Source organism: Canis lupus, chromosome 18 (assembly GCF_011100685.1).
Source record: "Canis lupus familiaris isolate Mischka breed German Shepherd chromosome 18, alternate assembly UU_Cfam_GSD_1.0, whole genome shotgun sequence".
Taxonomy (NCBI): Eukaryota; Metazoa; Chordata; class Mammalia; order Carnivora; family Canidae; genus Canis; species Canis lupus.
The window spans coordinates 35,864,069-35,936,157 of record NC_049239.1 but is presented as its reverse complement, the minus strand read 5'-3'; the positions used below and the strand labels follow the sequence as shown (position 1 = coordinate 35,936,157).

General features: G+C 43.6%; 1 long non-coding RNA gene across 3 annotated transcripts; it reads left to right on the top strand.

The window, feature by feature from the left end:
- The first annotated feature begins 19,236 nt into the window (after positions 1 to 19,236).
- LOC111090954 lies at positions 19,237 to 54,069 on the top strand. 3 transcript variants are annotated; one of them, XR_005373409.1, is made up of 6 exons: positions 19,237 to 19,469; positions 29,222 to 29,671; positions 30,741 to 30,833; positions 45,570 to 45,704; positions 46,965 to 47,199; positions 53,924 to 54,069. It is a non-coding gene; the product is annotated as an uncharacterized LOC111090954 (long non-coding RNA). The 3 variants fall into 3 exon arrangements; XR_005373408.1 differs by having other exon boundaries at positions 30,709 to 30,833; XR_005373407.1 differs by lacking the exon at positions 30,741 to 30,833 and having other exon boundaries at positions 19,268 to 19,469.
- Positions 54,070 to 72,089: the final 18,020 nt, after the last annotated feature.

Here is a 72,089-nt window from a genome sequence, read left to right as displayed (position 1 = left end):
GAGCCCGGGGAGTGGAAGACGCAGGACCTGGTGAAGACCCTGGCACCACAAACCAGAACTATCAGACCCCAAAACAAAAATGCCATGAACAATGAGGGTTCCCTGGGACAGCTTGCCAGCTGGTTGGTATCAATATAATCTGAAAAAGGTGCACTGAAAGTGTATTTAAAATTTGCTAGTGACTCCGGGTTACCAGAATATAAAACCTCCAGTTATAAGACTAGTACATTCTGGGGGTGTAGTGTATAGCATGGTGACTACAGTAAACAATACTTTTTTTAAATATATATTTTAAAGTTGCTAAGGGAATGGATCTTAAATGTCCTCCTCATGAGAAAAATATGTAACTATACATGGTGATAGATGTAACTAGACTTACTGCAGTGATCATTTCACACAACGTAGATTGAATCATTATGTTGCACCCTGAAACTAATATAATGTTATATGCCAATTTTATCTCAATAAAAAAAAATTCTTATAGAAGTTTCTAGTGACCCTATTAGGGCCGCTACTTTTTAATAAGGTGCATTGAAAGCCCACTTCGTGGTAGGTATCTTATATGTCATTACTTCACTCAATGCTCATTAACTGTCCTTGAGGTAGGCATGGTTGTCTAACTCTGCAGTTTGGAAAAGGTGTTTGAAGGCATGTGGTAAGGAAGTGCACAGCTGCTCTAACAGGACTGGCCGCTGATACTGTGCCTCAGGTAGAAATGAGCTCAACGCCCATCCTAGAATCCTAGGGGCAAGGGTCATAGGTATTTTATGTGTTCCTAGATTTTATTTATTTATTTATTTGAGGTTGGGGGGGAAGGGCGGAGGGAGGGAGAGAATCTCAAGCAGACTCCCTGCTGAGCGCAGAGCCTGAGGCAGGGCTTGATCTCAAGACTCCAAACTCTTGACCTGAGCAGAACTCAAGAACTGGCCGCTTGACTGACTGAGCCATCCAGGTGCCCCCATAGAAAATTTTTTTTAATGAGAAACATATCACACATAAAAATGTGCCTTATGTATATGCAGTTTAAAGAGCAATGATAAAACAAACTCTCATATATTTACCACCAAGCTTACAAAGCAGAATGTTGTTACCATTTTGTTGAGGTCTGGTCTCTTGTTCCTTTTCCTTTATCATCTATATATGTATAGATTATTTAGTTTTGCCTGTTTTTGTATAACAGAATGATGTATTATATGTTTTTCCCTGTGATTTAATTCTTTAATATTACGTTTTAGTGATTCACCCAAATTGATTCATGTAGCTGTGGTTTATTCAATTTTACTGCTACATGGCCTTCCAATGTATGACTACGTCACAGTTTATTTATCCATTCTATCGCTGATGGGAGTTTAGATTGTTTCTGGCTTATTAGCTGTGCTGCTGTGAACATTGTCGTGTATATCTGTGGGTGCCCATGTAGAAGAGCTGTACTAGGGCAAATACCTCCAGTGGAATTGCGAGTTTCCAGTACACGCTTGTGTTCAGCTTGATAATGCCAAAGCGTTTACCAAAGGGATTGTACCAATTTTCATTCCCATAATCAGTGGATGTGAGTTTCTATTGTTCTCCAACCTCTTCATCTTGATATTGATCAATTTGTAAATTTTTGGCATTCTGGTGAGTGTAAAATAGTATTTTGTTATGGTGTTGTGGTTATCTAATTATGGTGTTTCCTGAATACTAATAAGTTGAGACATCTTTTCATATATTTATGGGCCATTTGTACTTCCTTTTCTATGAAAGGTGTGTTAAACCCTTTTGCCTATTTTTCTTTTGGGTTTTCTTTTTCATATTGATTTGTGGGAGTGCTTTATATTTTCTGGATATTAATTGTTAGTTATATGTGTTGTAAACATATTTTGAGTTTCAAGCTTTCTCTTTAACTTCTTCAGGGAATTTTTTTCCTTAATGGGAAGAACTTATTTTAAAACTTTTTATTTTAAAATATTTTCAAAACTAAAAAAGTAAAATTAAATAAAATATTTTCAAACTTAGGGAAAGTTTATAAAATTAATACAAAGATTTCCCATGGATTCCAAATATTAGTGTTTCACCACATTTGCACGATCATTTTATCTATTTTCTATTTTCTATATTGAAAATAATATCTTTAAAAATTACATACTCCAACTTATTATTGATGTTTAAAGGTGCAGTTGGCTTTTTAAATATTGTTTTTGCATCTAGAAGCCTTGCTAAACTCTCAAATTCTAAAACATCTGTAGACTGACATATATTTTGGGTAAATAATTAAGGCATCTGCAAAAGGACAGTTTTGCTTTGTTTCCAGTCTTTATCATTCTGTGCTTCACTGACCCATACCTTTAGTCCTAAGCTGAATAGGTATGTTGATAATGGCCATCCTTGTCTTGTTCTTCATCTTAAAGTGAGTTTCAGCATTTCATCATTTTGAATGATTTTTGTGGCTTGTTTTCTTTCTTTCTTTCTTTCTTTCTTTCTTTCTTTCTTTCTTCTTTCTTTCTTTCTTTCTTTCTTTCTTTCTTCTTTCTTTCTTTCTTTCTTTCTTTCTTTCTTTCTTCTTTTCACTTTTTGATGATGTCTATTATCAGGTAATTCCTTTTCATTCCTCATTTGAGAAGATCTTTGTTAAAAAAAAATCCTGAATAGATGTTACTTTTTATTGAATGATTTTTCCTTCATATACTGAAATGATTGTATAGTTTTTTCTTCAGTCTGTTAACGGGGTATATTTCATTAATTAATTTTTTAATATTGCATTCTTGGTATAAACCAACTTGGTCATATACATTATCCTTGTTTATACACATTCAGATTCAATTTGCCAATATTTTGTTCAGGACTTTGGTCATTTTTGTTTTTCTTCTCTCTTTGAGTAATTTGGGCACTTAGTTCAATGCATTTATTTCTGCTACATAAAAATGGGTCATGATTATCTGTTGCTACATTACAAACTATGCCAAACTTAGCAGTATAAAACAACTCAATTATTTATTATTATCTGCTGTGGTTCTGGGGGTTGCCTGAGTTCTACTAGATGATTCCCACTTGGGATTGCTCATGTGTTTGCAGTCAGATGGTGGCTGAGGCTGGTATCTGGAAAGCTTTCTCACTTACATGTCTGCTGCTTGAGCAGGGAAGATGCATACAGTTGGGGCTCCTTGGTACCATTTTCTACCTTTCTGTAATCTCTCCTTGTGGTCATCCAGCATGGCAGCTTTCAGCCAGTTAGACATCTACCACAGACTTCCAGAGCAAGTGTCCAAGAGAAACCAGTCAAAGCTGCATAGCCTTTTCTAACCTAGCTTTGGAAGTCATATGACACCTCTCTGCCACATCCTGTATGGTGAGGAAGTCAAAGCAGGCTCAAGGGGACACTTCACCTTTTGATGGAAGAAGTGTCAACGAATTTATGACATGATTTGAAACCGTCATACTTAGACTGGCCCCATACAATTGAGGAGTGCTTCCTCTGTGGTTTATCCTCCAGAGTATTTATATAAGATTAGAATTAATGTTATTCCTGGAAATTTCAGTAGTGCTAACCTATAACACCAACTGGAATATTTCCTTTTATGGGACAGTTTTAAGCTACTCATTAAATTTAAGGAATAGTTACAGACTCTTCCTCTTTTCATTGTTTTTTGAGTCAGTTTTAGTAAGTAATATTTCTTTAGGAATTTGCCCATTTCATCTAATTTTCAAATTTTATAAATTCGAATTGTATGGTAGGCAGAATAATGGCTCCTCAAACATGTTCATGTCCCACTCCCTGAAGCTGTGAATTAATATGTTCCCTTACCTGGCAAAGGGTCTTAGCAGATATGATTAAGTGTAGGGGTCTTGAGAAGAGAAAATGATCTTGGGTATATCCAGGTGTACCCAGTCAAATTTCATGGATCCTTAAAAGCAGAGAACCGTTCCCAGCTGTAGTTAGAGAGAGACACCCAAGGATGAAAGAAGTGTCAGAGAGTGGGAAGAGAAGGACCTGACTCACAATTGCTGACTTTAAAGATGGAGGAAAGAGTTCATGAGCCAAGGGCGGTGGGTGGCCTCTAAAAATAGGAAATGACCCTCAGCAGATAGCCAACAACTTGAATGAACAAAGAAACAGGTTCTTCCTTACAAACTCCAGAAAGGAATGCACTCCTACTGACACCTTGATTTAAGTCCAGTGAGACCTTTGTCAGACTTTTGACCTACAGATCTGTAAGATCATACATTTGTGCTGCTTTAAGCCACGAAATTTGCAGAATTTTATTATGGTGGCAATAGCAAACTAATACAAGATGTTCACATCTTATTATTTGCTTAATTTTTGTAAAATGTATGATTTCATCCCACTTTTGTACTAATATTGTTTATTTGGATTCTCTGCCATTAATCTTGCTAGAGATTTGTCTTTATTATTCATTTTCTCAAAGTCACAACTTTTGCTTTGATGATTCTCTATATCCATGTTTGTTTCACACTTTCATTAATTTGCAGCTTTATTATTTTCTGTCTTCTATTTTCTTTGGTTTATTTTTCTATCTGCTTAATTTGATTAAACAGATAGATTTTTGGCTTCTTTACTTTAAGATGTTCTTTTTACCTAATATAAGCATTTTAGAGCGATACACTTCCCTGTAAGCAGGACTTTAGCTGAATCCCAGTTTTTATTTTAAAAATACGTAGTATTTTTATTATGTTGCATCTTAATTACTCTCTAAAGTTCATTATTGTTTCTTCTTAGATAATGAGTCATCTTGAAAATGTGATTTTAAATACATAGACAAATGGGATTATTCTAGTCCTCTTCTAATCTAAAAATTTCTAACTTCTAACTTACTGTCAACTACTCAACTCTGCCATTCTCGAAGGAAAAATGTGATGAGCACTGGCTGTTATATGCAATGGATAAATTGTTAAATGCTACATCTGAGACCAATGATGTACTATATGTTGGCTAATTGAATTTAAATTTGAAAAATATGTAAAAGGAAGAAAGAATTAAAGAAAGAAAGAAAGAAGAAAGAAAGAAAGAGAAAGAAAGAAAGAAGAAAGAAAGAAAGAAAGAAAGAAAGAAAGAAAGAAAAGAAAGAAAGAAAGAAAGAAAGAAAGAAAGAAAGAAAGAAAGAAAGAAAGAAGAAAGAAAGAAACCAGGCATAGAACCTACATAAATAAGTGGGCAGGTCCATGTTCCAATAAAACTTTATTTACAAATACACATAAAGGGCTGGATTTGGTCCATGGGTTCTAGTTCTCTAACTGTTGCTCAACAGCCTCTCTCTACTCAGGCCCTTTTTCAGAGAGTCACCAGGACTTCTGTGCATGATGGCTAGTAGTCACAGCATCATTCCTACAATGGTCTCTTAGACAAAGCAAGTCACAAGGCCAGCCTAGATTCCAGGGGTAAGGAAATAGACTCTACCTTTCAAGGGGAGAAGCTGCAAAAAAAAAATTGTAGCAATATTTCATCTCCACTGGTATCTAACCTGTCTTACTGACAGAAATAGAAGTTCAAGGATCATATACATATTATAATTAATAGGCTATTTTTAGAGAAGTTTTAGGTTTACAGAAAACTGAATAGATAGTACAGAGAGTTCCCATGTACCCGTCTTCCTCCACTCCCTCACAGTTTTCTCTATTATTAATATCTTGCTTAGTGTGGTAAACTTGTTATAATTGATGAACCAATATTGAGACATTATTATTAACTAATGTCCACAGTTTATATTAGGGTTCACTCTTGTGTTGTATATGTGTATGGATTTTGACAAATACATAATGTTACGTACCCACAATTTTAGTATCATACAGAACAGTGTCACTATTTGAAAAATCCCCTGTGTTCCACTTAGACATCTCCATCTCTCTCTCTGACCTGGCAACCAGTGATCTTTTTATTGTCCCCATAATTTTGCCTTTTCCAGAATGTTATACGGTTGGAATTACATAGTGTGTAGTTTTTTTCAAATTGGCGGTTTTCAGTTACTAAATGTGGTTAAGGGTCCGCTGTGTCTTTTTGAGCTTAATAATTCATTTCTTTCTGTTGCTAAATAATATTTCATTGTATGGATGTACCATAGTTTGTTTAACCATTCCCTATTGAAAGGCATCTTGATTACTTCAAGATTTTGGCAATTATGAATACAGTTATTGTAAACACTTATATGCAGGATTTTTTGTGTATGTATATTTTCAGCTTATTTCGGTAAATACCTAGGAGCATCATTGTTGGATCACATGGAAGACTATTTTTAGCTTTAGCTCTGTAAGGAACTGCTAAACTGTCTTCCAAAGCGACTATACCACTTTGTATCATCTTTGGTTGGGCTCCACAAACAACAAATGAGCTCCACATCCTGGTCAATATTTGGTGTTGTCAGTGTTTTGGATTTTAGCCTCTCTAATAGGTGGTTAGTGGTATCTCTACCATCTTGGTCAACTCCTGTCACTGTTGTTTTGTTTTTGTTTTTTTCCTGTCGCTGTTGTTTTAATTTGAAATTCCATAATGATATAATGTTCAGAATATCATCATACGGTGATTTGCCATTTGTATATCTTCTTTGGTGAGGTATTTGTTCAAGTATATTGACCATACTTTAAAATTGAGGTGTTTGTGTTCTTATTGTTGAGTATTAAAGATTCTTTGTATATCTTAGATAGAAATCTCTTTATCAGATATATGTTTTCCAAATATTTTCAACCCAGTCTATGACTTATCTTTTCATTCTCTTAAGGGATAATATTTTTAAAAGATATAATAAGATTTTCTCATATATTTCTGTGCTTGTGACATTCTCCCATTATGCCAGGGGCATCTATTGCTTGGAGACAACTGGCCTTGTTCAAGAAGATTGCAAAGGGAAGAGTAAATTTCCAGTTTTGACTTTCAAAATGAGATTTCTGAGTCTCTAACAAAGCTGTAATTTTGAGGACAAGCTTTGTTGAGAAAAAAAAAAAGTGCTTTCTAGAGTCTGTAAGTTCCCATGAATATATCCAGAGTCAAGCCTAGAGAAGGTGAATGTTAAGAACTAACATTAGCCACAAGTGGAAATCAGGATATGAGGCAAAGGGGCTCCTGACACATAGGAAAAGGCAAAAAACCCTACCACCTCTGGTTCTATGGTAGTTAGGGAAAGAGATGGTCCCTTTGCTGTTTCTCTCCACCCGCATGCTACTCCAACATGCCCAATGAACCTCTTCTCTCTCTCCCTATAATATGTGCCTCCCCTCCACCTCCCCCACCCCAGCCCCACTGATGGGATTAATGCCATTATAGAGAAAAAGACACAAGAGTTCTCTCTATCCACTTGTATACACCGAGGAAAGGCCATGTGAGCATACAGTGCTGTCTGTAGCTAGGAATCAAGCTTGTACCAGGAACCAAATCTGTGGGCCTCTTACTCTTGGACCTCCCAGCTTCCAGAACTGTGAGATAATTGCCTGTTGTTTAAGCTACTCAGTCTACAGTGTTTTGTTATAGTAGCTCAAGAGCCTAGCAGAGTACTTGGTTCATGGTGGGTGCTCAATAAATGTTGTAAATAAAGGAATGAATGAATAAATAAGTGAACATATCGGTATCCTTTACTTTCTTATGGTAGGAGTATTTCTGTTTATAGGTTTTGTTATTTTTCCCATATGGTGAGGCCAGCAGATGAGATGACAGCCCTTGAGAAAATAGTTTGTTATACTCATGGACCTCAAGAGGAGAGGGCACACTGTACCATACCACAGGGGACCACAGGGGGAAGCCCCAAAGAGGCACAGGCAGTAAGGGGAAAACGTGAGCAAGAGCCTTTATTGTGGTTTCCACGGGAAGGAACGGGTAGTGGGGAGACAAGTTTAGGATTGGCTAGTTTGAATAATTTTGGCAGGCTCTGGGCATAGAGGTTGTCCCTGGCTGTCTGGTACCTGGGCCTGCAGTGATTAGAGCAGGGAAATGGTGGTCCTAAGTATAAAAGCTCTGTAAAGCTTGGCCATGTGGGCTCCGCACGGGTTGTCTTGCATAGGAAGTTGTGCTTGTAGGTGAGTTCTCTACTATTGTGTTGTCTTTTTTTTTTTTTTTTTTTTACTATCGTGTTGTCTAACACTGGGAGGGACAATCCCTCCAGGGCCCTCCAGGGCCCTTGAGGCCCCAAGATATCAAAGCATCAAATACAAAAACTGGAAATGTGTTGTGACATTTTGACGATCGAGGAACCCTCTCTTCTGGGTCTCTTGGAGGTAGAGCTGTGACCACTGGGGACTTTCATGACCTACCTTGTTAAGACTTGTCAAGATCACATCTTGTCATGGTATCGCCCCTTTTCATGCCAGTTTTTGACACATTTTATTATTCATTCGTTCATTCATTCATTCATTCATTCATTCATTCGTTAGTGAGTACTCACCATGGGCCAGGCCCTGTGTCAGATAAGCCCTGGCAGTTTGGTCAGAGAGACAGCCTAGGAATCAAGCAAAATCCCTGCCTGCCTGGTTAGTACTCTAATGACACTCTCATACAATTATTTTCAGAGGCTTCTTGCCCTGCCCTGGACTTCTTAAACGTAGGAAGGTCCCTTGATATCAAGCTTAGTGACATCTATGGAAGCAGTTTCATTTTTCATAATGGAAGATTCACTCTTAATCAGAGAGGGCCTTTCCTCAGTCTGAGAGCTTTGTCTTTTTTGTGACTTTTAGGGGTAACTTGCAGATTGACAATATCTGCTCTCAAAGTCAAGGCTGGGACTTTAAATAGTATGAAGACTCCAATGGCTAGACTCACAGAGGTAATCTGAATATTGATCACAAATTTTCAAGTGGTCTTGGAAAATGCAGCATGATTTTAGGAGATATTTCCAATTAGCTTGGGCTGTTCAAAGCAGCTCTATGTCTAAGAAAGAGAATGCATTAGAATTTTCTAAAGGGCTTTATCTCCTGAAACAGAAAACATAAATGGTGGTGGGAGAAAAAAATCAAAGTCACTGAATATGGAAATCACCACTTTGGGGTTTATGAGAACCACATCCTGCTAACTCCCTGCTATGCGAGGGAGCTTTCAGAGGTAATGAGGCAAGTTCCAGAGTGTCAAATGTCTGCCTCGCTTTATACTTATGTGAACTCTCGTCCTGGTCCTCCTGCTGGTAGGGTACATGCTCAGCCCTGGCAGAGATGGTGTCTGACATCTCCTTCTAGTCCCCTGGGGAAAAAACCTTGCACACAGCAGGCACTTAATGTACTCTGGTGGGATTGAGTAGAAGAGAAGAGACTCCCCAGGAAGGCATAGGGATGCAAAAGGCTCTCCCTGTTATCTCTTAATCTGCTCTGAATTAGAGACAGCAGCCTGTCTGCGGCTGGGGCTCAGGCTCCTTCCCTCTGGATGGGAAAAGGAAAACTAGCTCATACTAAGCTCTCACCATGTGGCTGGCCCTGCGATAGGCACCTTACAGCACCATTTCATCAATCTTCCCAATAACCCTCTGCAATTGGTATTATTACCCCATTTTACAGATGGGGAAATGGGGGCATTGGAGAATAAGCTCTCCTGAATGGTTTTCACTTGAAAGGTTTCTGAGATCCCACCTGGCTATGCTACCAGCCTGAAAAAGCCAGCTTCACTAAAGTATTAGATGGTTGTGTGGGCACTCTGCACTCAGAAAAGCTTTGATTTTATCGAGCAGACTTAGAAGAGAGAGGTTTTCCAGCCCATCAACCCAGAGACACATTTATCAGAATGGCTGACTGATTGATTCCTTGGAGAGCATACAACAGGTCCTATGGGTCACACAAGGGGGCAGATACAACAGCCATCCCTCTCCTCCCTTCTTCTCCAACTGACGGAACCCACCACCAACCATAGTTGGGGCTGAAAATTCCAACAACTCACCTTCCCAGCCTCATTTGGGGGGGACCAGCTTTGGTTAATGAGATGTAAGGGGAAATCTCCAAGGAGCTTGTGAATAAGATTTCCTCCATGAAAAAGAGAATGACCATCAAGGAAACTCTTTATCCCTTCAGTTCCTTCCTGCTTTGGACAATGTCATGTGATAATGGGATATCTTGACTGTTTTTGTGATTATGAGCAACTGAATATATATATATATATATATATATATATATATATATATATATAAGCATTTTCAGAAAGCATTCTGACTTTTGAAATTGTGGAGAAGAAAATAGTGCAGTGACAAGTCCTGAATAATGACACTGTTGGTTGCGGGGGAGGAGTGGAGATTGAGGGTGGGGAGAGAGCCACAAGGTCAAGGTCAAGATCAGAAGGCCCAGGGCCCTGAAGCAGATAGTGGTGAGGATGTCAAATGAAAACAAATCTGGACTCAGGTAAGGGGAGACATTATTGAAAAGACTATTGCAATAAGGGGAGGCTGACTATGGCCATAGAGAGGTTGCTCTGACCATGAGGTTAGTAAGTGCCCTCACAGTCAGATAGAAAGGAATTTGCTTTTATTGGAAGGAATAAATAAGACTAGAAAGAACCCAGTACAGGAGAATGGGATTAGTGGGTTGTGTTATGGGGTAGCTGTTCAGGGAATGTTTTTCCCTGAGGTCAACTGACTCTCTGGCAGGTCCTTAAATTAATGAAGAGTTGTTCCATGTTTGAATGCTCAAGGGTAGGTCAAAGTTCAAGGACCTGGAGGAAGAACAGAAGCCTGATTAAATTTGGTCAAGTCAAGTTGGCAGGCATTTTGTCTAGATTGGTCAGTAGGGACAAACAGTTCAACTACTCATCTATGAGGGAAAGAATGGATGTGGAGGGCCTGTGTCTGACCGCATCGCAGATTAACAAGGGGGTCTTCTGTGAATCTCACCTGAGTCATATGGGAGAGGATAGTTCTTCGCAGTGAAACATTTCTTGGAACACGAAAGACAGAGAGGGGGTGGGAGCGTAGATTTCTTAATGGTCACTGTTTTTCAGGAACACAGAGGCAACATTGTCAAGAAATTTAAAAAGGTAAAATCAGACCTCAGGGCAGGGTTAAAGTGGTCACTGATCCATCCGGAACTATCAGCTCCCTCCCATGTGCCAGGCACTGTGCTGAGGGGTCCTGGGAACACAAGGATGATTCAGACGTGGTTCTCTTCAGGATCATAGCAAGAGACAAAAGAGAAGGACACGGGTACTTGCAGGTCTCCTAACATCTATGGGCTGCCTCCTGTGGCTTTCCATATACTCAGATTCTATTTTCTTTGGGGACCACCTCAGCCTTGCAAACTGCCTGCCCTGCAGCAGACTCATAACTCCGGGTATGTATGCAAAACTCAAGAGAATCAAAAGCAGAAAAGGGAGAGGTTGTCCAGAATTTGAGCTTTGGGTCTCAAAGTATTTTAAAGGATTAAGCATTTCAGTATCAACCCCCAAAAGCCTTTCTCAGTGATTCTGAATCTTGATTTTTCTTTCTTTCATTGAAGAGCAACGGGGAACTCTCACCTGAGTCCTTATGCTTTAGCTGTAGGTGGAGCCAGGTAGTTTCTCATCCCTCAAGCAGGAAGTTGGATGCCCTGAGAGGTACAGTCACTTTGGTTGGGTAACACAGAAGATCATTGCTGAGATTCAAGAAAGGTATGCATCCTCTTATTCTGGTTTCTGTTTCACCAGGCCTTTTACTAACGCTCACGCGATGGCCTTTCTGAAGGTGGCTAGGGGCAGGGCTTGGGATGAAGGTGAGCAGAAAATGCAGAGCCCCATGCTGCGCCCCAGAAGAGAGGGGAGGAATAGCATAAAAATAAATTTCAACCCAGTCCACACGACTGAAGTTGAAGCCCTGAGTCCTTTGTCTGATCATTGTACCCTGGGGCCTTACCGTTTACAGTCCTGAGTGATGCTGCCTGAAGATGGCATCACCTATCAGAAAGCATGGGCCTACATTTGGTCATAAGAAAACCCTCTGAATATCCCATTCAAAATAAATTTTTGAAGCTATCACCAGAAACTTCCTAGATTATATTAGACTTCTTAGGATGATAGGTATTTGACTTTGCAAGGGCACACAGGCTGATTGCAATTGTTTTCCTTATACTTGACTTTCCCTCAGGTTGTGTGGCTGCCTTTACATTCCACAATTCCTTCTCTCGTCCTTCCCATCTCCACCCCTTCCTCTGGCTCCAGCATCTCAGACATCATAGCCACGACTGCTAAATATTTCTCACTATGCGTTCTCCTCTCCTCTCTTCAGGAAACCTCTCAAATTTTTGCTGAGGATATAGCTGCTCAGCTAAAAACTACCCTTCTATCAGTTTCCCCCTCTATTAAATGGATACTGGAGTTCTTACTTGGCTATTCTGAGAATCAAATCAGATCATACGTTTAAAGAGAAGCATAGTATGAATGAAAGAGCCAGAAGATCCAGATGAATCTCATCTGCCATTACCTTACTGGGTGGTCTTGGGCAGGTCACTGCATTTCCCTGGGCCCATTGCCTCATCTATCGAATAAGGACATTTAGACTAGATTAGATCATCTAGATATTTTCCTGCTCAGACACTGTATGGTTCAAAAAAATCAGACTTTGGTATTATGAAGAGTCAGACTTTAAGCAGCATTTTGCCTATGCCGACTTGGCTGGCACCGGTTCCTGATGGTTGATGATGTGTGTATCACTTCCCAATTTCATAGTCAGGTCATCACGGCAGGTTGAGCTTGGCCATGATGGGAGTATTTACACCACAGAAATTGGCAAATGCTATAAGGCAAAACTTTCTCACCTTCCATGGAGAGCCAGTTGTGAAACATTTACCAGCGTACTATTTACTACAAGGAAAGAAAACCGAAGTCTTTGTATGACTTGGTGCTCAAAGTAGTTAACATAACTAGTAAAACTTAAAATGAAAATGTACAAGTCTGTGTTTATAACATACAGAGGACTGTGAGGCAAGAATTAGAAGTTACCCGAGTCTTGGATCCCAGGTGCCCTGGTCCAGCTCTAGGTTGCAGTAAATGGGCCCCTTGTGGCATGAAGGAGTTAATACCTCTCCCTCAGTGACCAACTTACCTGGCCTTGTTGTGCTGTTGTTACCTCAGATGCGCCATTTTGTAATTTAATTAAAACCAGAAGCTTGAGATAATGGGCTGGTGGTGCCTGCTGCCCCACCCTGGGTGGAAGTTGGGCCCCTGAGAGCAGGAAAAAAGATCTTCCAAGACATCAAGTGATCAGGAGCAGTCATTAAATTATTCCAGTTAATCCAAACAGAGTAGTTACCTGAGGCCCTGAACTCATCTAGCCAAATGGGACCTGTGGTTGGAAAATGTTTGGAGATTCTAGACCAAAGGATTATCTACTTGCTCATTCTCACCATCTACAGTGTCTTCTCCAACGGGTGTTTTGAGGAACAGCAGGTCCTTGATATGTTAGCAGCACCCCCTTTCCCACCCCAAAAGGAGCTGATAGCTAATAAGTTTGGGAAGCATTGGATTTAACAAAGGCAAACTTGTTATCTATGGCAGTACTTCTCAGAGAATTTAACAGGTTAAAGTAGAGCTCCTTGAACTGTCTGTGGTGATTTATAAGACTTTTAAATTTCCAACCAATACACAATCCTATTGCCTCTGTGTGCAGCTTACCACACAATTTTGCCAACACCCAACCTAGATAAGCCCAGTTCAGTGAGATAAATTCATGGCTCATGCATATTCCCCACATGACTTGGATGAGTTCATGGTCACATAATGTCTAGTTGTTATAAAAATCTCTCATTGCGTACCCACTGTTTTTGTATTTATCATGTCCATGGGCCTTACCCTGAGTAGTACTGTGTTAAGTACCTAGCTGGCCTCTGAACGGAGCAGGCTCCTGCCCCAGTAAGTCTTCCTCCCTCTTGCTGGGATTCCCAGGTTTGAGCTGGGCATTGAGGAGTTCTGTTCAGCCATCGTGGAAAGCACAGCTCTGTCAGAGCTGGACATCTGTCCCCACACAGTGGGGGCATTTCTGACCTACCCACATAGAGCAACATTTGAATCTTTGGAGTCTAAACTGAACTTTGAAATAAAAGGCCAACTCTCCTAAACTGCACCAGCTCTAGAGAGGATCAAATGAAAACCAGACAAGTTCCCAAACACAAAAGAAAACAAAATGCATCCAGGGCTCCTTTTCCTCCTCCACAGACCTGTAGGTGCAGAAAAGGCACAGCAGGCACTGGGGGCGGACTTCCATGAAGGCTGCTGAAATAGGAAGTCCTTCCAAGGCAGCTGGCACTGGGCCATTGTCTCTGGGGACAATCTGACCACTCCCGCGCAAGGCAACTCATCTGCAGGTTAAGGGTCACACGTGTCAATTGGACTCGGGCAGCCCTCGGCCAGGGCAGAAGCAGCAGTGCCCAGATCCACCTCCAGCCTCCAGCATCATGTCTCCACAGCTTGACAGGTGGATGCCAGTGCAAGGCAACTACCCCTTCCTTTCCCTTCTTTCTCTTGTGCTGACTCTCGTCATACACCCACACTGGAAGTCAAGTGTAAATAGAAGGCTCTGACTACCAGGTCAGGCTGCTGTCAGGGCTTCCCCCCATTCTTCTCTGAAATGTTCACTGCCCCTGCCAACTCTTTATTCTGTACCTGTCAAAGCTGGCTCCCTCCAATCTCTGTATGGACAGATTCCCTCCTCAGTAAATACTCTCAGTGACCCGAGAAGTCCCTGGAATCAGGCTGTCTCTTTCCAAGCAGAGACAGTTTCAGCTGGGTGTTTTTCCTCACCTTTTCACCAGTCTGCTTGCTCTTCAGTGTGAGGAGCTATTTATTCATGAGGTGGGCCTGGGTCCAGTTATGGAGGTGCTGTGAAGGATTCTATTAGGTAAGGAGGCCAGGATAATTCCCAGCACCATGTTTCTTGCTACATTCCTGCATGGCCTCAATACTGGTCCAGTTAGGGCAAGAGTCTGGAAAGGTTGAGCTTTAGGTAGAGTTGGGTTCTGGGGTCCCCTCCATGTCAAGCGGAGGCATCCAGGCAGCACCATGAGGCAGGTCATTTGTGTAGAAATGACAGTCAATCCCATGGGAGTCGGAGCAGAGATCCCTGAGGAAGGCCATGTGGAGACAAGGAAAGGCTGAGAGAACACCCACAGTTAGTAAGAAGGGCAGCAAGAAGAATTAGGAAAGGAGGCCGGGAGGGAGAAGTCAAAGTAGGAGGGACACTGAGAGCAGATAGTACCTCATCAAGCCAGGGAGGAGAGAACCAACAGTGTTGTGGTTGCCAAGAGATCAAGGAGATTGATGATTGAGAAAAGGATATGGTTGGTGATTAAGGTGGCTTCTGAGCAAGGCAGCCAGGAGAGGTAGTACAAGCTGCACACCTCCAGGGGGAGCCATTCACACCCTTGTGTGTGGGGTGGTGACCCAGCAATTCTGTAGTGCATCACCTGTGTGGCTTCTGAGGACAGCCTGCTCATGAGAATCTTTTCAGCCAAGGGCTGAAGGCAGAAGCCCCATCGGAAGCTGGTGAGATGGAAATGGGAGGTAAGGTAGGAGTTGGGGCCAATGAAGGTGACCCTAGGAAGGAGTCTGGAAACGGAAGAAAGAAAAAGAAACGGCAGCTGGAAAGAATGTCAGGCTTGAGGGGAAATGACACATTTTCCACTTGAATTATAGCTGGAGCTTGGAAATTTGAGCATACTGTAGGCAAAGGAAAAAAACAGCAAAGTGAGAGAGATAAGAGTTTGCTGGAATGCAGCTGTGGAGGGGGAGCAGCTCCTGGCTCTCATGGAGCTTACATTTTGTGAGAAGTGGTACAATAGACGAGAGTGGGGTGGGGCGTGGGGGTTAGGGTTAGATTTGGGGGTCAGGAGAGGCCTCAGAGAAGCCTATCAGAGGAGGTGACCACTGAGCTGAGACTGAATGATGCAAAGGGGCCCATCCTGTGAGAAGCAGGGAGAAGCGTGTACCAGGAATATGCCTTACCTGAGACAACAAGACTTCGTTCACATTCTTAGGAGAGTCTCAAAGTGGCGTCCAAGTGCTAGGCATTTCCACAGGCCCTTACAAATGCTATTTCGGGGGCCATTGAGCCTTTTGGTACTTCTGAGTCACCTTACCTACATCGATACCTGTTGCACTAAGATTGACAAACTTAATTTCCTAATGACGCTCCTCCATCCCCACTGTTCTTAAGCTACCTCTCGCTGCTCAAACTTCTTCTTGAGCCACCTGAAAAATTACACCCCTTATTTTCCAGCCTCTCCCCAATCCCCGTAAAAAGGCCTAGTTCCTTAATGCAGATATTAGCAAGAAGGCAATCTGATTGAAAAAATTCATACTAATGTGTTAGTGACTGAGGTCACCATCACACTCATGAGGATATTTGATTTTATACAAAGGCATTATATGCACCCAAATTAGAGCACTTACTAAGGGCATTTAGGACACATGGCTACTAAAGGATGAATTCTAGAAAGATAAAAATATTTAAGCATGGAGAGCCTTCTTAGATTCCCTAGCATGTTATGTGGCTACTTGCCTATGCCTAAGCCTGGCTTGTTTTCCAGATCTAAAAGGACAAAAAAGACAATTCTCTTCTTTAACAAGTTAAGATTAGAGTAGTTTTGTGGTTTGAGGGCAGGATATGGAGCACAGTTTGATTCTCATGGTACCTGTGTGCTCACCCAACCTCAAACCAGCTTCTCTGGTTGAGGTTTAAAATACGCACCGCACCCCCCTCCCCCAAGAGGGATGAAGACACGTGTGTTGGGTTCTTTCTATGTGTATGTTATCTCATTTACTCTTCACCACACCCCATGATGTAGATGCTATTATGGCCCCCATTTTTCAAATGAAACTGAGGCTCAGGAATGGTTAGTGACCTTCCCAGGGTCACACAGATGGAGCCTCAAAGAGCTGGGGTCCAAACTCAGGTGTGTCTGAGTCCGAAGCCCTAATCTCCCTGCCATGTCTCAGGATGAAAACTCTCTCTTATGGAAGTGATGACCCTGCTGGCTGGGGGCATTCTGAGAACTAGCTGCAGCTTCTCCACTTTTTAAGCTCGTGATTTCCTTCCTCTTTCTGGGCTTCAGTTTCCTCATCTGGAAAACTGGGAGATAGAAACTCAGTGACTGGAGGGCCCCTCCCTGCCCTGAGCATCACCATGCTGAGTGATCCTTCCTGTGACCCGTGGTTCATCTGATCTGCACATGTCAGCAGGGCCCTGGGCTCTCTGCTGCTCAGCTCCTCGGAAAGAGAATGGCAGCAGGTGGGCCAGCCTGGACCGGTGTTGGGCAAGTCCGGGAAGGCCTGGGGAGATGTGCCACTCTGGGGTGCACTCAGCTAGGCCTGAGATTGTCCTGCAGATGGAGAGAGCGTGCATCCTTGTTTGTGACGGGGCCTGAGCCTGGGGCACAGTGAGCGCCAGAGTCTTCCTCACCACCCTCCCAAAGCTACTTCCAAGCTGGTTGAGTGTTGGTGTGTTTTTCCTCTCTCCTTTCCAGTGCCAAGAGGTCAGCTTGAGTGTAACTCTGACAGATGAAATCTGCTCCTTTGGAAACACCCTTTCAAATCCAACCTGAGATGGGATTAAGAGAACAGCTTTGGCTCGTTTTCAAGACTGTCATCTGACGAACATCTCCGAGCTCATTTGGAGGAAGTGACAGTAGAGAGTGAGATTTCAAATCAGGGAAATTGGCGACAGGCTCTGCTCAAATCAGGTCCCCGCCTCCAGCCCGCAGCCCGCGCAAGACAAAAGCTCCAGAGTAGGAAAGTGACACAGCGCCACCTCCCGGCAGTCGCCTGGCCAGTGGAGGCCTCTGGCTCAGGCCAGGTCTCCCCAGCTTCAGGGCCTGCCCAAAAGTTGGAGAGGTGAGACCTGTCCCTGGGCTCCCAGGAGATGGGCACAGGGCGCCTGTGAGAGCTGTGAGGCTCCCTTCATGATGTGTGTGTATGTGTGTATCTCTGTGTCATGCTCTATGCAGCCAATCTGAACCCCGAGTAGGATCTTGTCTCAAGAGGGGCAACCCTCTCTCCTTAATTCACTCTTCGGTAATTTTTTAAGGCAAGATCATATGATGAGGAGATGAACTCTGGAGCCAGACCGCCTGAGTTCGAGCCTGTTTTGTTACCTAATAGCTGTGCAATCTTGGACAAGTTATTTCCCCTCTCTGTGTCTGCTTCCTTGGAAAGAATTGAAGAGTCAATACATGTAAAATGCTTAGTGCAGTGCCAGGCTCCTGACAAGCACTCAACGTGTATGAGTTAATAATATTATTATTCAATTAAACGCAGCTCGTACATATTTCTTCTTCCTCCTTATACCCACCAGGCAGACCCATTTCTAACTTCTTGCTCACTGATATGTTCCATGCAGATGTTTCCAGTTCAAGGAAGATGACGCTAAATCTGTAATTTTGTTGAAAATAAATTGACCGCACCCAAACCCACACCCTGAACTTTGTGTGTGGACTCCTTGGCAGAGCTTGAGAAAGTCATCCTTGGGGAACTCCCATGTCTTTTGTTTTGTAATGCGACCTGGCAAGGCAGCTGGGCAGTTGCTGCTTCAGAATAAACCTAGAAAAGCCAGATGGGCTTGGGGATGATACTGTCTTCAGATGTTGCACTGAGAGTCGACTCACCGGAGAATTTTAGCCCTGCATTTCCCCACGCGTGTCTGCAGAGCGATCTTAGGACGCTGGTGAATCAGGAAAAGCCTCTGTTTGAAGCCTCTCTGCTTCACTTGACCCAGAAGGGTCTCTCCGAAGCTCCATTTGGGGGTCAACCTTGGGATGCTCCTTGATCCTGATGGAAGGTCTTCCCAACCAAGAGGAAAGATGGTGACGCGACAGGCTGCCAAGGTCGGGGGCTGGCCTTCCTGAAAGTCAACCATAAATCAAAGCCTCCAAGGTGACCACGTGTCACAGACACCGGCTCTGGAGTCTCCAGGGGACGCTGGGCTTGATGACAGGAGACCACCTCTCTCCCAGCCCGTCTGCTGCCAGGGAAGGCCAGCAGGTGGGCTGGCCATCGCCACTGAGGAGGTTGTCCTGCTGTTTAATGAGGTTTAATTCTCCCTCTAAAGGAGGGCCCGGCTCAAACATCTGTCTCATCAAAGGGGTCGGAGGCTTGGAGACACAAAAGCTTCTCTTAGTGCTTCCATCCTCTGGCCTTTATCGCTCCCAGAATCCATCCCATTAGTGTGCTGGGATAGCCGTGACCTTGCCATGTCGCATGCATCTGGGGAGCACAGTTGGGTTTCGGGGAGGGGGGGAGGAAGGCAGGAGAGGCAGGGAAATCCCTTTGAATCCCCTCAGACTTTGCACTTGGCTTCCTCCCGTGGCCAAGACTTAGCCATGACTCACCTGCTTTAGAATGTTTTGTTAGCCAATCCCTGTTTGCTCTAAACCTCTGAAGTGTCAAGATAATAACTGCCAGGGGACTGGGAGGAGAATGGCGTCGGCTGGGGCCTGATAAACAGTCTGCTTGTGGGGGACACCAGGTGACCAACAGAGCAAACCCCAAACCTTCCGATCCATGCCCAAGCATCTGGGAGTCCAGAGGATTTTTGCAGAAAACATGAAGCATCAATATTTTACAGGTAGAGGATTAACTATACAACTTGGGACATCTGGCTGCGGAGTCATAGATAGTCCCGACTGTAGTCTGCCATTTGTTAGCTGTTTGGCCTTGAACTACTTACTTCACATCTCTGTGCCTCAGTTTCCTCATCTGTCAAAGGGACAACTACTGCTGTCAGGACTGAATGACAAAAAGTGATATATTTTATCTCAGCTAGAGCTGACACGTTGTAGACACTCCATCAATAGTAGGCAAGTAACAAAAGTTTTTAAAACATGTACCAGAGAAAAATTCATATTGAGAAATGCCTTTCCCTTGAAATGATTATTACTTTTGTCTTGTTTTTGTAAATTGGGAGAAGATGACTGCCCTGTGTGATGACAGCAGCAGGGTGTCCTGGCCCAGGGAGGACGGCAGGGTAGCTTAAGAGACATCGTGTTAGCCAGGGTTCTCAGCCTCCTCTTGTACCACACCCCTGACCGATGGCATGAGGATGCCCAACACACAGCCATGACTACAGTCAGTGTCACACAAGTGACAAGTCCAAAGCCAGGTTCCATCACTCACCAGCTGCATGACCTTGAGTGAATGATTTAACCTCTCGAGTCTATATATATATATATATATATATATATATATATATATATATATTTAAGATTTATTTATTTATTCATGAGAGACACAGAGAGAGAAGCAGAGACACAGTCAGAGGGAGAAGCAGGCTCCATGCCGGGAGCCCAATGTGGGACACGATCCCAGGACCCCGGGATCACAAACTGAGCCAAAGGCAGACGCTCAACCACTGAGCCACCCAGGCGAACCAGCAATATTAATAGTGTTTACCTTGAAGGTTTGTAGGGATGGGTGAGTGGGTAAATGTGATTGTGTACATAAAACACTGAGGACAGTGCTCAGCACAAAATAAGTGCTCAATTAGAAAGAAAAGCAAGGCAGCTGTGAGCAATGCATGATTTCGGCCCCACCTATAACCCCACCCTCTTTCTCGCTCACTCAGGGAAGCAATTTAGAAAAGTAACATTTCGGGGCACCTGGGTGACTCAGTTGATTGAGCATCCGCCTCTTGATTTCAACTCAGGTCCTATCTCAGGGTCGTGAGATTGAGCCCCACATTGGGCCAGCACAGGGCATGGCACCTGCTTAAGATTCTCTCCCCCAACCCTCTGCCCCTTCCTCACCTCACCCCACCCCTCTTTCTTTCTTAAAAAAGCAAGAAAGCAAGAAAGCAAGAAAGAAAGCAAGAAAGAAAGTAAGAAAGAAAAAGAAAGAAAGAAGAAAGAAAGAAAGAAAGAAAGAAAGAAAGAAAGAAAGAAAGAAAGAAAAAAGAAAGAAAAGACAAAAGAAGAAAGAATAAAGAAGAAAGAAAGAAGAAAGAAAGAAAGAAAGAAGAAAGACAAAGAAAGCAATAAGAATAAGAAAGAGAAAGAACGGCTGGAGGGAGGGAAGAGGAAATACACGAGACCCTTGAATTCCTTCCTTACCTTCCTTCCTCCTTATTCTTCATTCCGCCCACTCCACCTACCACTAAGAAAGAAGAAAGAAAGAAAGAAAGAAAGAAAGAAAGAAAGAAAGAAAGAAAGAAAGAAAGAAAGAAAGATTTCTACTCTCTATGTTGAATCTCTATACACTTGAAATTGATAGAACTGTACGTTAACTCTACTGGAATTAAAATTAAAAAGTTAATAAAAAATAAAGATTTTTGTGTGTCAGAACAAAAGAGAAAGTAACATTTCTGTAGGCTGAACCTTGAGAGGACTCAAAATTGTTTAAAACTCATTCACACCTATAGCTTTAGTCATTATCAGTAACACATTGAGAACAAATTTATAACTGATATTGCTCAAAGTCCTCCAAGGCAGGTGAGTGCAGCTCTTTTCTCCAGACTGCACGAAATCTGTATTTCTTTGCTATGACTGTGTTAACAAGCTCTCCATGAACTAAGTGGCTTAAAACAACACACATGTATTATCTTACAGTTCTTGCGGGTGGAAGTCTGAAATGGGTCTCAATGGATAAAATCCAGGGTATTGGCAGGGCTGTGTTCCTTCTAGATTCCCTGTGGGAGAAACATCCCTTGCCTTTTTTTTTTTTTAAGATTTTATTTATTTATTCATGATAGTCACAGAGAGAGAGAGAGGCAGAGACACAGGCAGAGGGAGAAGCAGGCTCCATGCAGGGAGCCCGATGTGGGATTCGATCCCGGGTCTCCAGGATCGCGCCCTGGGCCAAAGGCAGGCGCCAAACCGCTGCGCCACCCAGGGATCCCCCATCCCTTGTCTTTTAAAGGCTGCCCCATCCCTTGAGTTGTACCACCTTCCATCTTCAAAGCCGGCAGTGATCAGCTGAGTGTTTCCCACAGTGCAATCTCTTGGCTTCTAACTCTCCTACTTCCCTCTTCCTCATTTAAGACTCCTTGTTATTATAGTGGACACACCTCATTCATGCAGGGTCGCCTCTCTATTTCAGGATCAAGGGATTACCAACCTTAATTTCACTGGCAACCTTAGTTTCCCCCTTGTCATGTAATACAACGTGTTCTTAGGTTTTGGGAATTAGGATGTGGACATCTCAGGGTGTGTGTGTGGGGTGGTGGTGGTATTATTTTGCCTAGCACATGTGATAACCTTGAATCTGCTCAAAATTATTTAAAACTCATTCACACATGTTGTTGCTTTAATCATGATCAATAACAAATACTGTGAATGACTTCACAACCCTACTGATCAGAAGTCCTCAAATGCTGGTGGAGGCCGTTCTTTTCTCCAGGCTGCATGAAATGCGAAAAGATAGGGAAAGTATGATAATTTTTTCAAAAAACGAAATGTATTCCATTTAAGTGACTGGTTTTTCTTTTTTTTGGTATTAAAATGGTGGCAGCGGATGATAGTTGACTTTTTCATTTTTAACGTTAATTGGCAGATGTAAACGTTGATACCTCAGTAAGTCAAGGTCCAAGAGTTTCGTGGGAAGGACGGAATCTTGACGGTCTGAGCAATTCAAGGGATGGGACTCACTACTAACCCCTAAGAGCCCTGCCTCCACCCTGCTGGGCCTGGGGCCATAGAACTTTCCACATCCTTCAGGGCCTCCTGTCCTTCTCTGCCTCTTCGTCCACACTTCCAAGGTTTATGGAGGCCAGCCCTTGTGAATTCACAGCCAGGGAATTAGGGACATGGGATGAGTCCTTCCTCAGTTTCCCCATCCGTAGAACTGGAACAACAGAAAACCCACCCTGTCCTTCCCAAGGATTGCAAATGAGGAGAGCGCAGTAAAACTGGAAAGTGCTCTACGAATAGGAAAGGTTGTTTCTATAACTGAAACTTGGACTCTCAGTTTCTGGATCTTTCTGTGGTGTTTTCTGAAGAGTGGGTGAGAGAAAGTGAGAGAGCCCCAGAGGGTACAATTAAGCACTTAGGGAATAGCAGTTTTGTTTCTCTCCAAACAAAAATCCCTAGTTTGTTTGTTTATTAATTGCGGCACATTTAACATAAAATTTACCATCTTAACCACTTCTAAGTGTACAGTTTGGTGGTGTCAGCTATATTCACATCGTTGTGCAACCAATCTCCAGGGCTCCTTTGTCTTGCAAAACTGAAGCTTTATGTTCATTAAGCAGCTCCCCATTTCTCTCTCCCCTCCCAGCCCTTGGCAACCACCATTCTACTTTCTGTCTTGTATTTCTGTCTTGTATTGCTCCGGGCACCAAATATAAATGGAATCATAGTGTATTTGTCTTTTTTTGTGACTGGCTTATTTCACTTAGCATAATGTCCTCAAGGTTCATCCATGTTGTAGCTTGTATGAAATTTCCCTCATTTTAAAAGACTGAATAATATTCCATTGTGTGTTTATGGCACCTTTCGTTTGTCCATTCATCTGTCTACAGACACTTGGGTTGCTTCCACCTTTTGACTATGTGGCTAATGTTGCTATGAATGTATACCAGCATTCCTTTGAGATCCTGCCTTTAATTTTTTCAGGACCTGCCATGCAGTTTTCAATAGTGGCTGCACCATTTTGTATTCCCACTCACAGTGCACCAGCATTCTAACTTCTCCACATCCTCTCCAACACTTGCTATGGTTTGTTACGGTCGCCATTCTAATGGGTGTGACCTGGTCCCCATTTTTTTGTTATCACAAAGGTAACATCTGTTCAGAGTAAAAATATTCAAACGTGCAGAAAGGCAAACACTGAAACATAAAACTCACATATAGTTGCCCCTTCCTTCCTCCTACCTGCCATAGGTACCCATAATCATACTTCTGTGTGGGTATGTCCAGAAAATTTCATGCAAATATATTCATGTCATATTTTTAATTATACAAATGAGATGATACATACATACCACTGCACACTTTCTTTCACACCGTCAGGCGCCTTGGCATTCTTTCCATGTCACCATCAATGGATTGATCTCGTTCCTTTTCACATAATATCCCTTGCATGAAGAAATTATAATTTCAACAATTTACAAGTAGTAGACACTTAGTTGACTTCCAGAACTTTTTTTTTTAATTAAAAAAAAAGTGCCAACAGGGACAGATTGGACAGCACTGGGATTATAGGTGCACGTTCTGGAGCCTGGCTGCTTAGGTTCAAATTCCAGCTCCAGCACCTAATAGCTCTGTGAGCCTGGGCAAGTGGTTTAACCTCTCTGTGCCTCATTTTACTTATCTCAAAAATGGGAATAACAATAGCACCTACCTCCTGAGATTATTGCAAGGATTAAATAGGTGGATATATGTAAAGTTCCTACACTGTAAGATGTGATGTGTGTATAGTTTCTGTTGATATCTTGAATGCATATGTGGTTGTACACTTTTCCGAGTATTTATGGAGGACAAGTTGTTTGAAGTCAAAGTGCTGGACCAAAGGGTATGAATTTTTTCTTTTCATGGACCTAAAATTTTTTTAGTTAGTTTGTTTACTTCAAATACATTATCATTAGCAGGGATACAAAAATGGTTCATACAATCTGGGGTATGACATATTTGAATACGGTTAAAAAGTGCCGAACTGTCCTCCAGGAAGTTTCCACCAACACATTGAATTGCTCAGAAGGCCTCCAGGCTCCAACACTTCATGCATCCCATCACTTTACCCCTATTCCTGGACTATCTCCATCTTCTCTTCCCCCACCTAATGCCAGCCATGCCCCTTCCCTCTTTCTGCCCAAAGAGAAGGAGTTGGAAGAGATGGATGTGCCAAGCCATGCCTGGGGACCTTTTGTGGACATGAACATTTGCTGGGCACCTTCCCACTCTGTCGGAGAGGACTTCTCTGTGTGGTGTCCAGCTCTGCACCCCTCCAAATTCACATTTACCTCCATAGCAAGAAGCCTGCCCACCGCCATCCATCCCAGTACCTCTCCTTTCTCTCCAGTCCCTGGAACTTAACTAAATAATGTGATACACTAAAGCTTACCAAGTAACCTCATTTTTTTCAGGCCCTCCTGGGCAATTAGGATATGAACATTTAGTGTTCTCTCTAGAAATGCATCTTCATCATTTTTGATGATTATAAAACAGTTCATGGTCCCTGTTTAAAAAAAAATGCAAGCAATACAGAGGTATGAACCAAGGTCAAAGCAAAAGTTTTCCCATTATCTCATGTTCCAGGAATAGTCATCAAGTTTTTTTAGATTTTTAAATTTATCCACTTATATTGAGGGAGAGAGTGAGAGAACAGAGGGAAGAGCAGGGGGAGAAGGAATCCTAAGTATGTCCCATTTTCAGGGGGGAACCCGACATGGGGCTCGATCCCACAAGCCTGAGATCTTGACTTGAGCTGAAACTAAGAGTTGGAAGCTTAACTGATTGAGTCACCTAGTTGCCACCGAAATAATTTTCATTAGTCATTCGTTAAATATTCTCTTAGACTCTTTAAAAACACAAAACACACCAACGCAATTATATCACACATATTCTGTAACCTGTTTTTTTCACTGAACGATGGGCATCTCTCCATGACAATACACGCAGATTCATTTTAATGGTGGAATGATATTCTGAAAGGCTTTTTATTAAATACATACTTCTTGGCCTTGGTTCTCTACATTTCAAAGGGGGCATCCCCTTCTGAAGAGGTGTTTGGTGTGGTAGAAAGTGCACTAGACCGGGAGCTGAGGGATTGTTTCTTGACAGCTCATTGTGCATCCTTGAGTAACTAACTTCCTCTTGCTGTGTTAGAAATAAAATAGGGCTCTGCAGGTGAAGACACAAACCTACATCAACTTGTACAGAAGCATTATTTTCACGAGACCAAAATAGTCTTGGATAAGATGAGGACAAGACAAGGTAGTCAAGTGGCTGTATGGTTGTGGCTTGTGGCATCTTCCAGCAGAGCTGCTTCTTTTTTGCTCCAATAACCGAGCTGTCTAGAGACTAGAGGGAACCCAGACCCATGAGCTTAGTGTATATTGTGCTAGAAGGAGAACAGAGCTTATCTGTCCTGCAGGCTTGTTCTCAGAAGGCAGGTTCAGAAACCAGACACCTGGTTCAGGGTTCTTTCACTCCTCCATGCAGCCTGGTCTCCTATAGAAAACAGGGGACAGATTCTGGCCAGAGCAGGGGCAGTGGGCAAAGGAGACTGGCTGCTTTCTTGGCAAAGTCATCCAAGGTCAAGGACAAGAGGGTATCTTGTGAGTGTGGGGAGGGCAATGGCCTGAGAGTCCCAAGGTTTGCATTCTCACTGTTTTTCTCTGCTAGCTAGGCATTCTCTGATCCTTGAAGATACAAAAATTAAAAAAACACACCCACACAGTGAACACTTCTGAAGCATTTAGCATGCCAGGCACAGTTCTAAGAATTTTATACATATACATATGAATCCATTTAATCTTTAGAACTGTTCAATGCGGTGGTACTATTAGTATTCCCATTTTACATTTTACAGATGAGGAAACTGAGATGCAGAAATTAAGCTCCTCGCCCAAGTTCACTTAGAATACAAGAAATAGAGTTCAGCTCTCTGGCTCTAGTCTGTGCTTCCAACCTCTAGTGTTCTTGTTACAGAAGTCACAGCCTAGTGATAATAATGACAGTCTTGACTGAGCACCTATCACGTGCTTAACCATGCCAGGCCCTTCACACTCTTTCTTGCATTTAAAAAAATATTTTATTTACTCATTTAAAATATTTTATTTATTCTTTTCTTTTAAAATATCTTTCTTGCATTTAATTCTAACAATGGCCCCATGAAGGAGGGAGTAATATTCCATTTTACAAGATGAAAAAATTATGACTCCAAGGAGCACATAACAACTCAAGTGGCAAAGATGGAACTTGAATCCAGGTCTCCTTGACTCCGAAGTCTGAGCTGTGAAAGTACTGTGCTATTTTCTATTCTCTGATACAGCCTGTGAACACAGCTGAAGTTGATACATGACGTGGAGATCTGGGTCTGGGCAGCCATTGGCTGCTTGGTCATCCCAGCTGGGCTCTCAGTGGATTTCATTCTGCAGCTTGAGTTCTCCATCACTGGCTCTGGGGTGGTCGCTCAACACCTAGCAGGCACCTCAGCCATCCTGGGGTTGGTAGGTAGAGAATAGACAAGACCTGGGTCCTTCCTCAGCATCTCCCATTAACTCTGGGATGAATTCCTGGCTGCAGCAGCCTCAAGAGGACATGGAGCAGAGGCTACCCCTATACCATACCATGGTTTCAGAGACCCCACAAAGCCTCCCCAGAGGCTGATGTTGCCAGTGTGTTACCAAGCAACAGCCCAGCCCCCTCTCCCAGATGGGCTGCACTTTACCCCTTGTGTAAATGGGCGGCTCAGACTGAGAGCAGGTTCTGATGGACAGATTGGGGCTAAGATCCTAGGAGTCCCGCACACAGAACCAGGAGCCCCACCGTGTGGGTTCAAGATTGCATTCCACCGAGGTTTCAATAAATGTTTGGATGCACTAATGAATGGATAAATGATCTAACAAACTGATGGACAAATGAATGAATCAAAATGAACTAAGAAACAAAAGACTGAAGAAAAGAATGAATCTGTCAGCCAGTGAAGGAACGACTGAAGCCCAGATCCGCCTTTTTGCCTCAGCATGGGTCTAGGTCCTGGGGCCAGCATGTGGGTGAAGGGCCGGAGTTTGAGAGCAGGACAAAAGTGCAGCATCCAGAGCTATCCCATCTGGGATGCCAAAAGGGGGAGCCCAGCTGGCATCTCACGGGCATCTCCCCTCTGGAATCTTGCTGGCAAAAGTGCCACTCCCTTGCTCCCTTTGCCTCCGGGACCGTCTGAGAGGGCAGCCCGGAGCTCCCTCCCGGCGGGGCGGAGCGCTGCCCCAGCCCCAAGTAGAGGCAGGGCCCTAACCCACGCCCTTCCCCCTCTGGGAAGCCACACAGAACTCCAAGTTAATTAAAGCCTCCACTCTGAGAAGAAGGGAATGTTCCATTTGGTAAATTTAGAAACAGCTGGTTAGTTTTACCCATTACTTTTGTGCTAACATCAGTGGCGTTCATTCAACTCTGTCTTTTTATGAAGCTGTCCCTCCAATGCTACCTGATAGCTACTAATTGCTGCAACTACATTTCTGAATTGCAAATTTTCTGCACTGATAAAAACTTTGATTGCCTGTCAGCTACACATAAGGAAAAGATCAGCAGTGCTAAATGAGGGGTTCCACGCTTGGATAATAATGCCTAATGAATTATTCAGGAAAGAATGCTTGAATGAAGCAAACAATTTGAAGGGTTACTAGCAGCCGTAACAGTTCAACAGGCAAAAGAACAAAAGTATCATCCTGAACATTACACTAATGATTAAAAAATGCGTATTAATTCTAGATTTGGAGAAAAAAGAAATGCCAATCTGATTTTAAAGGTTAATCATTATTTTCTCAGTAATGCTCTGATCTCTGGTTGGGGGGGAGGTGATAAAGGGGGGAGAACCCTTTACCAATATTTTGGGATGTATAATATTATGACATAATAGAGTCATATAATTTCACACACATCATTTAAAAATTGTAAATTTCAAATTTCATTGGAAAAGATAACACAAAAAACTAACAGTGCGGCAGCGGAATGCTTGCCAGAGAGAACTTTGCTGAGCGCAGGCGGTACCAGCGCCGAGGACCCCCTCCCTGAAGCAAGGGGCCCTGCAGAAATAGCAAAATGAAATAAGATATATGTGATTAAACATATGCAAATACATATCATAATTAGTGACTCTTTCTGGCGGAATTTGAATGTGTTTTACATATTTTGCAAGTGCGCCAGTGATGCGACTGGAAAATTCTTTCCAAAGCTTCTGCCTGTTGGGTCTGAAACCCAAGAAAACAAACCAATAAATCAGGTTTAAGCTTCTGTCCAATACTGACACATTTGCTGCTTTCATAAAAAATATATTTCTACCACCCAAAGTGCTAATTTGTTTTGACAGATGCTGTGGAGTTGCCAAATATGAGGGGGGTGGGGGGGATCCTGGAAACTGTAATGCAAAATAGTATAATTAAAGATGTTAAAAAATAGGAATTTAACTGCTGTGATATTATGATGTATCTGAATATCTAACGGTAGCTCTTCAGGCAATCAAGATCACCTGGACAGTCTAGAAAGGCCGTGGTACAGCACTGGTGGACTTTTAGGAGTCGTTTTTAATTATGGAATATGCAGCCAACCACTTAACAGCTTCTATGAGATTTTTTTTTTCTTCAGCTCAAAGCCTGTGGTATTAGTCACCAATTAGTAATTTTATTATAAAGATGTTTAATGTCAAGATAACACTCTTCGTTTCTGGCAGTGACGCTGTGCGGTGGCTTGGAAGTCTGACTTCAGGAGAAGAGCTGACCATCTGCCAAGGCCTGCGCACTCACAGATGACTAATGTTTTCCCTGGAGGACTGTGGTTCCCTGTGTTTCTGTTGCTGTCTTTTCGATGTCACAAAGCAAGGTTGATAAACACATTCAAGTCACAATTAAAAAACATTTTCACTGACCAGTTGCCACTGATGATATTATCAGACAGCTTCAGTGGTTGTTGTAACAACGTGTTTAATGGTGTTGATGTACAGGAAAGATGAAGCTGCCCTTTGTCTGGTCCTTCCCTGGCTCTGTGATTCTTTAATGACATTTCCAGGTACCAGGAGTCTTGTAAGGAAATGCTATTCGGCATTAATTGGGCAGAACTCTGGGATTTTCAGGCTAAGCCCACAGGCTGGAAGATCTATCTAAATTGGAACTCACTGAACAAGGTACAAAGTATGGGGTTCAAGTCAAAGCCAATCAATGAGCTATTCAGCTTTTCCCACCTTCAACAAATCCAAGCTAGAATGAAAAGCAGAGTGTTCTACTTTTTTTCTAGTCATGACAACATCACATTACCCTGATGCAACTGCTGTAAGATTTTCAGGAAGGTCAAGGACACTTAGCTTAAAAGAAGAGTAATCTAACTGGGCTTCAGGCCTTTGTTCTGGATGATGAAGGAGGGGCTGGTAGATGGAGCAGCTCCTGGCATTCATTAATCTCCTTGCTGAATATTGTTCGGGTATTACACAGCTGAATCTCCACAACAACCTTCAAAGTAGATGGTACCATTTTCTATACTTACAGATGAGAAAATGGATGTTCAGAGAAGTTACCTGCCGAAGGCCTAACAATGGTGGTAGTAGGATTTGAACTCAAGTCCATCTGATGTCAAGGTCTAGAGCCTTAATCATTGAGCAATATACCTTATAGCGGGAAATATGTCCAGCTATAGCTCTGATAGCTAGAAAGGGACTTGGAGATCATGTAATCCCTCATTTGCAGTGGGTATCTGAGACTCAGATGTGGAGGCAGGAGCCCAAGTCACATTGTGAACTGGTGGCAGAGCTGGGCCTTATTCTCCCCTTCCACTATGCCATACCATCCTTCTTAAAGTGGATCCTAAAGTGGGTGGGTAAAAGGTATGTAACCTTCTTGGTCTTGCCCACGTGCAATCTCAGGATTTCCTGGATTTGTTCAGCCCTTCTCAGGAGTTTACACTTCCCTCCATGATCCCAGCATTCTTGGGATCTCTGAATCCTGGGACACAGCATGAGTCTTTATCATGCTTCCACACCTCCCAGCCTTAGTCCTCTTAGGAAAATATCCATTGCAGGTGAACCAAAGTCTCCTGTGAAGGGCAATAACCATGACTAGTGGGTGGGCACGCCTCAGTGATGACTCTGAGAGTGGAGACCCCACGGTCTTCCTTTTGGAACAATGTGAGAGTAAATGTGCTAACCAGTCAGAGATTGGTTTTGATAAGACCCTCTGGAGGAAGTTCGGTCTACTGTGCAGGGGTCAGCAGAGATCGAAAGTCGCAGAGTGTAAGCAGAAGGCTGGATTTCAGTCGGGGATCCTGGGCCTGTCTAAGTGACTGAGTGACTTGAGGTAAGTTGTCTAGCTTCTCTGAGCTCGAATTTTCCCAGCTGTAAAACAAAGTGTTGATTGGCTGACCACTCCCTGGTCTTCTACATCTTATTTGTTCGGGTAATTCAGGTCTGGAAGCCTGGGAAGAATGAGATCTTCCAGGACTTTGCCAGCAGAAGATTCCTGTTTTAGGTTTCCATTCATGATATTCAGGGGTGCTGGTGGGATTTCTAGTCTTCCTGCAACCCAGAAATTCCAGAGGGAAAAGCAAAATGTGACCTTTTCCAGAACCTAAGAACTGGCTTCATCATTTTTTTTGAACTTTCAAATCATTCTTGAGTTCTTTTTTTTTTTTTTAAAGATTTTATTTATTTATTCATGAGAGACACAAAGAGAGAGAGGCAGAGTCACAGGCAGAGGGAGAAGCAGGCTCCATGCAGGAGCCCAATGTGGGACTCGATCCCGGGACCCCAGGATCATGCCCTGGACCAAAGGCAGGCACCAAACTGCTGAGCCACCAGGGATCCCCTTGAGTTATTTCTTGTATAACTCAGGGATCCCCTTGAGTTATTTCTTGTATCCATTGGGATGACTTATTCTAGGACTGTTGCTTGCGAGCTCTGAGCTATAAAACGGGAATCTCAGAAGCAATCTTGAATGGTGTTCAGAACTTCCTGAGGAAAACTAAGCCAAACCGAACCACAAATCTTTTTAAAATTCAATTAAAAATATGCTTTATTATAGGCAGATTTTGTTGTTGACATACCATTGGTGGTGGTTGTGGAGGTATGTGGAGGCATGGGGTGGGGTAAGGAGACAGAAGCAAAAAGATGCCAAAAGAGTCAAAAAACAAGAGACTGAAGGAAAGTAAGCCCAAGGCACACAGGGGTCCTTACTTTCTCCTAATTTCTGTCCTCTTTATATATATATACAATTGTGCCAAATTGCCATCAATAGTAGCTATTTACTGAGTCCCCATTACATGCCTGGCATATGCTAAACACTTTACCTGTACTAACTAATTTAATCCTCACAACAACCCATTGAGTTAGAAATGCTATTAACCTTCCTTCTATAACTGATGAAACCAAGGGACAGAAATGCTGATAGACATGCTCACATTCACTCAGTAAGTGGTGGAGGCAGGAATTACACCAGGCAGCCTGGTTCTAGAACCTGCTTTGTAACCATTAGGCTCCTCTGCCTTCAGTTCAGTGATACCCACATGGCCTGATTATTTTTTTCTGTTTTTTTTCTGGTATAGAATCCGTTTCCTTCCACACACACATGGAAATCCCTCAACTATATCAAAGCCTGACACAACCAGGCTCGGAGAAGAAGAGGGCATCTCCTTTTTAATGACATAACAGAATTTGTGTCATAAAAAGCTGGGTCTTCAGCAGGTCAGTTTGTACTTGGATGGACTGGACCTTCCAGGGCAATTAAGTTGCTGGATTTCTGGACTTCCTTTGCTCTGTGGAACAATATGCTTCCTTTCTCTCCAGGAGCAAAGAGCTCCTTGAAAGAATGATTTTTCAAAAGCTCATTAATCCAGGAGCACAGTTCAGCTATGGGGTATTTCCCACTGCCTTAACCTTCCAGTACCATCTTGCTCTCTTCAGCTCCAGACGAGCACCCTGGGAAGCCACGAGGCTTTGGTGGGGTAGGCAGCTGTCTGTTAAAATGCTAAATTGATTGCCACCCATCCCGTCCACTTCTGTGTGTAGAGAAGGATTTGAACCTAAGCTGGGTGAGTGAATTAACCCCATGGCCTCTTGGCCTCTCAGCCCTCCAGGCAAACCATGAATCAAATGGAATCTCTCTCATGCTAAGAAGCTGCAGAGCTGTCATTCCATTATGCTTCGCTCAGGGTAAGAGGTCCCTGGAGACAGTGTAATGAGCCACAACTCCTGGGATAGAGGGAGCCACGTTCCCGGGTGTCCTCCGCAGCATGGCCACCATGGAAGCAACACATGCACTGGCACGTTTCTGGGCAAATGACACAAGTTCTTATTTGTTTGTGTAATGAAGGATTATGTCTAAGCTCAAAGGTGAATAGCAGGAGATTGTCAACACCCAGGTGGCCACTTTCCTAAGAAGCAGAGTGAGCCCTTCTGAAGTCAAGGGCGTAGGGAGAATTTTCTGAGTGGAAATGTTGCCTCCATGCTGCTCTGCCGCAGAAAGTAAACCCTGGAGAGTTCGGGAACAGATAAGGCCATTACTAAAGAACCGTGGAGAAATTGTTTGACCCCCTCTGACCCTAACCCCACGGTAGAAGGGGAAAGAGGAAAAGACAAAAACGTCCTTTTTGTCAAGGAAAGAACTTGTGGGTGAAATATTAAGCTCTAAGCTTCACCGCTGGTCTAGAGAGAACCTCCATCTCTCTTACCCTTCAAGGTGCCAGCTCCTCAACAGAGAACACTAGTTAGACACTAACCCGTTTCCTTCTCCAGAGGAGGGTAGAGCCCAGACTAGGGGTCTCCTGGGATTTTTCTCCTCCTCCCATTCTGTCACCCTGTCTCAATGACTAAATTAATTTATCCAACAAATGTTGAGTGCCGACTTTGTGTCGGCTCTCTGGTAGACATTAAGGATAAAATGGTTAAAACACCCAACAGACAAAAGTCTAGAAAGTGGTAGAGCTGTAAGCTCTCAGGAAACCTATGTATCCTGTGAAACCTCAGTTTATATAATGAGGATACTAATATTTATCGCAATCAAAGTGAAAGAACTTGTTTCTAGGACTATCCCTTAGTTGTTAAGTGTTTCTGAAAATATCCAACATCGAAACTTGAATCACTTTTAAGACGCCAGTTAATTCCTATAGAATGGAAGGGCCCAGAAATCAGAATGGCAGCAGCTCTGAGGGAAGAGATTTAGGATGCAAAGTTTGCAAACTCAGATTCCCAAGACGCCGTTCTCGAGTCATACAAATTTCCACCAGTATCTGCTGGTGCTGGCAACATTTATTTTCAAGATGAAATGCCTAGGCCTCAAATTAAATGCCGTTATTATGAATTGCAAACATACCACCCTTTTCAAGCAATTTATACTGCAGAGGTATGGCTGGTTATTGATTACTTAGGCTGAACCAAGACTAACTCATTAAACTAAGCCCTTGCAAAAGAGGCGATCAGAGACCTTCATGCACCAAAAAGTCCATTTTTATTTATTTTATTTTTTAAAAATATTTTATTTATTTATTCATGAGAGACAGAGAGAGAGAGAGAGAGAGAGAGAGAGGCAGAGACACAGGCAGAGGGAGAAGCAGCCTCCATGCAGGGAGCCCGACGTGGGACTCGATCCCGGGACTCCAGGATCACGCCCTGGGCCAAAGGCAGGCGCTAAACCACTGAGTCACCCAGGGATCCCCAAAAGTCCATTTTTAAACCTACCTTTTCCTGAAATCTCCACAGACGCGATTTGTCACCCTAATGTTGATAATCACAAAAAAATGATAGTTTTAGGTCGAACCATGTGAAATTTCTGTTTTGTAGTAGTTCTAAAATGACTGAATATCAGGTGGTTTAACCTAATGGTGGTCATTTATACACGTGCAACACTTTACAGTTTGTGAAATACATTTACAGCCATTATCTCATAAACATGTAGTAGGCGTACGAGGTAGGGGTTACTGATTCTATTTCACAGGTGAAACAATTGAGGCTTACGAAACTCACCATGAATTTACATTTGTTCTTTAGAGGGGATCATTTATAAAGCCAGGGCAGAAAGGATTGTAGCAGCAGCTTACAAGCTATGGGGTTGTGCCTTGATGAGGGGGTCTGCCGTTGTGGCATTGGGGACATTATCCTGTTTCACTGATGTCTCTTGAGTATCACAGACAATAGGTAATAAGTAATCTGCCCACCAATAGGGCAGGAACTTGCACTCAGGTGTTTGAATGCTGATCTAGCATAATCTCTGCCACATGGTGCCTCCTCTCTCCATTTTCTGACTTCTGGCCATTGTCACCCAGTCACTGACTCATCTAAATCACCAGAGCACTTTGCCCGGGTAAATGCTTTCCTACCAGATGGCTGCTCCATGGCCGAGGTGTCAACACATTCAAAATCGTGTGACGCATCCTAGTGGTATTCAACTGAGCCTACAAAACAGAAATGACAATAGTAACAAAACAGTATTTCTCTGTTCCTCTCCCACCTACAAAATTAGGGACTTCTAGCCCCTCTCGAACGCTTCCAAGCCAGTCCAGAGTCCGGAGTAAGGGCTCCACTCTTATTCCCATACGCTGTCAGGTGTCCTCTGTTGTCTCTCTCCTCCTCCAGAGTTCAGCATTGGCACAGACCTCCCAGAGGTGGCTGACGGGCTCCATTAGGATCATTCCCTTATTGAGCTTATTCTTTGCTGGCGTGATGCTGGGAGAGGGTGGAAATAGAAATATGAGTGGCACAACTTTCCCCATTATTCTTAGCCAAGCTTGCTTCTCTCTTTCCATATATAACCCAGATATCCTTGGAGATACAGAGATTGGGTCCCAGCCATCTGTATGGCCTCCAAGGGTCTAAAGTCCTGGCTACATTGTCTGCTAATTCCAAGAGCTTCTGTTCAGGGGTCCAGCTCCTGAATGCCCACGTGCTATTCCTACTTTGCCCATGTAGCCCACTGCCCTCCCCACTCCCACTGCCATGCAGACCTCAACCTTAGTCCCTTCATCAATTTAGATTAAGTTCTGAGTCAAATACAGTGGTGATGGGGTGAGGGGGAATGACTGTGGAACACACAGCCTTACTGTATTCTCTCTTCCCTCCTCCTACCTCTACTCCTCACCTTCTCCTTGGACTGACTTTTAGAGAATCCAATTCTCCTCCTCTATCACACTGCTACCCTCATCCCCAAAGTCTTGGAGCCAGCCAACACACCCTCCCTGGGACCTCACCTCCTACCCCAAGAGGGTTCATCAAGTCATTCCTTCTAACAAATTCTGTGGTTTCCCTTTGAAGAATTCTGGAGGACAGAATTTCCCATCTGAAGCTCACCTCTTATGAGGTGTGTGGTTGCTCCTACATGTAGCCCCCAGGAGGCCACCTTTTGGGGCTACAGAATGCCTGGTCATGTCTGGGTCTATAGCTGCTACACACACAGCCTAGCCTAACCCCTGGGACTTCACTCTGGAAACACGTGGATCTGTGAGGATATTTTGGAAAGGTTAGGAAGCTTTTTAAAAAGTTTTGTTTTGTTTTGTGAGAGAGAGCATGCACACACGAGCAAGGGGTAGGGGCAGAGGGAGAGTGAGAGAGAGCATCTCTAAGCAGGCTCTATAACCCACAGTAGAGCCTGAAGTGAGGCTGGAACTTATGACCCTGAGATCATGACCTGAGCTGCAATCAAGAGTTGGATACTTAACTGACTGAGCCACCCAGATGCCCCCCCGCAAAGTTTTAAATAAAAAAAAAAAAGCTTCAACAACTATGCATAGTTATTTACTTTACAAAAAAACAGATTCTTAAAGCGTCTTGTCAGGGTCTCAAGGACTGTCCCCTTTCCCTTGCACCCCACAGTTTTTTGAAAGTGGAGTTAGGGACTTCATAAGAAATTGAATGAACAAGAGGACTCAGACAAGGAAACATGAGAGCTAAGTTCTAGTCCTTTCTATGGTGGCCAGGGTGGCTTGTGTGAAGTCAGTTTCCCAGCCTCTGAGGATATCGACAAGGTCATGTTTACCTTAGATCACATCGTAGATCACATCGTCCCTGCCTCCTCAGGCAAGACCTCACCTGTGTCCCCAGCTCCCACTACCAAATATTCCTGAAAATACCTGAACAGTGTCCTACATGTGTACAACATAAGTTAGTGGTCGTTAGGGTTTCTGGGCACACCGCACTCGCTTCCGATGACTGTCATACTGTAGCACGGTGTTTTATGAGGTCTACCTCCATCCTACCATTTGACAGGCCCCGCCACAGAAAAGCCAGAAGTCTCATGTCAAGGATTCCAAGTGGTCAGTCTTGAAGGGTTGCCTTTCCCTGTAGGCCATACTCTGTGAGCAGTTTTCAAAACCAGGACTGCTACTGTGTGGAGAGTCTTGCAGACTTTTGTAGACAGCTCAAAAGGTGGGATGCCAAAATAGAGGTCTCACCCCTCTAGGCACTGAGGAGTGGCTCCTAGGCCAGCTTGGGATGTGTGGCTCCTCAGCTTGTCATGGAAATAATCATGGAAGACTCTGCCAGGCTTGGTCTGCACCCAGGGGCGGGAACATGGAGTGAGAGCCCAGCTATAGCAAACAGATGTGGAAAATGGTGCGGAACGTGGCACATCACTGCCCTGTCTGGATCTCAGTTTCCTCACACACACAATGGTTGGGCTAAATCGACAGGTTTTCAAATATGAGGACTTCTTTACTTTTAAGTCAGGTTTACTAAGGTCTAATTTACATATGGTAAAGTGCACACTTTTTAGTATAACGTTTGATAAGTTTTGACAAATGTATGTAGTCATTTAACCACACATGAGATATAGAACACCTCCATCACCCCAAAAGGTTTGCTCATGCCTCTCTGCAGTGAGTCCCAGCCCACCAGCCCTGACTTGGCATCTCCTGGATCTGCTTCCTGACTCTTAAAGTCTTGCCTTTCCCAGAATGGCACATAAATAGAATCCTATCTTGTTACTGAGGTGTGAGAGGTCAATGAATTCAAGTCCTTTATCAAATATGCATTTTGTGAGGACTTCTTCTTTTAAAAATAACAAAACATTTCCAGGAGATTCATATGATCATAATGTATAGTACTAATGAATCCTTTGACTGAGAAAATACATAATAATAATAAGAAACTGCTCTTTTTTTCCCAATCAATGCTTTAAGTGAATTTGTAGCACATTAATCATAACAAAATCTAATATATGTTTAAAAGATTTATACATGGTATTCATTGGGTAGAACGTTTTTGTGAGTGGGATGCTAATACAATGCAATGGTCCTTTTTTTTCCCCAGAAAAATAGTCAAATGTGCATACATATAACAATATTTGCAGTTAATTTCAGAAGGTTCATAGAGGCCGAACATCCACCATGAACTGCCTAGGGATAGAGTCATGCCCTTGGATTAAGCCTCATAGGTTGATTCAGCCCACAGACAGGTATAGCGTAAACATGGGTTTGAGCATCTCTTGCAACGGCTTCAAGGTTCCCCAGAAGTTCATAGTCCACTGTCGGGAGCCTCAGCCTTGGTGACCTCTCAGGGCCTTTCTAGATCAACAAAATCTGCAATCCAAATGACATGTTTGCCCAGTAATGAGAAAAAAAAATCCTTAGGAAAACTGACTATGTTTGCTCCAATATTAGAAAGAAGAGGGGGGAATATCCCTGCCTGGGATTGGTGGATCTCAGCTTCTCTCTTCAACCCTGTCCGTTCATGTGCCAGGAGCTGAGGTTCCCTCTCTAGGCGAGGTGATGAGATTTGGTTCTGAATCAGCGTGTCCATGCCTGCCTTCTTTCTGTGGGCCTCGCTGCAGACTTCTCTGGTGCCTCCCATGAACACACTTAATTGGCCATGTGTCAGCTCGATTGCTGAGCTGATCTAAGTCATGATGAATCTTTCCTGCTCCTTGCCCCCAGCCTCAGCGTGCCACATAATTCTGTATCATCAGCACTCACCATGAATTTACATTTGTTCTTTTTTTTCTGGGTCATTTATAAAGCTAGAGGCAGAAAGAGCCCAAGATATTGATTTGGAGGCACTGTGTTTCAGCCCTTCCACTTTGCTGTTGAATATTCATAACAACAGACACACATTTGAGGGATTTGTGGATGAGAATGGAGGGGTCACAGTCAAGGGATATTTTGGAGAGGGATTGGGCGATTGGATGAGGAAGACATGGGGAGGTAGCACCGGGGCTCTGCTGGTTGTTGGCTAAACAACAGTTGCAGGATAATTCTAACGACCAGGAAGGTGAGGATAAGGGGGAGAGAGAAAGGGATAGGTCATGAGTTCAGGTTTGAAAATACTGATTTTTGAGAAGTCGGCGGAGATATCCAGGAGGAGTTTGGATTAACAGGTCTGCAGCTCAGAGCAGGATCTAGGCTGGAGATAGAAATTTGGGGTCATCAGGAGGTAGCAGTGAGAGTGGAAGACCAGGCCCAGAATTTTATGGATAGTGCTAGGGATATAGACGATGTGTTGCCTTCATTCTTTCTGGAAGGCTATAGAAGTGACTGAGGAGTGTAACTGCCATGTTCCTCATGAGCAAGCAGCCCATTCCACTCTTTGATGTTTATGTCAGGGGGTACATACTTCTACATTTCTTTTTATTCCTTTCAGAGAAAAGCTATTATGTAAAATATATTATCAGGCAATGCAGATTAATAAAATGTTTTCAGAGAACTGCAAGACAGGGCTCGTGTGCACCCCTTACAGAAAAACTGTCCAAACACCTTCACCACATGTATGTGTCCTTCCTCAGTGACCTTCTACCCCACCATCACCTGTGGCCTTGCTCCACTGCTGCCCTTCTACCACAAAATGCTCCATCGCTCCTTTATTATCTTAAACAATTCAGCTCTGGCTCCTGACTTGCATAGTCCTCTCAGTAAAACAAACCCCCTAAAGTTAACCAGGCCCACTTTCTGTTTGTTTGTTTTTTAACTTAAATTCAATTAATTAACATATAGTGTAATCATTAGTTTCAGAGGTAGAGTTCAGTGATTCATCAGTTGCATACAACACCCAGTGCTCATTGCATCACATGCCTCCTTAATGCCCATCACCCAGTTACCTCACCCCCCCATTTCCCCTCCAGCAACCTTCAGTGTGTTTCCTACGATTAAGAGTCTCTTATGGTTTGTCTGCCTCTCTGATCTCATCCTGCTTTATTTTTGCCTCCCTCCCCCTATGCTCCTTTGTTTTGTTTCTGAAATTCCACATATGAGTGAAATAGCATGATAATTGTCTTTCCCTGATTGACTTACTTCGCTTAGCATAATACCCCCTAGTTCCATCCATGTCATTGCAAATGGCAAGATTTCATTTTCTGATGGCTCAGTAATATTCCATTGTATGTATATACCATGTCTTCTTTATCCATTCATCTGTCGAAGGACATCTGGGCTCCTTCCATAGTTCAGCTATTGTGGTCATTGCTGCTATAAATACTGAGTGCAGGTGCCCCTTTGGGTCACTACATTTAATAACCAGACCCACCTTCTTATAAGGAAGTATAACACCAATAGTATTTTTTTAATTCAATTAGCCAACACACAGTACCTATTAGTTTCAGATATAGAGTTCAGTAATTCATCATTTGCATGTAACAGTGCTCATCACATCACATGCCCTCACCCAGTAACACCAATAGTATTGATGTAACATGCTTCTTGTGAGGGAGGAAGGTTGGCTCCCCCCGCCATACCCTAACCAATATAAAATATAGCATGGGATTTATAAGCAGTTGACATTTGGGGCCAGATAATTCTTTGTCATGGGGGCTGTCCTATGCATAGTAGGACATTTATCAGCATTCATGGCATCTACCCATTGGATACCAGTAGCACACACTTCCCACCCCCAGGTGATTTTTCAACATGCTGGGATAAAATCCTAACTCCAACACACACTAATTTTGTGACTTTAGGCAAATCATTCAATCTGTATTTGCCTTGGTTTTCTCATCTATAAAGTAGGAACAATAATGGTATCTACTTCATAGGGGTTCTAGGGAAAGGTAAACGATATAATACTTGCGAAAGACTCAGAATAGGGCCTGCCATATAATAAGTACTAGATAAGTCTTAACTTTTATTATTCCAAAGGGCATACCAACTTATTCCTTCTGATTCTACATAGGACTGTCCTTTCCTTTTTTTGCCCCACATACATATTTGCATCTAATACTGTGTGAATTTATGTAATTATTATGTAAGGAATTGGGCAATCAAAGAGAAGCAGAAAATACTCAGTAAGATTTATCAATCAGTTGCAAAATTGTTAACATTTGGCATATTTATATCTAATATTTTTGCTGTTTTGCATGTTTAAGGCAATATTTCCTCTATGTTTTCTTATATAGAGTTTTTGTCACTTAAGTAATATAAACACTTTCCTTTGCTAATAAAAGCTGTTAAAAAAGGTGGAGTAGGGATTCCCTGGGTGGCTCAGCAGTTCAGTGCCTGCCTTTGGCCCAGGGCATGATCCTGGAGTCCCAGGATGGAGTCCTGTGTCGCGCTCCCGGCATGGAGCCTGCCTCTCTCTCTGCCTGTGTTTCTGCCTTTCTCTCTCTCTCTCTATGTCTATCATGAATAAATAAATAAAATCTTTTTTTTAAAAACGGGTGGAGTAAATGGTGCCAATGTAAAAAGTGTGTCAAGATATATATAGTGTTGGGGATCCCTGGGTGGCTCAGCGGTTTAGCACCTGCCTTTGGCCCAGGGCCTGATCCTGGAGTCCCAGGATCGAGTCCCACGTCGGGCTCCCGGCATGGAGCCTGCTTCTCCCTCCTCCTGTGTCTCTGCCTCTCTCTCTCTCTCTCTCTACGTCTATCATGAATAAATAAATAAATAAATCTTTAAAAAAAGATTAAAAAAAGATATATATAGTGTTAAGTTGAAGCAAACTACTGAACAGTATATAGTGTGATCACATATGTAAGGGGACAGTGGAGGATGTCTGTAAGTGGGAAAGTAGTAGTCAAGTCAGAGTTACCTTGTGGCTAACTATGCAGAGCCTTGGGTCTTTGGATTTATTTGGGAGAGAAATGAGGAGCCATTGGAGGGTTTTGAACAGAAAAGTGACATGATATGGCATGAGATGACATGTGTTCCTTCTCGATAATGTTAAAAAAGACTATAGGGAAACATGAAAGAAAGAAGGCCAAGTTGGCAGAGGTTGGAATAATCCAAGTGAAAGTTAATGGTGGCTTGGACCAAGATGGCAGTGGTAGAGATGTCAAGAGACATATTTTAAAAGTGCATCTAATAGACCGGATGTAAGACGTGAGAGAATGATAGAAGTCAAAGATGACTTCAAGAATTTTGAGAGGATCCCTGGGTGGCTCAGCAGTTTAGTGCCTGCCTTCGGCCCAGGGCATGATCCTAGAGTCCTGGGATCGAGTCCCACATCAGGCTCCCTGCATGAAGCCTGCTTCTCCCTCTGCCTCTCTCTCTCTCTCTCTCTCTCTGTCTCTCATGAATAAATAAATAAAATATTAAAAAAATAATTTTGAACTGGCAGCTGAATGTATGGGATTGCCATTTGCTGAGTTAGAGAGGACTATGGGAAGTACACTTTTGGGGAGAAAGTGATGCGGGAGTTGTTTTGGAAGTAAGTTTAAGAAATCTTTCACCCATCCAGGTAGATGTTGATTGAGCAGCTGGATATATAAATCTGGAGCTCTGGGTAGTGGTACAGCCTGACAACATAAATTTGAAATTCATCAGCATGTATATAGTATTTAAAAACACATGATTGGATGAAATCACCAAGCTAAGTGAATTTAGATAAAGAGGCCCAAGAACTAAGACCTGGAGCACTCCAATGATACAAGGGCAGGCACATACAAATAAAACATCAAAGGGCTGGGAAGGAGCAGGTAGTGAGGTAGGAAGAGACCCAGGGGAACATGGTGTCCTAAAGACCAGGTGAGCATGGTGTTTTAAGGAGAAAAGAGGGATCGGCTCTGCCAAAAAGGAGTCATTAACAACTTAAGTTAGCAACATGGCAGTCTTGGTGACCCATCACGGGAGCTGTTAAGAAGGAATGGTGAAGGATGCTTGGGTGGCTCAGTGGTTGAGCATCTACTTTCGGCTCAGGTGTGATCCTGGTCCGGGGATGGAGTCCTGCATCAGGCTCCCTGCGAGGAGCCTACTTTTCCCTCTGTCTATGTCTCTGCCTCTCTCTGTGTCTCTCATAAATAAATAAATAAAATCTTAAAAAAAAAAAAAGAAGGAATGGTGGGACAAATTCTGGCTGAAGAAGGATCAGGAGAATATGAGATAAAAGTTTAGACAAAGACAAAAAAATTGGTTAAGGTTTTCTGCAATGGAATTTATGAGGAAATATCACTGAAACTTGGCTTGCCCAATCTTAAAAGGGGTGATAATATGACAGCTACACATAGCATTCCTCAAGAGGAAGTTTAGAGGTTCTAGAAACAAATGGTAACGAATAAGCACCAGAATGAACGGGAGTCAGAAGCCCACGATTCAAATCCCAGATGTGCCCTAATTCATTGTATGACTTTTATCAAGATTTGATATCTCTGGACCTCAGGTATCACACATGCAGAATGGGAGTGTTGACCTAACATACTTCTGAAATCAATACGTAATCTTTTTTTTTTAATGAATTAGATTTTATTTATTTATTTATTTATTTATTTATTTATTTGAGAGAGAGAGAGAGAGGCAGGAGACACAGGCAGAGGGAGAAGCAGGCTCCACGCAGGGAGCCTAATGCGGAACTTGATCCCAGGACTCCAGGATCACGCCCTGGGCCAAAGGCAGGTGCTAAACCGCTGAGCCACCCAGGGGTCCCCTTAATACGTAATCTAATATACTCTGATATTCTCTAAGTATTTCAAGATCTCTTCCACCAATTAGTGTGAGTGGCCTTTTTCTCCTCTGGCTGTTCACAGCTCTCTCCACAGGACCTTATCTCTGTTACTGACTCACCCACATCTGTAGACGACTTTGTCTTCTTCGTCACTGAGAAGGGAAGTGATGTCAGCAGGACGGTCTCCAAGTATCTTTCCTTCAATTCACACGTCCTCCCTGCCTCAGAAGAAAAAGAGTTCCTCTTCCTTTCCACCCCATGTCATTACTTTATCACCTCTCATCCCCACGATAAAGTTAGAATTAAAACCCTTGGGTTCATAGGAGTGAGGGAATGGATGGTCTTTCAGTGTTCTGCTGGGGGACATGCTCATCCCCATTCTGCAGATGGCAAAACTGAGCCCCCTAGAGAATAAAATAACTGCTCAAATTTACAGCAGTGGGAAAGGAGGGTGTGAGGCCATGAAATGGGTTTCCCTGACTCCAGTCTCCCTTGGATGGAATGCACCCACAAAGGAAGGGCTCATTCTTCATCTTCTCTGCTGTTTTGCCCAACAGCAGTATCATCTGTGTGGTGCTCTGATTGTTTATGTTGACCTGGCTGGAGACACTTCTTGGCCAGATGCCCATTTGGCAGTCTGCTTACCTGCTTACTACTATAATTTCATAAAACTCTTGGCTGATATAGGGCTCTTCTCAATCACTGAGTTGTACTTTTGCCATCCTAATGCCTGCTATGCAAAAGAATCCACCAGAGTGGAACCTTTTCTATAAAGTTTGAAAACATATGCTTTCATAGTTTGAAACAATATGTTCAAGGCACGTCTGTAATAAAACTATAAAGAATGTGTGTGGAAGTTAGCCATTGCCCCCCAAAAAGTGTTGTAGAAGCAATCACCTAAAATTCAGTACCTTGAAGCCATAGTCATTTACTCTCACGGAACTGGGATTTGGCCCATCTAGGCTGGGCCCTGCTGGGATAACTCAGCTCTGCTCCACATGCCTTTCATCCTTCTCCTTGACTGGCATACCAGTCCAGGCAGGTTCTTTTTATGGTAATGGAAAAGATGCAAAAAAGCAAGTGGGAAGACAGAAGGACTACTGGGGCCTGGGCTCAGAACCAACATATGATTTCTGCTTTTTTTTTCTATCGGTCCAAGAAAGTTATGTGGCCAGATGAAGAAAAAGAATAGGGAAATGTGCCCTACCCATAGTGAGAGGGCTCTGCAAGATGACATAGGAAAAAGGTGTGGATACAGCGAGGGGTGAAGAATCAGGACGGGCAATATAATCTACCACAATAACAAAACACAAAAGTCAAGATAGTGTTTGCCTCTGGGATGGGGGTGGGGGCAGGAAGGAAGGTTTATAAGCAGGAGGATGTGATGCACAAGGGGCTGCCATGAATTTGTTGACGTTGTGGTTCTCAAGCTGGGTTGCGAGTTCATGGCTGTTTATTACCTTGCTCTTTATAGAATGCGTATTCTGTGTAGGAAATATTATCTAGTATTTTTTTAAGTTATTGGAGTCAGATGAATGAATAATAAAAGTAAAAGTGACAGCATTGGGAATCTAGGTTCTATACTCTTTCAGCCTCACTTTTTATACTTGTGATTCTCTTGGGGCACCTGGTCGGCTCAGTCATAGAGCATGTGACTTTTGATCTCTGAGTCATGTGTTCAAGCCCCATGTTGGGTGTAAAGATCACTTAAAAATCTTTTCTTAAAAAAGTTTGTTGCTTCTCTTTACTGAATTCTGACTTTCTAATTCTGTTTACTCTCACTTGTCAATATAAATAATGGTTTGGTTATCTGACATCTGGACATTAATATCATCTACATGCATATTTATAATCTTAGTATGCTGCTCACACTTAAAAAAAATGCAGCCCTTACATTCTAACGGAGTTCATTTTCCTTAGTTCCTTGACGTAAACTCATCTAAAACCACAAATTGTTGTCCTGGCAGTTATTAGTCTGGATTGATTAAGTTTGATCTCTGGGTTAATTTCACATGTAATCATATTATAGTTAGTCACACCTAGTGGCTCTATTAATTCAGATGTATTTGCACTTCCTTACCTATTAATTACAACCACCTCTGAAGACTGATTGGGTCTCAGCTACCGAAGAAAAGCAATCCCCATATATCAGGGAACGAATTACTGCCTCCCACACTAGGAGAACTTGGTTGACTTGGACGCTCTGTAGGAATATTATTGATGACATCTTTATTCTCTTCCTTCCTTGCAGCTGAAAGGTGCACCCGCTAAGTGAACCAGAAATACCAAGGCCAGGTCTAAATAGACTACCAGAACTCGCTTGGACCAGGATCTGGAAAAGAAGCAGCAGAAGAGGCACCTATATGAGATCAATACAAGTTTTATCGTAAGAATTTAAAAATATGCATTTGGGTGACATACACTTCACAGAAATTATTCAGCTTTTTCTCTGGATTTAACAAATGTTCACTGACTGAGTGAATTTGGTCACGGGCTGGATAGAAAGTCTGAGGCTGGACGTGCACTTAATCAACAAACACAGTACCCATACTCAAAGCTTGAACCACCTGCTATCCAAGTCTTTAACTTGGAGGGAAGCAGTATTTAGGGAGGATTATTTGAAGGACATCTCTTTCTCTCCAAAACCTATCCTTAATTTCTTCATTCAAGGACCTTTAAAACCATATCTTCACAGCCCTTCAAAGCATTGTTTTCACTGAGGTGCAATTTTCTGTGTTTTTGTCTGCTTATCTTGTGAAATGAAAACCACATTGAGATTTACTGTAAGAATTTTGTAGAGGACATTACACTCTACATTGCTAGGTAGATGAAGCCCTGCACAAGAAAATTCTGTTTGTTCTAGGTTCTAAGAAAAGCTCAGCATCTCCTCAAAGAAAATCGGAATCATATAACAGATTCTGTTTTCCTTTTCACACTGGCCACTAGGAAGCCCAGAGTTAGTTTTGAAGCTCATCTTTAGCAACTGTTTAGAATGTTAATATTTGTACACCTGCATTCTAACTCTCTTCTCCATCTTGATCATTTATTTTAATTTATATTTTTATCAGATTTTAGTCTTAGCTTAATGGTTTTTAAGGTTTTTTTTATTTTATTAAAGATTTTATTTATTTATTCATGAGAGACAGAGAGAGAGAGAGAGAGAGAGAGAGAGAGGCAGAGACACAGGCAGAGGGAGAAGCAGGCTCCATTCAGGGAGCCCGACGTGAGACTCGATCCCAGGTCTCCAGGATCACACGCTGGGCTGAAGGCGGCGCTAAACCGCTGAGCCACCCTGGCTGCCCAGTTTTTAGTTTTAGTTTTGGTTTTTGCTACTGTCCAATTTTGCCACATGTCTGACACTGGAGAATGTAATGGGATATAAGTACATAATAAACATCAAGAGTAACCCTGAAGATATTGACGACAAAAATTTGTGGGTGTAGATGGAGAAAGGTATGGAGAGGGGATTAAGTTAGACAGCCAGTAGGCTGATTGTATGTATACCAGTGCCTCAGTCTTCAACATCACCCAAAGGCAGAATCGTTATCTTTTCTACAGGTAGCAGAGCAGCTCTTCCCCACCTCCAAAGCCTGGGGCTTCCTATTTTTCTCTATCTGAATGCTGTTGACCTTTCCTATAACTCTAGGAAATTCCTGGAAACAAATCAAGGCCACAGTATGAAGGTGTTCTCTGGGCTTGTTCTCAGGCCATTTCCACCAAGTCTCATCTCTGACCTGCACAAAATCCTTCCTCTGCATGACCACCAGCTGGAGGTAGATCTGGAAAACTCTTCTCTACACAGCTGCAGGTGTCCCTGGAAGTTTTGGAAGGAGCAAAGAATAAAGTGCGGTGGAGTAGTTACCCCCCGACCAAATACTCCAGTACGTTTCATTCAATGCTCCTTTTATCTACTGAGACACAGACCTGGGTACTGTGGGGTGATCCAAAGAGGAGACAAGACTGGATTTCCAGAAGTAGTGGGACCAATAATAGTGTCTATTACATCCCAACTTTTAAATATTTTTGCACTGCAGGGGCATTTGGTGGTTCACTTGGTTAAACGTCTGCCTTGGTTTTGGCTCAGGTCATGATCTCATGGGTCATGAGATCAAGCCCTGGGTCAGGGTAGGGGTGTGTGTGGGGGGGTTCATACTCAGCAGGGAGGCTACTTGAGGATTCTCTCCCTTTGCCCCTTTCCCTTGCTTACGATGCTCGCTCGTTCTCTCAAATAAATGCGTTTTAAAAGCATAAATAAATAAATATTTTTAGCACTGGAAACTCTTTGCCCAACAAAATCATGCAGATTCACCTTAGGGAAAAAGAGCAGAGCTGGTTGGAGTGGACTAGGCTCTCAGACCTGCCCAGCCACAAGTCCCTTTGCCTTAATCTCTTTCACCTCTGGATGGAACCCTGGGGTTCCTTGGAGAGCAGCCTGGAGATTATTCACATGGCAGCACCTAGTGGCGAACTGTCTGGGTTCGAATCCTGACTCTGTAACTCACTAGTGCTTGATCTCGGGGGAAGTGGCATAACTTCTGGGACCCTCAGTTCCTTCATGTGTAAAATGGGGCCTGAAATTGTGCTTGCTTCATTGGAGTTGTTGTAAAGTTTAAGGGAGCATTTGACATATTAATTTAATAGTGCCACTTAGTCAATAAGTGATGAGTACTAATAAGCCCTATTAGTCCTATTAAGGACTTATTACTTTTAGTCTTTTGAATGACCTGCAAGTTACTGAATTCAGTAAATGAGGTACATCAACCTCTATCAAGACGAGACCTCTCAAGGAGGAAATCGTTTTTCCAGTCAGGGAAATGGTAAAAAAGCAGTGAAATTATCAACCCGCAAGTTGAGTACCAACACACTTAAGAGGTTTAAAAAAAAAAATCACCCCAAAAATCATATTTGGATTTTTCAAAAACCAACGAAAACTATTTGACTCCATGAGCCTCTGTTCCCTTTTCTGAAGAATGAAGGCAATGAACTCAGGCCCCAGGTTGGGGGAGGTTCAAATGAGGTCTTGAATGTGCCAAGCGTCTTTCGAGCTATTTGTCAAAAAGCCCCAAGGAGCCTTTGGCACCTCGTAGACATCAGTAAATATTTGTTGCTTCTGAATTCTTCCCATCTGGGAAGCTCTCCAACGTCCTGGAATCCCTAGCTCTCCCACCAAGCAGGTCAGAAAAGCAACTTAAAGTATTCATTTTAATGTCCATTTTTCCACTTTTCCCTTGAAAAAAACCACTTACAATGCTGCCAACTTTCTCATTCGGCTTTTTCTGGCCTGGTTGCATCTTATTAAGGGTCACTTCATTCATCAGCATAAGGAAGACTCCATTCTGTCAACAGGAGAGGAAGGGCTGGGTCTCCAGTCACAGGGTAAGGGGGGGATGGCAGGGGGGGGGGGGGGGGACGGTTAGAGATGGAGGGGAAACAGCCACAGGACACATTCAATTAATAAAAAGCTGCAGTTGAGATGGCCCAGAATTTCCAAACAGCCCTTCATTCTTGTATTACCTGCCCTCCCCCACACCCCCAACCAGCCGATCACTGGATGGTGAGGAAGCAGGTGCTAGTTTACAAAGCCTGTTCATTTATTCATTCATCCATTCAACTACTCATTCATTCACAACTATTTCTTAAGTGCCTACTATGTTCTGGGAATAGAATGCTGACCAAAAGTGCGTCCCCCGCCCCCCACTTTCTGTCCTCCCGCAGCTTGAGGGGCAGGGGTGGGAACACACACATCAGCCTTGTGGTCAGAGCTGTGACTAGGGCTCCATCCGGATCCGAAGGAGGTGCTGGCAGGACCTGGGGAGAGGGGTCCAAGGGACATCATATGCAAAGGCCCTACGGAAGGAAGAACATTTTTGAAACATGGACAGGCAAACTTTAGAAAGTTCCTTGTTTTTTGATGGGCCCCTTAGGGGGGGGACGCAGTGGTCCCCCCTTGGAGCCAAGCACTCGGGCAGGAGTCATGGTTCTAGTCCGGGGCCTGCTCACCGTGTCAGTTCCTTCTTGGACCTCAGTTTTCCAGCTGTAAAATGGGACTAAGCCCATCCTCGCGGCCCTAAGAGGAGAGGAGCAAGTGCAGTGTGTGGTCGTCCCCCCCTCCCCAGGGCTGAGCGGATGCGTCAGGACCACCGCGCTCCCCCCGCCGCGGGCCGGGCCGGGGTTCAGCGCCAGCACCCGGCCGCCCCCGCGGCTCGAGGTCGTCCCCTCCTCCCGCCCGTCGGCAACATATGCGCGGAGGAAAGTGCTACGATCGCCAAACGGCCGCCCCCCGCCGGCGCCATCTGCTCGGCCGCGCCGCCCGCCCGCCTCGGCCCGCCGCCCGCCCTGAGCCGCGCACCTGCCCGGGGACAGCGCCCTCCCTGGGGGCGGGGCGCTCCGAGGAGGCACCCCCCCACCCGCGGAACAGCACGTCCTGCGTGGGCATCCCCGACAGGCACCAGTAACCCGGCCCAGGACAGCACCTGCCCGGGGACAGCACGTCCTGCGTGGGCATCCCAGAAGAGCATCAGTAATCTGGTCCAGGACAGCACCTGCTCAGGGACAGCGCCCTCCCCTGGGGGGCAGGGCCGCTCCAAGGAGGGACACCCCCGCCCCCCCCCCCCCCCCCCCCCCCGCCACGGAATAGCACGTCCTGCATGGACATCCCCGACAAGCATCAATGTGTGCTTGTTAGCCATGTGTATGTCTTTTTTGGTGAGATTTCTGTTCATGTCTGCTGAGAAAATGCGCCGCATCACTTGCCATCAGGGAAATACAGATCAAAACCACAATGAGATGCCACCTCACACCAGTGAAAATGTGGAAAATGAACAAGACAGGAAACCACAAATGTTGGAGAGGATGTGGAGAAAAGGGAACCCTCCTGCACTGTTGGTGGGAATGGGAACTGGGGCAGCCACTCTGCAAAACTGTGTGGAGGTTCCTCAAAGAGTTAAAAATAGATCTGCCCTAAGACCCAGCAATTGCACTGCTGGGGATTTACCCCAAAGATACAGATGCAGTGACATGCTGGGACACCTGCACCCCGATGTTGATAGCAGCAATGTCCACAAGAGCCAAACTGTGGAAGGAGCCTCGGTGTCCATCGAAAGATGAATGGATAAAGAAGCTGTGGTCTATGTGTACAATGGAATATTCCTCAGCCATTAGAAACGACAAATACCCACCATTTGCTTCGACGTGGATGGAACTAGAGGATATTATGCTGAGTGAAGTAAGTCAATCAGAGAAGGACAAACATCATATGGTCTCACTAATACGGGGAATATAAGAAATAGTGAAAGGGATTATAAGGGAAAGGAGGGGAACTGAGTAGGAAAAGTTAGAGAGGGACACAAACCATGAGAGACTCCTAACTCTGGGAAACGAACAAGGGGTAGTGGGAGGGGAGGTGGGCGGGGGGATGGGATGACTGGGTGACGGGCACTGAGGGGGGCACTTGACGGGATGAGCACTGGGTGTTATGCTACATGTTGGTAAATCGAACTCCAATAAAAAGAAAAGAAAAGCCTTAATAACCTGGCCCAGGACAGCACCGGCCCAGGGACAGCGCCCTCCCCTGGGTGGTGGGGGCGCTCAGAGGAGGGACCCCCCACCCCCAGAAAGGCACATCCTGCATGGGCATCCCAGAAGAGCATCAATAACCTGACTCGGGAGACAGATATCCCTGGGTTCTCACATCGACTCTAAAACTCGCTGTGTGCTATTGGGCAAGTCACTTAACCTCTCCTGGCCTCTGTCTTATCTTCCGCGAAATGGGTATGATAAGGCCTGTCCTCTAGGATCGCCAGGCGGATTAAATAAGAAGTCTGATGAAAAGGGTTTTAGCACAACACACGGCATGTAAGTGAAACTTAACTGCCATTAATTTTATTCAAAGCCTGCCTTCCTGGGGCTTTAGGGTTACTTGATGGATTTCTGTAGCTCCTTAAAATTTCAGCTTGCTTCCACATCCCTCCTCTCTCACCCTCTTCTTCAAGCATGGATAAAGAAGCAAAAAGATTCTGCTGCTGTTTGGAACGCTACCCACTAGTGAGTGGCTGGGGCACTGGGGGACCCCTGGATTCCTCACCTTGTCCTGACCATAAATGAGACTCAGTTTGCAAAGATCTTTTGATGATTGCTCAGAAACCCCCTTTTGTTATAAAAGGCCACCAAAGGACCCGGCAAAGGAGTGGTTGATGGGAAGGCAGAGCGATCACAAAAGGTAAAATGAGAACAGGAAAAGAAGAGATGAGAAACTCAAAGTAGAGAAGTACTGCATTGGTTACATGAAAGATGGATCATTCCAAGACTTTATCTAATGCAAAGGTAAGAAGGCCTGAGCTTTAGTCAAAAGTCTGTCATTTACTAGCTTTGTTACTTTAGGCAATTGAGTTAACAAATATTCATTGAGCACCTACTGTGTGCCAGGTACCATTCTAGGCTGTGGGATTATAAAAGCAAACAAAACCTAGACCCTAGCCTCAGGGATTTGCAGTTTAATGAGACTCAGATAAGCATGAGTGCCTCATTGGAAAGTGCTATGGGTCCTCAAAGGGAAGCTTTCAACATCCTAGGGGTTTAGAGCAAATCATTGAGTCTCACTGTCCTCATTTTCCCCATCGGAGGCTGGGGACTAACAACGATGAGTAGCAGCCCATTTGTTCTTCACCCCATAACCTAACCTCCTATCCCTACTCCTACAGGCCACCACATTCTCCCCTCCATCAGCATCCAACAGTTGCCACAAGCCTTAAAGGACAAATAGGGAGAAAACTCTAGAAAACACAATATACAGAAAAACATCCTACAACCCAAGAGATGTAAATCATTGTCACAAACACTGATGTCACAGGTTAGCTACTACACACCAGGGTTCTCTAGGTCCTGAACAGTATCAACGGATGATGATGATGGGTGCTGGGGAGAGGCCTGGTAGTGGAAGAGGAGGAGTTGCCTCTCATGGGAGAATGAAGTTCTATAAGGGCCTTCAGTCATCTGACCGCTATTAACAAATGTGGGACTTAACAAATAGGTATTAGGCATATACTCTGTGCCAGACAGTGGACAACAGACTAAACCCCCCGCACTCAGGAACTTATCTCTTCCCACTGGGAGTTCAGAGTGCAATCGAATAATTAAAAAATATCCAGTGGTTGGTGGTAAGGAAGATAGAAACAAAGGGTTAGGAAGTTATGGTGAGTGTGGTTCTGAGCGCTCAAAGAATTTCTCGTCTGAACTTAACTGTCCCTTTGAAGGGAAGCAGATCATGAATATCTAACCCTAGGTAATATGTTCAGTTCACCCCAGCTTTTCTGAAATGATCTTAGATTAGATCTTAGATTTTGCCTTAGATTATACAGGCAAAATGAACTTTTAAAAAATACGCTTAATCTCATTCAGATTCAACCAATGCAACATGTTAACATATATCCTTCCAGAGTCTTTTCCATACATATATGATATATTTGGTCTAAAATGGGATCATAACCTACTGTGTTGTGATAATATTCCATGATAAACTTTCCTTACTGTTAATGTTAGACATATTTCTGCAACAGCATTTTATTTGTTTATTTATGATTTATCCATTTATTTGACAGAGAGAGAGCTAGAGCGTGAGCAGAGGGGGAGGGAGAGAATCTTTTTTTTTTTTTTTTTTGAGAGAATCTTCAAACAGGCTCCATACTCAGAGCAGAGCCCAAAGCAAGGCTCAATCCTGGGACCCTAAAATCATGACCTGAGCTGAAATTGAGAGTCAGACACTCAACTGACTGAGCCACTTAGACACCCCCACTGCAACAACATTTTAAGTAATTTACCACATCCTTAATTCCATGTTCTCAGGGCCATTGTTATCTTCCTGGGTCTTTTGGAACTCTTTCAGGCAACAAAGGAGCAGAGAAATAAGAAGATGTTTCTGAGAGGAGGCGGTGTCACCTTTTGGGGCCCAACTCCTTCCAAAAACAGGTAGCCTGATGTCTTAAATTTGAGGACTGCTTGTGGTTTAAGTCCGGCACCCAGGATCATTTTGCACTAGGAAGAGCCAACCTCTTATGTGTCAATTAGTTTACTGTCTTATTAAATTACTTATCAATAACAATTTAAGGGACCCAGAAGGTCCACTACAATCGCTGACCTGGAGCAATTGCTCAGGGTCCCTAAGGCTCGGTGTCCTCCTTCATGAACCCGGAATGATAACAATACTTGCCTTAAAGAGTTTTTGCAAGGAGTAAATGAGGCAACAAGCATGAACATGCCTGTGCTAAAGCAGGAGGATGTTTTATTGACAATAGATGATAAATGCCAGGACCTTCGCTAAGCACTTTGCATATTTAATCCTCAAGAAACCTTAGTTGGGTTGGTATTTTCATTTCCATTTTATAGATTTGGAAACCAAAGCTAGAGTGTCTAAATAATCTGCTCAAGAAATGGAACTGAAATTCACCCCAGGCCTATCTGAATTGAAAACCCATGTCTTAAAAAAAAAAAAACACTCCACCTGCCTCCCCAGCTACGTGGAACTTGAGTAACCACCACAACCAAATATTCCATTAGCATTTTAGTGCCCAAATTCCCTTAACCCCAAACCTCTGCTAACTCACGTTGTAGGTACAACCTCTTGAAGGAAACTCCTCTGTGGACTTCTACTAAGGACTGAAATGAATGTGTCCAGATTGATGCTTGCAGTTATGTCTAGCTCAGCTGGTCTTCTAGAACCTCTGCCTACAACATGAGCTGGAATGCGCCAGTGCCACTTTTGTTGTGGCACATCTCTGGCAATATCTTTTTTTTTTCAGCTTTATCAAGGTATAATTGACAAATAAAATTGTACAATATCTAAAATGTGTAACATAATCGTTTGATGTATGTATATGTTGTGAAAGGATCCACGCCCACACACACTGAGTTAATAAACACATTTAATCACTTCATGTATCTACCTCTTTTTTGGGTGAGGACATGAAGTTTTACTCTCTGGCAATGTCTTGATGTCAAGAAGCAGGAGTCCTGCTACTGCCTCCCCCACATTGTAGGTTGCCCTCCAGTTCCCTTACTTGCAAAATGAGTAAGATTGTCCTTTACTTGAGCTACGTTCACTTGAGGATAGAATACAGCAGATAGAAATGTTTCCTAGCTTACTAACACAGCTCTTTGTTTCTGATTCGAGCCTTGCTTCCTCCCTGTATCCTAAGTAACTACCATCACCTCTGTACAGGTCAGGTGGGAACCATGTTTCCATCACCATTTGATAGATGTCCATGGGACTCGATTGCAGTGTGTCCTTGTCAATGATGGTTTCAAGAGATGAGCTGGAGATGAATGGCTAAGTTAGAATGGGAATCCCACAGCAGGAGCTCTCCAGCATTACAGAGTTTAGAGAGGCTCTTTTCATAGTATGCTTTTCATGACTCTTTCTCTCAAGGAGCAGCTATTTTACCAAGATGGGTAAGTCAGGATGAGTTCTGACGTCAGCAGCCACCCTGAAACCATCAGTCTCTCTGATCTCTAAGCCATTTGCTACATGTGACTCTATCATGTCAACAACCATTTATTGAATGCCTACTATGTGTCAGGTGAGATCCCACCATCCTATGAACTAGAGATACAGTAGCAAAGAGTACAGATGTAGTTTCTGGGTCAAGGAGCCTGGAGACATCAGCTTTCCTTACGAAAGAGTTTCCCTCAGGATTCCTAATGTCTTTTCTGGCGCTTTGGTCCATAAAAGCACCAGGAAATCCATCAGCTGTAACTTTGTATGCCATAATCCCAACTGTGGACCAAATTCTAGCCTTTTCTTTCAAAAGCACCTTGACTCTTACTATATTTGACTTAAAGCCATGGACTCTGGAACCATACTGCCTGGGTTCAAGTCATGACCCTGCTCCCTGCTACTTACTGACCTAGGGCAAGCTACTTAACCTTTCTTGCCTGGGTTATCTCGCTTGCAAAATGCGATAACAGGAATAATCAACACGATCTAGTGCTTATCATATGCCAGCCAAGTGCTTTAGATATATTAACTCAAGATCTTTATAACAGTTCAACAGGCTAGGCACTGTTAATATCCCCTTTTACAGATAGGAATCTGAGTCACAGAGATATCAAGTAACTGCCAGTTGTGAAACTAATTTTATGAGATTGTTATAGATTTAAATAAGGAGGGTAGAAAGTGGTCAGTGAATTCCTTCTGTTATTATTGATGGCAATTTTAAGTGAAAAAAGTGGGCAAATCTCAACTATGAGGAAAAGCACATAGAAAGATCTAGAAGGAGATATATTAAGACACTAATAGCAAGATGATTATAGGTGACATTTTCATAGTTCTTTGGATTTTTATAAAAGCTTTCCGAATATTTTACTGTGAATAGGTGTTTCTTTAATATTCAGAGAAAAATAATGCTAAAAATCCTGGGGGAAAATAAATGTGGGAAGCTTCTCCTCTGGCCTAGTATTTGAAGGGCCACTTCCTGCTGGTCCTGGTAAGCAGCTCTCGTCTCCTTGAGGGTTCTGGGTTCTGGGGGAGGGTGGTGCCAGGGCCCTCTCAGTTGGTGACCTCCACTTTCAGGGGCAGGAGGGGGCCTCAGGCAACATCCGCTTCCCCAGTGAGTCACAGATCCCATTACTCACTTAGCTTCATTATATCTTTAATTATGACCTTTTAGTCTGAGTGAAAAAGAAGTATAATTTTACTTTAAGAGATATGCCAGGCCTACGCTCCCAACATTTCCAGGTTTCATGGAAATTGCAGGGATCATAGAAATTTAACCTGATAATTACTTCAATATTTCAAGGCACACAGTTTTACTCTCAGAATAATTATGGGTTGTTGTTTTTTTTCTCCCAAATTCTTTTATTTCTCCGTTATTACAGGCTATGCTCATTTCTGTTGTGTATGCTTAGAGACATAGAAGAATGCAGGGCATCCTCATATACTCTGGTCCATAGCACCTTATTGTTAACATTTGTTCTTTGATTTTCTCCTATTATTATTTCTCTTAGACTATAAGTTTTATGTGGGCAAGGAAAGCACGTACTTCATCCACTCTGTCCCCAGCACTTAAAACTTAGCACACAGCAGACATGCAAAAAGTGTTTGTTGAATGAATACCCAAACAAATCTGTTTTTAAGGGATTTTACTAGTTGCATTTGTTGTATTATAAGGAAATCTTGACGTCATCAAGCTCGTGTTGAGTGCCTACATCGGAAAGGCAGCATGGATCCACCATGCCGTAGTAAGCCCTTGGAGCCAGAAGGGTTTCAGAATTCAGAATTTCCAAATTTTATAAAGGGTGTTTTACCTAACTTCCAGCAACAACTGAAGCAGCACCCCGCCATGATCAAACAGCAAATGTGTATGTATACTTTGCTGTGAAAATGTATGAATATACACCTTACTTGGGACAAATAAACACTATAACCTCAAGTCAGCTCAGGTGAGTTTTTGGTGCTTAACAATCCAAGTTGGGTCCAGTTTTGAGCCAAATGAGTTAGAAGAACTTCCGGTTGTTCGGATGTTGGTGCTACCTGGGGACCTGGACGGCCCAGTGCTTGAAACCCAGAGCTGGCATTCATTCAGAGCCACCACTTAATGACTATAACCTTGGACAAATTATTTATATTCTCCGCCTTCAGTTTTCTCATTTCTAAGAGAGAATGACAACAGAGCCTACCACACAGGGTTGTTAGGAGAATTTAACAGTTAGTATGTAAAAACCTGACCCACGGTAAGGGCTCAGTAAATATGAGCTATTAACATATTACCTCACTTCATGATGCAGACAGCTTATGAGACACTCAGTATTTTGGTCATTTGACAGGTGAGGAAACAGGAAGCCCGGCAGGTCAAGAACCTGGCCCAATGTCACACAATGAGAATTTGACAGAGCAAGGGTTTGAAATTCCAACTACAGCATCTTGTCCATTCGACCAACTCAGGTAAATTCTCGTTTCCATTCCAGATTCCTTTTGTCAGCTTGTGCTCTCTGCTTTCCCCTCTCCAGCACTGAATTTTTGAGGGCGGAAAGAAAAAATTAAAAGCCCAGGAAAATTAGAAAGTGTTTAGACACGCATTTTATTAGCAGATCCCGTCTCTCTCCTCTCTCTTTCTTTCTCTTTTTGTTGAAAAGCAAGAGGCAAAAGAACTTGGCACCATTTCCATCATGTCGATTCTTCTGGGTTTCTCAAATGTTGCGACCCCTGGAAAGCCAGGATTCATGCTTACCTCCACTCTTCATTAAGGCGGCCGTGGCCGTGAGATCGGGAAGGCAGGCTGCTGGTGCAGTGGGTGGGCGTGCTGAATAACACCCGAACCACAGCTGGGGCTGCCCTTGTCAGAGTGCCAGCCTGCCTTACCCAGTCTGTTCTCGCCCGCTACCTGGCCCTCGCCCATCTGCTGCAGAATTCATAAAGTGCTGAAGATCACAAACATCTGAACCTATTATAGGTAACATACTTCAATTACATTCTGATTGTGGGCTTGGCTTCCTCCAACCTCGGTCTCTAATGGCACAAGGATCAAACTCTCCCCACAAAAAAGGGGCATTATTCTCTAGATAGTTCTGTCGTTTGGGGTGTGCTTAAGAAGAAGCCATTCTTCTATATGCCATGTGCTTGGGGTTATTCAGTTATCTGGCAAAGGTATCCACAGATGTTAAGAAAATATGAGAGAGAGAGAGAGAGACAGAGTGACAGAGAAGAGAGAGCTGGTTTAAAGCCCTCTCATGGGAACTTACTATGTTTGTGTGTTGATCTATTTGCTTTCTCCATTATGGAACAAGTGATTTGTTAGTTGAAATGACCTTCGCTCTCCTGAGGGTTATCTATCCTGGTTGTTGACTTATATCATGCAATCTGTGACCACTCTTCCAAGGACATCGAAGAATAAACCGCCATATGTCCTCGATCTACTGCTCCCACACGTCCCTGTATATGCCCCTGCCTGCCTGGGAGCCATGGGCGGCCTTGGGGGTGGGGGTGGGGGGTGGCACCCTGAGCCAAGGCAGACCACAGGTTGCCCGAGTGAGAAGCCAGATGAGGAGGACAGCTCAGCCTGTTTGAGGCAACTTTCACTTCCATTTTTTACTGAATATGCAAAACAGCGGTTACAAGACACACACCAATGCCCAGCTGGGCCATATTAAAAGCTTGAGGCAAAAAGAAAAATCAGCAATACCAGTGCTGTTCTTATTTAAACTTTTGATATTCTGTACACACGGAATTTTTGCGTTAACTTTTATTTTTCAAAAATACTGCTTCAGAACCTGATTTATCTTGATTACCCGGTTTTTGGGCACCCCCTTTTTGGCACCCAGGTCCAGACCCGGTAGACACCAAATGAAGAGTGAGAAAGCTGGAATATTTACTCCCCAACCCTTACCCTTCATTGGTCGCAGGTTGGGGTGTATTAATTAACTCTGGCACCTGCAGCCTGCCCCGTGTGCAGGTTAGACGGGGGCCAGCAGCAGCAGGCACAGTGTCTGTTATGGATCAGTCACTGAGGCCAGAGATGTCCTTTCCAAAAACTCTACAGTTTGAAGGAGCATTTCCCAGAACCATATTCTGAGTGGTCCTATGACTCATGAGCACCCTACACAGTCTGTGCAGTCTTTTTCTTTTCTCAAGTTTAGATTTTGTCTTTGTCACCTAAAACCAAAGAGTCCTGATGCTTGCCGGCAGTGGCTCTTCCAGCGTGTTAGGGGAGGGGTGAAACGGAGGTGGGGGGACAGGGCAAGGTTCCTACACTTGTACCATCTTCAGGGCTCTACCCCTCCAACTCATAGCGGGGAGGCTGAGGAAAAACTGGGGGATCCAAAGTCATTCTCACGAAATGACCTTAGATTTTACAGTTGGCACTTTACAGTTCCAAATCCCGTTCACTCTCCTAGTTTTTTTTTTTCCCCCCTTACAAAGGCTTAGAGGTGCAGGCAAGGCAAGCTATAGAATCTCCATTTCACAGAAGAATAAACCGAGGCTTCAAGAGGCCCTTGACCCATCTATAGCTAAGGGGTAGTAGAACACCTTGGCTTCTCCTTCACCAGCCTCAGACCAATGCAGATGCAAAACAACTTGGCCTATCTTAAAGGAGAGTCTTTCCCTTTTCTTCCATAAATGCAAACTTTAGTTTATTGGTTCCATTGCATGAATTCCATAAGGAATGACAAGGGAGTGTTGGTGCTTCTCAGGAAGAGAGATCTTGCCTTTGTCACCTCCAAATCTGCAGCTCCAGTACAGCTCTTCGCAGGAACAAGTGCTCAGTCGATGTCTGTTGAATTGGATTAACACCAAGGAGGGAGCAGCTCAGAACCTTCTGGTACCAGAAGATGCTAGAACGTTTAGAGGCAAGCCTGGAGTGGTAAGAACATTTCCCTAGCATGTACTGGGCCCAAATGCTTGATCTTCCAGGAATCTTCCTGACTCCTACACCCATGTGCCTAAATCACACATGCTGTGTCCACTCAGAAGCTATGGGGCGTCACATTGCAGGTCAATATAAGAGGCTTGATAGAATAGTCTGGTCTTACTGAAGGCGTTTCTTTTCCTCTCCCGCCCTCCAAGAGGACTCTAGGGTTATTCCACATTTTTGCATCCAAAATCTAGAGCAAAAATGAGAGGAGGAGAAGTAGCAGGCATTCTAGACTTAGCAGGATGGAGGCAATTGAGGGAAGTTTGAGGGAAGCGTGTCTATGAGAGCATGGGATATGAGGCCACCATGAGAAGAAAAAAGGGGTACAAGATTGTTGCTGGGGGTTATGAATCAGATTCCCATGGGATCAGTAGACACTACGATTATTTTTGGTTCCTTTGGAAGAGGTATGTTTAAATGCCAAACTACTCAGGACTAAAGTATGTGGGTCAATAGGATGTCATAGGAAGATGAGCGGAGCTGCTGGGGGTATCCAGGCTGAGGCCAGGTGACCCCTCAGTGGGAACGTTGGTGAGAGACTCCCAGGTGTGATTGGATCACCACACCTTTCCAATTTTATGTATCTCCTAAAACTCCCATCCCGGCTAAGGATGGAGAAAGCTCAGCCAATTTGCTCATCCCTGCCACGTTGTCCCTCTCCTGACTTATCAAACGTTAATCAGTACGTACCTCCCACCCCATCTTAATTATTTGCAATGATCCGTGATAGACAAACAACTCTGTAGCTTGAAATCCGCCCCCCCCCCCGCCAATCAGGCAAATATTAAATTATTCACATTTTTCTTGCAGATTTTTCATGAAGCGAGTTGGTAATCAAACGACTCCCAAATGCCTTCACCATTTTATGGTGGGGATCCTGCCCTTCTTCTTAATGTGTGTGTCTTCATGCCTCAGCTACACTCAGCGTTCGCCTTTCCTGTTTATGTTTATTTTGGAAGCAAAATGTGTTTACAAAATCAGTTAAAAAGTGTTAATGATCAGTTTCCAGAACACTAATGCGAATCCAAATTACTTTCACATGAATCAAGACAAATTTCAAAATGCCATTTGATCATAAACTGGTTTAAATTTGTGTTATAAGTAGTGCAGCAAATCTGAATATATGCCTTTTTTTTTTTTTTTTTTTTTTTTTTTTTTTACAGAGACCAGACCAGTTTAAAATAACCATTCTGATGGCATGAGGAAGTTCAGATCAAAAGTCTCCTCTTAGGGGGATAGAAGTTAACTTTTGGGTGTTCACATGGGAGGAGGTACTGGGGAGCATAAACCCAACCAACCAGAGGAAAAGTATTGTTTATAACCGTCAAGAATAGGATTGGAAAAAAAAAAAAAAAAGAATAGGATTGAACTGTGAAACGCCCACGATTTTCATTCATCTTGTTCGTTTTTACTTTTCCAATGCCCAGAATAGGGCGTGGCACATTAGAGGCCCATGACAATATTTGCAGAATTAATGAATGAATAAAATCAGTTGTGTAAATTGTAAAATTTAATCTGAGATTTTATGTTCTCTAAACTGATATTAAAATGATGACATTCATGGCTGGTTAGAACAGAAAATTGAGGGGCATCTGGGTCCCTCGCTCTCAGCTAAACATTTGACTCTTGATTTTGGCTCAGATCGTGATCTCACAGTCATGGGATCAAGCCTCGTGTAGGGCACCATGCTTAGCAAGGAGTCTGTTTGAGATTCTCTCTCTCCCTCTCTTTCTGTCCCTCCTCCCTCAAATAAATAAATAAATAAATAAATAAACTAATTAATTAATTTTAAAAATCTTTTTAAAAAAGAATAGAAACTTGAGAGCCACATCATGGGAAATTACTGATTCCATATTCAGATCATATGCTTCCTTCCTCTGTCCCCTACCCCATGTGGGCTACCCAGTACATTTGTTCCCAGCACTGGGGGTTCTGATAGTCTGGGACACAGGCACAGTGTTGGCTTAAGCTTGGCCTGTTCAGAGTCACAACTGCTGTCCACCTGAATTTACCGGAATGCACTTTTTCCAGTGGGTCCATTACTATCTTTAATGGGTATGGAGACTTGGGGGGTAGCCCTGTGCCACTTCTGGGCTGTTAGAAGCCTTCTTCTCCTGACTCAGATGGCCTAGGACAGTCCTTCCAGAGGCCCTAGGGGCCTGGGGGAAGACAGATCTGGGATCAGAGGGAGAAAGTGAAGCAAGGCTGGGCTATTGGGAGACTTCCACCTCCTGCCCAGGCACCCTTGTCTTGCTTTGATTTGCATACTAGGTTATAAGGTAAGGTTTTCTTTGATGAAAATATTCAGGTGTTATTTCCTTAAAAGGAGTTTAAAATATTTAGCTACAAAGTCCCAAAGGAGCTGGCAAAGGATAAGGCCAGTGATATAGATCCAGCTCCCCAAGGAACTGCCCACCTCTGAGATCATGCATGCATGTGTGCAGAGGGGGGCCTTCATTAGAAAGGATACAGCTTTCGATTCTTTAGGCCATTTTACAAAATCTCCCCTACGTCTCTGTGTTTGGAAATATGTCTAAATCAGGGGCTTGGTTTCCATTCAGAGGTACGTGCAGAAGTGGGGGAAATTTGACTTCTATGTTGCCCAGTGTTCTAAATGTTCCCTTTTCTGGGCTGTCAAGGGCACTTTTGCTCTCGGCACCCAGAGCAGAATCTGATAAACCCATTCATAAGCAACTTTGAGAGAGTCCAAGCTTATGTCCTACAAGGACAAGTAATGGTTTCAGAGAAAGAAGGAAGCAAGGGATTTGTCAGTCAGGAGAAAATCGTGGCTAAGAAGTCTCGGAGGCTGAGGAACCTTCCTGGAAAGCCCTAAGAGCCAGGACCTGCTCCGTGTCCCCGAGTCATCACCTAGACATCAGGCAGGAAACACCTGGCTGGATGCCACAGTCTCTCCTCAACCCTCTAAAGCCAGAACCATGTGAGGGGAAACAGCTTTGGATTACAACCCAATCTCTAAGAGTTCTGTAACTCGGAGGTGCTGAAGTCACCATTCTGAGCTGTGGTTTTCTTCACCTGTAAAAACATGGTAAAAATGTGTTCCTCCTACTAAGCTACTCCAAAAATTAATGTCTGGAAGGTTTTTGACACATAGAAGGTCCTCAATAAATCCTAGCTATTACTGATAGCTACTACTGTCTCCACACTGCTTTGAAAGGACCTAGTGGAGTTTACTTCTAATGGGGAGACATTTTGGTTTTTAAGTAAAATCTACATAAAATCTACACTATGTTAGATGGGATACGTGCTTTAGAGAAAACCAGAATGGGAAAGAAGAATGAAGAGCACTGCGGTTGTGGGGTTTGAGGGGAAGCCCCATTTCTGGTTATAAGAAATTACCTTTCTCTACTTCATCAAGGAGATTTTACTGTCAGATAACTATAAATAGGAAAGCAGAGCCTGGAAAGACACTCACAAATGCTGTCCTTGGGTGGCAGCTGGTGTAGGACTTTGGGTCTTGAGTCTTAGTTTTGGTTTGTTATTTGCAAAGAGGTCTTGATCGCCATTGCACTTGTCTTTGACTGTATTTTCTTACCTGTAAATTGGACATAATAATCTTTGGCTTCTGTACATGAGCTGGAGAAGCCTCCTCATCTCAGATTAACAAACAAGGGCCAGGGTGTGGCCGCTGCAGGTTGCTATCCCAGGAGACAAAACTACTGAAGATACAAAGGAAATAGCCACTCCTCCTCCTTCCTATGCACACACACACACACACATTTTCCCCTCTCTCTCTCTCTCTCTCTCTTTCCTGCCAAGTTGTCAGGGGACTATCGGTATTGTCCTCTGAAATGAAACCTCCCAAGGCAAAGGGAGCAGACTTACACTGAGATAGTCCAGAAGGAGCTCTTCCATCAGGAATGGCCGACTCACCGTGTCCCTTAAAGGTGCTGCCTTGATTTGTGGATTTCAGCATTGTCCAGGCTCCGAGGGACCATTGACTAGTTGCAGGTTGCTGACAAGTGAATGCTTGGTCCTGAGCTGTATGTATTTACTGTACCATATAAATAATAAACACTAATAACTCACTTCATCCCTTACGATTTCTCCATCCATTTCCTGGCCATTTCTGGACCTTTCATCACATACCAGATTGTGTCACTGACTTTTATTGCTGGCTGCTCATGCAGGGTGAGAAATCATTGTTGCCTCATAAATAGCTAGCATCATTTTTTCTCTTGTGGAAAAGGTATTCCAATGCAACCTAAATTTCCAGCAACCAAGAGGTGTTTAAATAAATCATCCCCCATCCATTTGATGAAATTATGCAACCATCAAGAATCATGATTTTGAAAGCTATTCAACAGTCAGGAGAAAATGGTGGCTAAGAAGCCTAGGAAGCCAAAAAGTGCACATCACAATGTCAGGTGAAAAAAAAGCAATACAGAAAACCATATATCCAGCATGATCCAATTTCGCCCGGGCGTTTCTATGTAGATTTATGTGTGTACATTAATGAGATGGCAAGAAAATGCCTAAATTATCCTTTCCGAATGGGATGGTCGTAGTGATTTTTATTTTCCGCACTTTTCAGATTTTCCGCAGTGTACTTTTAGAAGCTGCAAATAGGGTTCTTTATTAAAAATTATTTTTAAATAACATTTTAATTCATTCACTCATAGGTGTTATGTCTCGGTTGAAAACATTTCAAGTTGTTTGAAGACACAGACAGTAGCCAAACAGGGGGAGGCAAGGGGCAGCGTCCGTGAAATCAGCACGACGAAGCTCACTCTTATTTGGAGGCTCCTATTCGGGCCTTTTGTTTTAATTTTTTTCCTCTCTAAATATGAAAAATCCTATCTACACACACACACAGCCCTACATATATAGACATATGGAGTGTATTTTCTGTGTTCAGATTTACACCCACCTAAGAAATTAGCCTATGAAAGCCCCATCACTCACAGAAACTATTGCTGGGGAGGAGGGGGCAATTTTATTTCGTTAATTTTTAACAAATCTCAAATGTTGCCCACATCTCCTGAAGCCCGGAGGAAGGATAATCAAGTCAAGCCCCATTGACTAGCAGAACAGTGAGCTGTGGAAAATGACTTCTCAGCACTCCACAGGGCCACAGCTCCATTTAAATAACATGTTCATTATTCAGATGTTCAGCCTTCTTAAGGGGGCTGTTGACCTGCCCAGGGTTCGCCCCAGCTTCTGGGGACCCTGCGGCACCCCAGGGCCAGCCTCTCATCCATCTGCATCACTGTGCAGCCCCAGGCAGCCCTGCGATGGGTCCTCAAAGCAGCACTGAGGGGGACGTGAGCAGCTCACGACTGTTGTCATTTTACAGATGGAGAAACCAAGGCTCTGACAGATGGGGTGACTTGCCGGCGTCATGCAGCCAATCGGGGGGTGGCCATACCCAGGCGTTCTTCCTCCAAGACCATCGCTATTTCTAACATCTGAAAGCATCTCACACACCAAACCTTCTCTGCACTGGTCCGTTTTGAGAAGGTACAAATGCAATCCGCTAGCTCATGTCAATGTGGACGTTTAAAAGCAGACTGCAAGCAAGCAACCAACAAAGGCAAGAATAACAACCATAGAAAAGGGACAGTTGCAGCAAACATTTTTAAATAAAGTGTAAAAACAGAGTGCAGATTCCGAATTGTAGGCAACTTGCCAAGAGTGGTACCCAATTTTTGGTGTAATCACTGTTGGGCAAAATGCAGCGAGTGGAGCAAAAAAGGAAAATACCAAAAATGAACACAATGCTATTTTTTTTTAATTGAGCAGCTACTATGCACTTTTCTGAGCATCCTACGTGTCGTAGCTGGTATCATCCTTACAACAACCTTGTGAAGTTGGTACTATTATTATCCCCATTTTGCAGGTGAAGAAACCGAATAATGAGGTCACACAGCTGGGCCAGAGAAGACGGAAAAGCAGTTTTGAGTTGTTCAAATGTGAGATGAAGTATAGTTTCCAGCTCAGCCAATTCCTAGTTGTGTGAACGTGGGTATATACTTAACCCCTCTGAGCTCCAAGCCTCTCATTTATTACACAGGGATCAGAAAATGAGGCTCTTGGGACACCTGGGTGGCTCAGCGGTTGAGCGTCTGTCTTCAGCTCAGGGCGTGATCCCAGGGTCCTGGGATCGAGTCCCGCATCGGGCTCCCTGTGTGGAGCCTGCTTCTCCCTCTGCCTGTGTCTCTGCCTCTCTCTCTATGTGTCTCTCATGAGTAAATAAATAAAATCTTTTAAAAAGGTAAAGAAAGAAAGAAATTCAGGCTCTCACCCTTGATGTAAGGGTTTAACGAGGTAACACGGGGAAAAAATCCTACTACCACACTGGGCACATAGTAGATGCTCAATGAATTGTAACCAGTTTTGCTCTCCTCCTCTCCTCTTCTACCTCTCCCTCCTCGCTTCTCCTTTTTCTTTGCTGATTCTTCCGATGGTTCTAGAAAGGGAAGTAGGTGTAGTCGTTTGTTCAACAAACATCCTGGTGCCAAGCACTAGACTGGATGCTGGAGAGAGCACTGGCCCTCCTGGAGACTCATAACCCCACATGGTGACTGACTGTCAGTGGGAGAGCCACAGGGGCTGGGGCCTTCGCATGGAACATGCTCACTGCATCATTCACTTTATCTGTCCTGCCAGCATGTGAGTTTATGACCCTGGTCTCAGGTGACATCAATCAAGAATTTTTGAAGACTCTATGGACACTGTTAGGTGCCTCCTGGTTGAGCCTGATTTCTGGCGGGGCTTTAGTTGCAAAGCTCAAGCTCACCAAAGCCTGTGTTCAACTTTTGTTGAAGATGGGTGTGAAAGGCTGGAGCCCCAAAGAACAAACCCAGGGCTGCGCCACAAGACTAATAAATGAAATCGTTGCCATGAGATATTTCATTAACTCATCCATAAGTCACCCATCTAGTATCTATCTAACCATAGCAGGTTCTAGTCACAGGCAGGGTGCTGAGGATATATATTGACGAATACAACTCTGTTCCTGGCCTTCAGGAGTTCATGGTTGAGCAGAGTTGCCAGCTAGGAAAGAAGTCACAGCTAGTTGGTGCCACAGCCAGGCCTAGACCTCAGGTCTCCCGGTCACAGCAGAGAACTTCTTCCCCTCTGCCTCACAATTACCACCTTCACTTTCCTCCTTTGTGTCGGCAGAGCCGGAAGTCTGGTTCTCATGGCAACCAGACTCTATGCCTCATAGAGTATCAAGACCGTTCACCCAGAAAGTGCTAAAGCAATAGCTTCTGTTATTTAACGCTGCATAACAAACCACCTCCAAACTTAATGGCTTAACATAGTTTTTATTCCTGCTCATGAGTCTGTGAGCTGACTGGACTCAGCCGGGAAGTTCTTCTGCTGGCGGGGCTTGGGAAGCACTCCTGCCATTGTAATCCGATGGTGAGTGGGCTGGAGTTACGTGAGGACCTGAGGACCACCGGGTCAGAAGGCAAAGATGGCTTTCTCACATGTGGTATCTTTTTCCATAGGGAGTCACCCTCCAAGGCCCCACTGGGTGGCCTCTCTCCAGCAGGGTAGCTGGACTTCTTACATGGTGGATGGTTTCCAAGAGCACACAAGTGGAATTATCTAGGCCTTCTTAAGGCTTGGAACTGGTACAGTATCGTTTCCGCCACATCCTGTTGGTGGAAGTGAGTCATAGGAACAATGCAGATTCCTGGGGTGGGGAGGGAGGGGGCCTCACAGGGTATGAATGCCAGGACCCTTGGTTATGGGAACCACCTTGGGAGACAAACTACCACTTGAATGCAAGCAATAGGAACCCAGCTCGGGTCTCAGCTGCTCCACCAGGAAGCAGGCCAGCTAGGCCGAGGCCCTCAGGATACCAGACAGTCTCCACACAGTGATCCAGAGAGGGCAAAGCCCAAGCTCTGGCAATAACTGTTTCCTTCCTCTGCTTTTCTCCTACTCTCCCCCCAGACTTCTCTGGGCAGTTCTTCCTCAGCCTTATCTCCCTCGTGGTAGAGTTTGAAGGATGGAAACTCTAACTGGCAGTCAGACAGTGATTGGCATTGGACCCAATTCTTCATTATGCTGAAAATCATTGTGCCAATCTAAGAGAGACTGTGTGGGATTGTTTGCAACTGATGGCAAATTCTTTTCGCCAAAGAGTGGCAGCTCCTCACATCAACACAACAAAGTATGATCACTCCCGGCCCCCCCCCTTCTTAGCTCAGGAACTCAGCAGGCTTCTAACCCTTCTTCTTATCCCCCATAAGAAATATCTAAATTGACAATGGATAAAACTTGATAATGAATAGTATGAGGACAAATTAAACCATCTAGAATCACAGAATCCTCAAAATCAACTCTCTTGACCTTTCAGGATACTGAGATTTAAACAACCAGAACTCAAGCAAAAACATCAAGCAGTAAAAAAAACACCAACTCAGGACCTTAGGAAAATACTTCACTCTGTTCATAGTTTTGAACCTAAAAGACGGCACTATTTCTAGCGTAAGGAGCCTTTAGATCTTTTGTGTCTATCCTATGTTTGAAATGTTCCCTGGCATATTGTTCTCAGAAGTGGGCCAGAGTGAGTTTCACAAAGAGAAAAGTGCTTGGATTCTGAGAGCTGAAAATAGTCTGTTTTTACCTAATATTTTTCAAACTTAAGCAGCCCAACGAGAGAAATGTACTGCCCTCTGTTGGAGACTTAGCAAAATCGGCCGGGCGGCAAGAAAGCATTGCATCTTCAGCCTTCTGGAGAAAGCCTCCTTGGGGTCTTTTGGCTGAGGGGACACAGATCTCCCATTCAAGTGCAGCGCAAGAAAAATAGAAGTAAAAATGTTAGAGGCGCCTACATCCACAATGATGTGCATTTCTACAATATATCCAGTCATGGGTTTTCAGTTTCAACAAAGAGAAAAATGTCAAAAGTAGTAAGATGTAGGTTTTGGAGAGATCCGTGTTGGTGAATAGTTTACACTGGAGAACTAGACATAGAACTATTTTATTCCAAAGTTTGTGCAACACAGAAATGCCTCATCTGACACCATTAAGACGCTTTATCCTGAGATGACAATTTGCAGGGTTTTAGAAAACCGGCCAAGTTGCCACTGTGGCTTTCAGGAATATGGTCACTTGCATCACACGTAAGTGGTGCACTCTCCCACAAGTATCCGTGACTATTGTTTCCTGCCAGCCAGGTCACCTAGAGAACACAGAGAAAAGCAAACCTGGCCTTTGCCTCTCTTGGGGGGGGGGGGGAGGTGGTGAGATCACCTCAGCAAGAATCTGTTAGGATGTTGACTCAAAGGAAGAGAAAAGGCTACTTTTGTTCGCTCACAGGAAGCCAGAGATGCCCCGAGCAAAGATAACATTCTGCTTCTTCCCTTCACATCTGGAGCACCATTCCCCCAAACACCTGTTTGGGTCCTGGGCTTATTTTAAAACTGTGTTGAGAGGCATGGCATTAGAGAAGAGGACATATGAGGGGGGGAATTGCAGAGGAGGAACTTTCAGTGTGTAAAGGGGTCTTGACATTTCATACGATGGAGAAATGAGCAAAAAAAAAAAAGTATTCCTCACTTTGACTCCGTACATTCCACAGCCAGGGATCTATCCAGAGAAATACTCCTAGAAATGCCCCAACTTAGTTACAAGGAGCTCCACTGAAGCATTGCTTGTGATGATAGCAAGTTGGAAGCAAACAAAATATCTTGAGGGGGAGAATGAGTGCAATAAGTGAGGTTATACAATGGAATACTCCACAGCATTGTCTCTGGCTGTAGTCAGCACATCAGGACAGGGGACATTCTTTTTTTTTTTTTTTTTTTTTTTTTTTGGACAGGGGACATTCTGAAGTGAACAGCGCAAGTCACAGAACGAAAGTGCTCTCTTCCATTTCTGGAAATAAAGTGGTATCATCATAGTTTATGCTTGAAAACTAAATCTGGAGAATATACAATCAATCCATTAACAATTGGAATCTCTAGGGGTTGGGATTATAAAACGTTGTTACTTCTTAAATGTGATCAAACTGTATTGGTCACCATCAGCATATATTGCTTTTGTTATCGGAAAATATGGAAGTTTTTTTTTTTTTAACTGGATAGGTATGTTTTCGTTCTGCAGAAGTACTGTCAGAAGCTACTCACTCATATGTATTAACACTCTAATGATGGAATTAAATTGCTCAAGCAAATCACAAAAAGAAAAATCAGGTGAAAATTAAATATATATATATACATATATGTGTATACATATTAAATATGTATATATACATGCTCAGTGTCTGGCATATAACAGGTGTTCGATAGATGGCTGCTGAATGGTGGAATGGATAAGTGAATAAATGTACAACTTTTTCAATATTCCGTGTTTAATTTGCCACCTCTTTTTAAAAAAATCATAAGTAAATGTGTTCCTTTTGAATAATATCTCCAGTAGCTTTCTCTGACTCCAGAATTCACTTTTTTTTTCTCCCATACATCTTCAGAAACTAAAATGCTAGGGGAAGGAAGACATAAAAACAAGGTTTTAACGTGAGGGAAGAGGGATTTTCACAAACCACCAAAGTGCTACTTCTCCTGGAAGAAGTGCACCCTGGATTTTTTCCAGCTGAATTCTGCAACAAAACCCAAGGAAAATGAACATTAATCTTTTATGAACTAAGCCCCCAAACGAACAGGCTTTGAGCTCAACCCTAATTAGGTTGCATCTCAATATAGAGAATCCTTAACGAATAAGGACACATAACAACACAGGCGAGCCCTCTGCTGGGACTGACTCAGAAACGAAGGGGCTGCCCAGGCCACACTCAACTGCTCTTGTGCATTAGGGGCTCCTGACTTTACCTGGAAAATGCGCGATCATCTTGGATGGGAAGCAAATGGAGTTTTCTCTAACTGAAATTCTTGGCCACCTGGCTACCTCCATGGCCATCTGGGGGTCTGTGGATAAATGAGAAGAGAAAGGGCAAGAAGCGGGGCTCCTAGAGCTAGTGTCAGCAGGTCCAGCAGGCTTCTTGTGTCCAGCAGAGAAGCCAACACTGCCTGTGTTCAGAAACAAGATAACCCACAGATGCACAGGAACCTGATGTGGAAGGCAGGATGGTGGTGTAGAGTCCAAGAGCCCTGGGTTCAAATCCCACCTGGGCCACGTTCTAGTCCTGTGACCTAGGACAAGTTACCTAGCCTCTCTGAGCCATCGTTTCCTATATAAAAGGCGGATAGGTACAGCATGGTGGGGAGGATTGAATGAAATGAACTAAGCCGCCCCCAGACGGCTAATTGTTGAGACATTCATTTCTTCAGCCCTACTATCCCACTCTATCACAAACTTCTCTGTTCTCTCATTTGTTCCTATTCACAGCTTTGTAAAATGAGTTGAATGATCCCCATTTTACAGTTGAGGAGCCTGAGACTCAGAGAGGCGAGGTACTTTGTCCAAGGTAACAGAGCAAAGGAACATCCGGGCTAAGATGTTTAGCGTGTGCTAAACAAGGAAATGGAGCTCAAGTGGGCTGATGTCAAAGAGAGAAAGAACTAGTGATGTTTGACATCTCAGAGTCGGGGAACTCTGGATCATAGAACACGTTCCAGGTCAGCAGAGAGAGGCCTCAGGATGGGCTCTGACGGACTGTTAAGGTGGAGGGGGGGACACCTGTCTCAGAGCAGCTGGGCATGCTACATCCAGCCAGAGGAAAGACATCCATGCTGGAGGACTCCTCCAGGGCCTGTGGGTAACTCGTGGCCCTGATATATAGCACACGTCACTTCATCCTGTCTGTACTGGTTTCTGTCTTCACCCAGGGCAATTTCCCCACCCCTCCAGTTCTCTTCCATGTTCACACATTGGGATGGCCCCTTGATCCCCATGAAACAATTGTGCCAGCATCCTCCCCAATCTTCCTTTTGAGCTGTCCCCCCACCCCACCAGCCCTTGACTTCATTGCGGGGGTCACAACTTCCTCATCGATCCTCTGATGCCATTTATTTGGCTTATGATAAATCCCCTACCCCATACCCTGCTATCCCACACTTGTCCAGCACCTACCTGCTGCCCAAGAATGCCTTATCCTATTACTGTAATTAACTGGTACCATGCTTGAAAGCTGAGCCAGAATCAGAACTCTTGGGTGAAGAAGATTTGCCAAGGGTTACAATGCATGAGAATTGGAGTGGATAGAACTTGGCACCTGAAACCTCTTCCTTCCGCATAGAACTTTCTTCTAGCAACTCATTAACTCTGAGCAGTGTAGTCACATTTCCAGAAGCTGGTGTCTGGGAATCTATTTGGTTTTTACAATCCTGCTCTTTCAATTGCCAGTCCCAGATTATTCCCTCCTCTTCTACTTATGGTCAAAATTTGTTACATTATATAAACTATGATTATTTATTAGAACATGTTGTTTTTATATT